We start from the raw sequence: 54,738 nt of genomic DNA on the forward strand, positions 1-54,738 counted from the left end.
ACAATATAAGCTTTCTCTTTTTTTCTTTCTTTCGCTCTAGCTTATGTTGTCACAATCTAGGCTGAAAAAATGTGCAGATATTAATGAAAAAGATAAAGAATGTGACCTCACCTCCTTTTTTAAATATATCAATTACATTTGCATTCAATTTATCTTTAAAAACACAAAGATACGTATAGTGATGGGAAATCTCCCTTCAACTTGCTTTCAAATAGACTTGACTAAAACAATTTTCAGAAGGAATTGGAGGGAATTCACATTTCTTTTAAGAGAGAATGAGTACAAAGTAGTAAGCTGATTTATTATTAGTTTTAAATGCAAATAAAATTTGAAAGAACTAACAAGGAATGCAACATCACAAAAATACAATCCTGTATTCAAATTACAGTACATAAGAAGCAGCTCAGCTAAATCAGAGAACCAAATTCAAACGTATCGCCAGAGCCAAAGCATAACAAATCCAAATTAAAACAGCTGACAAACACCACAAAATTAAACACCAAAGCCCATCAGTACAGGATATTGACACTTAAATGTCTCAGGTGATTTTCCTTAAAGGGGGGAAGTTCCAGGGTACAACCACAGAAAAGGCCACTCTCCAGTAGTTATCTGTATAATGTTTGCCAATTGGAGCATCTGGAGGAGGACCTCTGATAAAGATCTCAGCTGCTAGGCAGTTCATAAGGGAGATGGCAATTACAGTGATTTGGGAGTCATAATCTGACTGATAGCTCTTGCTGTTTTTTCCTCATGTTAAAAACATTAAATATTAAAATTACAAAAAACGAGAGATATTTTAAACGTATAACAATGATTCCCTTGCTAAATGGGCAAAGAGACACCTTTCAAAGTGGTGTCCTGTTACGTTTAGCAGGGAGAGAGCAACTGCCCTCTTCACATCTGCATGGTGTTTTTTCCAGTGGCTGTTGCTGGTGTCTCTTCTGTAATTATTATTTTTTTTAGATTGTGAGCCCTTTGGGGACAGGGAACCATTTACTGATTTATTTTACTATGTAAACCACTTTGTGAACTATTCCTGTTGAACAACTGTGGGTGCAATCCTAACTTTCCAGCACTGACATAAGGGCAATGCAGCTCCAAGGTAAGGGAACAAACATTCCCTTACTTTGAGGAGGCCTCCCTGAGTGACACCCAACTGCAGGATGCAGCACATGTCCCATTGGCTGGAAAGCACTGACATAAGGGGTTAGGATTGCACCCTGTATGTAAATATTCTTAATAATAAAATAATAAGAAAGAGCTCCGCAGCTATTAAGAGAATAGGTGGAAATGCATACAAGCACATGCCCTCTGGTTTTAAAGCTCTCTCTGCAAGACCCTCATTTTCTACCTACCAGACACTGCTGTTCTCCTTGTGTTGGTGCTTAAGATCTTTGACTAGATCAGGGATCAAGGTGACTGGATGTAGATCTTTTGAGCAAAAATCTAAGACTATACACCCATAATGTACCCATTACATACACTTTACACAGGAATAAAATGTAAAGGATTAAGGGTCAATCCGATCCAGCATAGGAGCAGTGGCACTAAATACCCATCATTTAACCTGTGCTGGCGCAGACTCGAAACCATGTTGGGCATCTGAGCCTGACACGGGATAGGATCTGGTGTATGAGGCCTCCACTGGTTCCATCACTCTCCCAGGCTGGTCCCTTCCCTCCTTCTGCCCTCCCCCCACCCAGAAACACTTCCCCCATGCCCTCCCCACACAGCACTGGTGGTAGGGCAGTTTTGGAGCAGGCTGTAAAATGGAAATGGCTCTAAATCTGAATGCAAATAGTACAGAATAATTCTTAATTCTTTCAAAGCTGATGACATGGCTGTATCAATTGTTCTATAGAGTCCTTTCCCTGAGACCAGGTACAGTATGGAAATGACATTGATGAGGCAGCTCCAACTTCTCCCTAATGTCAGAAATCCACAAGAGGTTAAACAGTTTAAAATGTTCACCTGTTTGAAATTATTATGAACATCTAATTGTACACCTTTCCATGTTTGTTGCAGCAACTCTAGTCATACCATTATGCCTTTCTGTAGTCATGATCAGCAGCAAAGATTTGTCTGTTACATTATCCCCCATTTAGAACATTTGAGGGCAGGTAAATTGAAACATCACCATAGGCACAGTCATTCAGAAAATGGGAGCGGATGCTTGTTTGCTTATTATTGACTGATTAATTGAGCTATGTAAACCATTTTGGGAACTTTTGTTGAAAAGCAGTTAATATATCATCATGGGCAGGAGGTGTGGTCTGGTGGTTAAGCTGAAGGCAGACCAAAGAATACTATGTAAGAAAGTCCTGGTTGAATTCTGGATGGGAGACCAAAAAAGCTGTCATGAGAGGACAGAGCTAGGAGGAGTCGCTGTTGTGACCTCACTGTGAGAAGGTGATGGAATCGCAAGCAATACCGAAGTAAAGTGCGGAGAAGTATGGAGAGTCAGCTTCCAAGAAAGAATGATTAACAGCTTGGCTGACCTGAAGCTGCTACTGTTGGAAGGCACACTCAGATGCCAGATATGATGACCATGCCGTAAAACAGTGGTTTTCAAACATTCAGCATTGGGACATACTTTTTAGAATGAGAATCTGTCAGGACCCACCAGAAGTGATGTCATGACTGGAAGTGACATCATCAAGCAGGAAAATTTTTAACAATCCTAGGCTGGAATCCTACCCACACTTACCTAGGAGTGACTATCATTGTTAAAAGCATATACTGTACATAGTAGCCTGTTAAAAAAACAGATCTGTAACATTTCCCCAAATGCAGTCACATACCAGTCTAATATATTAAAAATAAAATATTGGAATGAATGGGGACCCACCCGAAATTGGCTCGCAACCCACCTAGTGGGTCCCAGCCCACAATCTGAGAAGCACTGTCGTAAAGGATTCCATCTGGAAGTGAAGGGCTCTACAAGTTGCTTGTAGAACAATTATTATAAAAACACATTTGAAATAGATGAGTTTAGTACTATGTGAACCACTTGAGTCTGTAAGACTCAATGTAAGACTCAATGTAAGACTCTCAATGTAAGACTCTCTCAATGAGAGTAAATCAGAAAGGTGGTATTCAAATGCTGCAATTATTATCATCATCACTACCACCACCACAACATACCTTCATATTCATTGCAATTATCCCAATTTCTAACATATTTTCCTTTCCTATTCGCTGCAGGATATCCTGGACAACTGTTTGGCATGCAACCATAGGAGACAAGCCCTGGAAGATAAACACCAAGTCTAAGACATGTTTCTCTAATAGTCCATTTATATTCTAAGTACTTAAACACATTTTAATTCCTCCCCACCCAAATCCCCATGCTGCTTACACTGATAACAGACTGACATATAAAAGTAGATGCACTTTGCCCCTTATTCTCTCTAGGCATACATAAAATCCTATACTGTTGTACAGTAAGACATCATTAAGTTATTCAGCAGATGGCAACCTTAGGGTTCAGCTCTGTAAGAAGTGCCTCCTGAACAGCATTCACCAGAATCTTCTTGACAAATGCTTGTTTCATAATTCTGTTGTCTACAATAAAATAGACCCCAATTTGATAATTGACAGGGGTGGGGGGATGAGAGGGACTTAATAAAAGTCCATAATAAAGCAGCCTGGCAAACCTAGTGCTATTCATTTCCTGGATTCCTGAAAGACCCTTCCTTTTATGTTTCAAGAAGGCTAGATGGAAGTCTAGCAGGATGGGCAAGCCTGAATTTAATGAATTGGCAGAATGTATCCCAGCAAAAGGTGCTGGAGTCTAGCTGCTCCCTTGTCTTTCAGCCTGATATACTTCTCACCTTCATCCAGGTCAGCTTTGGTTGCTTCTACCTGCACCTTCTGTTTTTTTTTCTGCTGGTTTTGCCTGTACAGGCTATATTCCCTCTCTTTGTTCTTTTCAATCAACGAGATGTGTCTTGTAATGAAGAGTACCTTTTTTTTTCTCTGCCAGTTTCTTGGAGGGCTTATATGCCCTTCCTCTAGTAAGGGAGGCTTCATGCCAACAGATTGTGTTTGGGGACACAATCTTTTTTCTTCTATGTGTTGTTTCTCCCTCCTCTCATTTGCCAAATGACCTCTTAACTGTTGTTCTAATTTATTTATTTATTATTTATTTTAAAAGCCCTGCCCTTCTCAGATTCAGGGTGCTTTACATAATTCCATCCATATGTTCCCCTTAACCTGAATTTTCCAGTTTTGCATCAAGCTCACATATGACAAATTATTAACGTACCTGTTTCATTAGTAAGACTGCATGGAAACAAGGACAGAAACACATAATTTTGTCTCCATCTCCAGTAGCTAATAGAAATTAAAAAAAGAAATTTATGAACCACTGTGCAAGTTTAACTTCTACTACCACAGAGACAAAAAAAAAACAGGATTGCAAGGCAGCCATACACACAAAGCACTTCCATTATGCCATATGCTGTTGGTATTAATCAATATTGTTTGAGTTAAATTGGCAACATAAACAAAGAAACAACACTTCCTTTCAAACAGTGCTTTGCAACAAAACTAGAGAACAAAACCCCAATCCAAAGTGGGCTTTCACATGTGTATGAACAACTGCAAGCAAACATTGAAAACATACAAATTTCAAAGTCATCTACATGTATTTTCTAAGCAATTCACATGTACATTCCTGTTCCAATCCAGATGTACATTTCTGTTCCCATCCAAATGTAGTCAGGAATGAACATCCCACTGAACGTAAAAGATTTCTGCATTGAGAATATGTCCAATTTACACTGGCAGTTCCTGATCTGCACATGGGAGTCTTCTCTGGATCAGGGCCAGAGTGTTTTATTAACATTTTAGAATCTGGTCATGTTCCCTTACAAAATTAAGAACCTCAACAAGAAAGCATTGCTATCTTTCCACCTTGCAAACTACAATCAAGATCAGGGGTGCCCAAACCCTGGCCCTGGGGCCACTTGCAGCCCTCGAGGACTCCCAATGCGGCCCTCAGGGAGCCCCCAGTCTCCAATGAGCCTCTGGCCCTGCGGAAACTTGCTGGAGCCCGCACTGGCCCAATTCAACAGTTTGACCTCTCGTGTGAGCTGTGGGATGAGGGCTCCCTCCACTGCTTGCTGTTTCACGTCTGTGATGTAGTAGCAGCAGCAGCAAAGGAAAGGTCAGCCTTGCTTTGTGCAAGGCTTTTTATAGGCCTTGGGCTATTACAAGATTTTCATTCATTCATATAAGTTCATCTTTATTATATTCATTGATGTAAACTTATGTAAATTTATTCAAATTTTAAATGTAAATTCTTTTTTTTCCGCGGCCCCCAAAACGGTGTCAGAGAGATGATGTGGCCCTCCTGCCAAAAACTTTGGATACCCCTGGTCAAGAGTAAGAGCCTGAACCTGAGCTTGACACGCCAGATTATCGCCAGCACACACTGTCACAAACATGCCATAAGGCATGTTTCCGAGCTCTTACGCTGGGCAAGTGCCCGTGCTAGCCCAGCGCTAGCTGGTGCTGGGCTAGTGCCAGGTGGGTGCCTGGCTTCCGCCGCTCGGCAGTAGCACAGACCACCGAGCAGCAGAGAGGAAAGAGGGGGTGGGGAGGAGGTGTTCCAGGGAGGGGGAGGCGGGCGGAGGCTGGGGAGAGGGCAGGGGAGGTGTGATGAGGAGGTAGGGAGAGGGTGGGGGGAAGTGGGCTGAGGGAGGGAGCGGTGAGGGAGGGAGGCAGGACCGGTGGAGCAACACCACCAGATCCAGAGCCTTCACGTCAGGCTCGACACCTGACACGAAGGCTCTTATCTCACCGCTGACCTTTTGGTTGGCAGTGAATTGAGTAGTCCCATTGCGGGACTACACCCTTTACCCAGGGGAAGGGGACAAAAGTCCCCTTCTCTCAAGTGCCGTCCACGGCTGCCGTGGGTGTGCAGGATGCAGCAGCAGCCATTTTCGGTGCCGCCACCGCTGCGCACCACAGGAGCTCAGGATTGGGCTCTAAGGGTGTGATCCTAACCCCTTATGTCAGTGCTTTCAAGCACTGGCATAGCAGTGCCAATGGAACGTGTGCTGCATCCTGCAGTTGGGTGTTACTCATGGAGGCCTTCTCAAAGTAAGGGAATGTTTGTTCCCTTACCTCAGAGTTGCATTGCCCTTATTTCAGTGCTGGAAAGCACTGACATAAGGGGTTAGGATTGCACGCTAAAGCACCTAACTATTTTAGAATAAGTGCAGAATTATAATTCAACCTTTTAAAAACTCCAAGAATAATATAAAACAGCATTGGGTTGCACAAAACAGCTAGTCATTGCTGAAAACAAAAGGTCTTCCAGTTTTTTCTCTTATAAGGATGGACACCATACTATAACCCCCAAATCTTACTAGTTCTCATTAAAGTAGTCAGAAACTAAATTTTACAATTAAAACATTTCAGCACAATAACAGGCAAGTGGGTAGCATGAGAAGCTGCTTCTAATTAAATGATCTGCAGTAAAAGTACAGGGTTTTGAGGACCCATAGTCTGCTAGCTGAATTACACATCCTGGAAGGTTTTAATTCATGTTGGCAAGTACTGCTTTTATAAAACAATGCCTCCTCCATTAGACAGGATATCAATGCTTTGAGCATATTTACACAGAAAGGTCGCAAGCTATACAGGCAAATACTGAATCACAAGAAAAATTAAAACAAACAAGACTGTGGGCTCAATCCTATCCAATTTTCCAAAGCCAATGCAGCTGCAATGCAGCCTCAAGGTAAAGGAACAAATGTTGGATAGGATTGGGGCCTGTTGTTTTCAAATCAGATAATCTTTTAATTTAGTCAGTGCTTTCTCATATAGCATCATGCTGTACTTTCACTTTTCGTTCTTTTTCCTTCCAGGGCAGGTTTTTGGTTTATAGAGATGTTAGCCCCCATCCAGTGAACTGCAGCAGCAGTATTGAGCACACAGTGTAGTACAAAACCCTCCATATTGGAATACTTTTGGTAACTTATTTACATATGCTGGGTGCAGCTTGTTCCCCACAGATCAGTGGAAGAGATAACAATACAGTAGTTTCACATCCTAGATAGCTAACCCACCACTGAATGTAATTCTTTAATGAAAGGAACAGTTCATGTTGAAATAGATATCAGAGTTCTGTAAAAAAACAAACAGCATTTACCCAAAAGCTAAGGTTTTGGCTTTTCCCAGCTTCCATTGGCTGAATAAAATAAAGCTTAGCAAAAATGGTGCAGGTTTCACTTTTTTACCTATATCTACTCCTGATCCAAAGAATTGCAGGAGCATCCATAAGTTTTATGAAATGATTATTTCACTAATAATTGGGTTCAATTCACCCAAACCTAAGCTGAAGTTTGAAGTCTCATTGATTTCAATGGATGAGATTTTATTACCGGTAAGTGCTTAAAACTGCACAAAATTGAATGAGAGAGACTTTAAAGTGCTTAACCTGGGCTGGATTATTATTATTATTATTATTATTATTATTATTATTATTAAATTTCTGGAGGAGAAGTTCATTACGGGTTACAAGTCATAGTAGGTATGTGCAAGCTCTTGGTTTTAGAGGCAAGCTGCCTCTGAGTGCCAGGGGAGGGTACCAGGACGCAGGTTGTGTCTGTTGTCTTGTGTGCTCTCTGGGGCATTTGGTGGGCCACTGTGAGATACAGGAAGCTGGACTAGATGGGCCTTTGGCCTGATCCAGCAGGGCTCTTCTTATGTTCTTCTTCTTAATAAGAATATTTATATAGTGCTTTTCAACCAAAAAGTTCACAAAAGCAGTTTACACATGTTCATTGAGAAAAAAAAACTTCTTGTAATCTCTGTACTGCTCTATGTAATCTCTATGATTTGGGGTGCTGGTATAAATATACCCATCGCTCAAAGTTCTTCGTGTGGAAGTTTATTTCAAAGGCCAGACATTGCTGGACAGCTCTAACATAAGTGTAATGAAAGCAGCTTGGAAACAGGTGCAGCTGTTTTGCTAATCTCTTGCTGGAGTAATTGTAGAAAGGAACACATACTATCTGGCATTAATGCAACAAGTTTGGACATGAGATCATTAAAAGTAAGTATTGCTGATCACAATGGACAAGACTGGGAGGAGAGGAAACAGCATCTCTCCTTAATTGCTATCCTAATCAGCTAAGGTGCTGAATTTTAACAACATGGTAATTTATAAGGGCAGTGTGATTTTTGAGCCTAAATATTTCAGGTCTCTCTCTAAGAAATTTTACCTATACTTGGCAAAATACACTACAGCAATTAAGATGTTTTCAGCATTCCAGTCTCCCTCTCCTGACTGCTAGAGCATTGCAGATCTAGAGAAGTCCATGCAAACTGCATTCCACAGATACTTCATGGATCCACCCTTGTCAGAAGAGAGCCATGTTGTTCAAAGTAAAGACCAGTACTTTGTTTTAAGGAGCTAGGAAAATAGCTAAAAGTATTTACATTTTACCACTTTAAAAAAAATACTGAAGAAGTAGGTAACTTTTCCCCCCTTATTTTTTCATTTCTGTCATGAGTGCAAAGGGCAAATCATTTCAAAATTTACCCACAGAAGCCCAATCAGCATTCTTAGAAGTCCCCGCCCCCAATCCCGGTAGAATAAAAGAAACTTGATCCTTATCTGAAATAAATTACAATACCAAGGAGGTCAACTGATTCACAAGATTTCTTATATGTCAAAGTATTTAAAAACACATTCTCACAGCCTATGCAAGTCTTTTGATTACGACTTTGAATACATACCTGCTGCTGCTCCAACCTAGAAAGAAAGAACTTTATTAGTTGGAAGTAATAGTAAACTATCTTTAAATTACTTATTGTCCCAGCAAGAAGGAACATATGCGTTCAACTTGGAGACATAACACTACATAAATTTATCACATTTATTTGTTCTAAAACAATGTCTCTCCTATCATCTCAGAGACTAGGAAAATGTAAATAAGGTGGAAATAACATTTAGAGCCCAATCCTGAACAGTGCACGCCAGCTTACGGCTGGTGCACACTGTCGCAAATGTGCCTTACAGCATGTTTGCGAGCCTTACCGCCGGGCCAGCACCTGTGCTAGTCCAGCGCTGGCCGGCACTGGGCTAGCGCCGGGCGGATGCCCAGCCTCCACCACTCGGCGGTGACATGGACCACCAAGCGGTGGCACAGTAAGCGAGGGTGGGGAGGGGAACAGGGAGGAGGCATTCTGGGGAGGGGGGAGGCAGGTGGAGGGTACAGAGAGGACGGGGAGGAGGCGTGACAGGGAGCCCGGAGGCGGGGAGAAGGCGGGTGGAAGGCATGCTGCGGGGAGGGAGCGGGAAGGGAGGGAGGTGGGTCCGGCGGAGCTCCGCTCCACCTGATCCTGTGCATTTGTGTGGGGCAACTTCCCTTACCCAGGAGAAGGAAACGAAAGTCTCCTTCTCCCAAGGTGCCACCCACGGTAGCCCGTGGCATGCAGGTTCCAGCGGCACCCATTTTCTGTGCCACCAAAGCTGCGTCCCATGGGAGCTCAGGATTGGGCTGCCTGGCTGCAGTTGACCAATTGCTCAGATGTTGTATTTTTCAGGAGAAGATGGCTTTTGGGAAGCTGTAGGGCTGACACCTATCCCACAGGAGGTACTGTTCTGTCAAATCTTGCCCACTGTTTAATGACACCAAGCAGAACACATTGTTCAGACTGGCTTTTAAGCTAACCAGGTAGCAATTCTGAGAGTGAGTTGGGGTCAAAATGTTTGGTCATGTATTTCTGAGATTTGGGCAAGCAAATATCACTGATTTTCCTCTCCACAAGGCCATCCATAAAGATTTTGTTCATGACTGCAAACTTGGTTATTAAAACATCCTAACTTGAATTGTTTTAGTTTGCTTGGATGTTTTTAGACACCTAGCACATTTAAAATACTCCTCTCAGTGTTTGTTTCTATGCACTTCCTACCCTCAGCAAAATTGCTCATCCCAATCTTTATGCAAGTTTCAAACCTGCTCTTGCTAGCAGCTGCTGAGATTATTTGGGAGTATTATTGCTGAGTGCTAATGCTGTTTTTAATTTCTTTTTATTGGGTTTTACTGAATTAATATTTTACAGTTTTATTGTTTTAAAAATCTGTGCCTTGCTTGTATCAGTCCAAAGTTCTTCCAACTTACCCGTGTCTTAAATTATGCTATATGTTACAGAACTCAGAAATTGGTCAAATGAATTAATCATCTAGACCATGTTTCTGCCATCACAGAAACATGTGCTTGCTTTCAAAAGTGATGCTGCTTTTTGCCATCACTTTACTTTGTACTATTTGAAAGAAAATTGAGAGTGTAAACGTCTGATTTTATATATATGTAAAGGGGTGTTGGTTTTAATTCTGTGTATTTTGTTTTGTTTGTCTGTGTTTAGCTGGTCGGATGACCGTAAATAAAGTATCTATCTATCTATTTGCAGGAGATTTTGACATACCTCTTTATCAGCATACAGCCCATTTCCTGGCAATGGAGAATCTCCCACTCTTCCTGGATATTTGAAAGGAGTTCCGGAGGTAGAAACCCCTACATAATTTTTTTTTTAAATCAGCAAAATATTAGTATAGTAATTATTTTTACTTGCTAACCTGTATTTTCAATGCAAAATTGGTTAGATAGGGAGAGGACAAATGGTGGGCCTAACTGAATATTCATCTTCTGTTCAACCTCTCAGCCCCCAAGGTGAAATGACAAAACGATTCAGCTTTTTCATTACTAAATTCTTCTGTATTCACCAATAGTGTATTTTACTCAGTGCTAACAATCCATGATAAGGTGTTCATGCTTCTAGTGTAAAAACTAACCTAGATGGCTGCTTTCTAATGCCATTTTTTTTCCTCTCCAAAAAAGCAATATTGCCCCCCTTCCCTCAAAAGATGAGAAGACCCACATAGCTAACTAATAGCAGTTGTATGTGACATATGGAAGGCATGAAGCTGAATAGTTTTCTGGTCTGTGATGATCCCTCTTACCAACTGTTATGCTTCCATAGATATCCAAGGCAATCAAACCTACAAAAAAAGACAAAAGTAGATTTACTTATTGATCAATACTAGAAATACTGCTATATGGCCACTGAAATTGAAAAACCAGAAATTGGAAATATCTATTGGCCACTGAAATTGGAAAACCAGAGGTACTGTTTAACGGTGATCCAGAGGCCTCAGAAAGCTTTCAGAGCACCTGGAGACGCAGCATGGGGCCTTCCCAGTATGTGGAATGGCTCCAGAGAGCAGGTGGGCGGAAGCAGCAGTGGCAGCACCACCCCACAGACCGCACAGGTGTGGTGCTTGGGGCTTCCCCCCTCCCCAACACCCCCCCCAGGACTGCCACTGGTGACCAGAGAAGTGCTGCAAGGCACCAGCAAGTTAACCAGCAAGTTAAACCAGCAAGGCACTCACCTTATCCATGACTGGCTAGAAACACCCACGGCAAATGCCACTCCTGCATGCATGTGCACCCTGCCATTGATGAAGGGGAGGAAGAGAGGAGATGGGCAAGCAAGCATGGGAGCGAGCAGGCAGGCACTGCCCCTTCTCTTTAGTGTTTCAAATTAACTGAAACCCCCTTTTACTGAATGAATCCTCCCCCTTCTGTTTCAAATGAATTTAAGAACCGTACACTGGAAACTCAGCACACATAGTTCCTGTTCACTGGAAACAGAAATAGTGCACAGCAAGGAGGCTACATGCTCACTTGTAGTAAGTTAAAGAAAGGGCTGGGAAGGACGGTGGACTCCAAATCACCTCTTCCTGTCTACCTGGTGTTTTATAAGTACCAGGTAGGCAGGGAAAAGTTATTTGAAGCTGTGGTTGCTTTTTTCCCCTCTTCCCTCCTTCAGCAGTGCTTCAATGGGGCTATTCCTGCTGTAAGGAAGATTGGAAGAAGATCAGAGCACCACTGGAGCAGCAGTTTGGAGAGGGCAGAAGACAGACAGGATAACTTTAGAATACAATTCCCTCCTAGTAACAGAGATTTCACACATTGTTTTATCACTTTTTCCAAAACTAGAACAAATGCCAAGCAACTTTAAATCACTTGAGGAAAATGATGCAGCACTTTGTTGTAGCCTTCATTTCTAGCCACCATTTCCTTAGATGAGTCCTGTTGTCTTTTGGGTTTTTCTGAGCATACAGCACCCTCTGGAGGCAAAAGGAAAGAACTCAAAGAGCTGTGTGTACTATACATACTTGATGTATTAGCAGCATTTTTCAAATTAAAAGGATTGAAGATTAAGGGCTATTTCATAAAGAATATTTTGCCTACACTGAGAGGTCAAGGCAAAATGTATACTGTACTGCCATGTGCAACTGTGGCATCCGTGCTCCACCACAGTTCTGGAGCCTCTTCCAGAAGTGCGAGCAGCCCACTACTGCAGGGTTGGTTGCAAGGTGATCAGGTCACCACTGGGCACCTGGGAGAGACACAAGCAGCAGCAGAGCTGCCAGCAGTCCTGATGGGAGGGGTTCAGAGAAGATTTATCAGACAGGACAGGAGAGGGAGAAGGTCATAGCGAATGGAAAAAGCAGAGACGAGGGCAGAGAGAATGAAACTGGAGAGAAGGACAGAAACAAGTGAGAGGAAGATAGAGAGGGAGGAACAAATAAGGGGGGTGCAAGTGGAGGAAGGCGAGGCCAGATGGGAACAGAGGTGCTGGCTGGGCAACAGGAGAGAGGAACAGCCTGTGAAAAGTGGAGAAAAACATGAAGGGAAAGAAGAACAATGCAAAGAAAAAAGAGGAGAGAACACAGGAAGAAAGAGACAGCACAGACACAGTGGGGAAAAGGTGAGGGAAGAGGCAGAAGAAACAGCCTTCCTTGAGACCTATTGGGTAGGCAGGTATGGACTAATGAACAGGGGTTCTCCCAGACTCCTACAACATCCCACAGAGAAGGTTGAGGGGAGTCCTGGCTCGTGGGTGGAGGGGCTCCTTTGGGCTGCTAGAGCAGTTGATGCATGTTTCTCTAGATACATCCAGGCCATGTTTCAGGAAGAGGGACACGGTTAAGAAGAGAGCACAACCAGCTTCTCAGAAGACCCCTCAGTGGATTCTATAAAGGAAATGGGAAACTTCCTAGTGGCACAAAGTTCCAATAAAAACAGGTGAGCAGCATCCCCTCTGGTGTTAGTTGTTCTTTTTTTGCACCTGGGGTCCATCCTCCTGGACCACAAATGCCATACCCCAAACTCTATGATGTGGAGTTGGCCTTTGGGATGAATCCCACAGTTACACATCTATTTTACTGTACACATAGAGCACACACAATGAAGGAGATGTACATGTTATGAGCATACACGATAACTTACAGACTTGCATGGTTTTCTTCAAGTACATACAATCTGTACAGGAAATGATATCATATTTGAAACAGTCCTGAATGTTGTCTCTGACTTCTATGTCAAATCCTGAAGTTTCAACTTAATACATAACCATACACTGGAGCATCCTAGGTAGCAATAAACTTTCGGTTGCATATACGTACAGTCATACCAAATGTCATGCCAATGCCTCAACAATTTCAAAAACAGTTTAGAAAGATCCAGCATTTAGCAGTAAAGTGTTATTTTAGTAAAAGATTATTTACCCAATGTGTCATGTTTCTTCAGGCTTTTTTCCTTTTCTAAATATTCCTAAAGAAAATGACAGCATTATTCATTCTAGCCTGTCAAAAGGGCTTACAACAGTAGGATTCCTCCAAGCATAAACACATGAATATATGTCAGATTTTCCAAACACTGTTTCTTTCACAGAATGTTACTTTTAAGTAGTATGTCGTTTCCTAGCCTTAGACCTAATTTAGGGACCAGCAGCTGAGCCCATGGAAGGCTACTCACTAAGTTGGGCATTTGGAATAGTTTTCTCACCACTTTACAAAGCAGCTGCTTAACTTTTTCACAATATTAAACATGTATATAGAACTTAAAAATAGCAGCGAGTTTTTCCGTGATAATGAAACACGTAACAATGTTTTCTGTACTTCTCATTTTTGTCAAAAAAACAAAATCTGTGAAAAAATAAAACAAAAAAGCACACTCTACTTATAAAGCACTTCAGATGGATTACTCTCTGTAGTCCTTACTGATAATAATAACCCACACTGAAATTAGTAATGTTTGGGCTGATAGGCCACAGTCGAATAAGTCTATTCTAACATTTCACCTACTACTTTGGTACTCAAACAACCAAGCTACAGCAAGTAGCTCTTCAAACTAACCCAGTATAACTGATGTAACTGATGTTCTGATTTTAAAGTTCCAAGTACCTATATTGTTCTACCTCAGTTTTAAAGTCCCAGATACTTGTATTTTTGAGTGCTGTTAACCAAGAGCCATTTACACTCAGTGCCTCCTCTCTCTTGTTCACGTTGTTCTGATGTTTATAAATCTCTATGGCCTCTCTATAAATCCGAGTGTGAAAATTACTGGCAGTGGACAATACCTGTGTTCGCTTAGAATCCTTTCTGTGCCCAGTCTCAACTACATGCTCCACAATGGCCGATTTTCCAGCTTGCTGTAACCAGCAGTATCTCTCATGTTCTGCTATCCTTGTGCTTATACTCCACATGGTGGTGCCAATGTATACCAGTCCACAACTGCATAGGACCGATATACTTCTGCATCCTTAGCTAATTGCAGAGCCTATTGTACAGGGGGGGGGCCTGTATCCATGAATCCTCTATTTGCAGATTCAGTTATCTGAAGATCGGGTCCGCAGGACCCCACTGTGTGTGCCCCCTCAAGAGGCGAAGGGAGTGAAGGAGGCACGCGTGGGGGGGGGAGGCAGACATATGTATGTACTTATTCACATAAGACACTTGTGCACTTATGCATATTATGGCTGGACTTTGGCTCTTAGAAGGAGGTAGGACGATGATTCATAGGTCCCTTCCAGATTTGTTTTTAGGATAGATTTGTTTTCATATATCCTTTGCCAAATTCTGAGAGTTCTAATTCACTATACTACAGTAAACTAGGAAGGCAAATTATATACTGGAAAATTACTCATTGTAGAGAGGTCAAATCATTTCTAAGCTGAAATCAGCTACAGCGAATGAGCTTTATAGCAAATCAATTATAAAGTATTCTGTTCCTTTTGCTAATACAGGTCCAGCCTTGTTATACACAGATTTGACTCAACAGGAATGGCCCCTGCAAATAAGAAGGAATGTGCAAATGCACTCCTTTAAAATCACAGCTTAAAAAACTGCGTTTTACTGTTGCAGAGACAGTCATACAAGTGATTACAGGTATAACCTAAACACCCACAGATTTTTCTGTCTCAAAGTAGATGAGAAGAGCCCTTTACATTAAAGGAAAACAGTCATTTAATAATGCCAGAGAGGGCAGCTGGATGACAATCCATCAATCATTCTCTCTGCAGGTTTCACTCCTCCCCCCCCCCAGCACTTGAAAGAAGGCTGAATGGCAGCAATTATCACCTCCACTCTTTCCCCCTCTCTGGGGCTCCTGGTGAAGGGAGGGATTGCTGCCTCCTAGTGAAGCCAGTTTGAAGAGACACTTGGCCAACAGTCTGAGGCAAAGAGGCAAAGAAGGAAGGCCCATAGCCAGGGAGACAGACCAGGGATAGACTGCACCTGCTCCCGGTGTGGAAGGGATTGTCACTCCCGAATCGGCCTTTTCAGCCACACTAGACGCTGTTCCAGAACCACCATTCAGAGCGCAATACCATAGTCTTTCGAGACTGAAGGTTGCCAACACACAGTGAAGCCTAAGTGCCTGGAGAGAGACCATGGCCTCTGTGTGCATTACAAAGGTCAGCAAGGCTGTTTTAAATCACAAGAGCTAAGACACTTTGATTTGCTATAAATTTGCTTTAAATTGATTTGCTATAGTTTGTTTTTCTACATCCATACCAGTTCTTGGAACCCTCAGGAATAATGAGTCTAGGCCTGTATAGATACTTTATAAATTTTAAGGACATTTATGCCTAATTTTAAGACCTAAATATTTACTCCTAATTTTAAGACCTCCACCTTCATACAAATTAATTAATATAAAATATGAATTCATCCAAAATAGAACATTACCTGATAAGCTTCAGTACTCTGTTTACTCATCATACGTCTATTGTCTTCCACAGTGAAACCATGGTCTGTTGCAAAATTCATAGCACCATCCCCAACTAGAAAACTGTGTGGAGCCTCTTCCATGACTTTACGAGCTATAGCAAGTGGAGTTCCAATTCTTTATCAGCAAAAAGAATATAATTCTGTTTTAATAACTTTTGAGGATTCGATGCTAAATGTAATGATACAGATGTAAAAAGTTACACAAGAGAAATCATTTCAATAAGGGCAAAAAATCACCAAAAAATTAAGATTGGTAGTGTGTCCATGTTGAGCACTTATGCCCTTGTGTATACATAAGTTATATTGAACTAGGCATCCCCTGGGGGCTGGGGATAAGAATAGGCCCTCTAAGTTTGGCTGTACTTGTGGTAAGAGGGGACTAAACAGCCACCAGGTAGATGGAACTCGTTAGCCCGGGAAGGCAGCTTATCTGAGAGAAGGAAATCTCTGATCCCGAACCTCCACTGCCTTGTGGCTACATCCAGTTATGGAAAAGGCTTCAGGAGTCAACCTCGAGGCAAAATCTGGAGCCGGAGTTCATGGCTGAACACAGTCACGTTCTGCAACTCCTGCAACACCTCTGGAACCAACCGTATTGGCTTCTGCCTTTCCATTGGACCATTTCAGCCAATGGACTGGACTTTTGGAAATGTCAGCCAATTGGAATTGAGCCAATTTCCATTGGACTTCTCCTTCATGGAGAAGGAGGATTTGCTACATGGGTAACAGCCTATCCTCCGTATCTACTTTACCCAGGCTTCGCGCACTGGAGAGGACACTGTTCCAGAACCACCATTCTGAGCGCGATACCATAGTCTTCCGAGACTGAAAGATGCCAACATATATTGAACTAGGGCATGTATATTGTTCTGGATAGTGGATGGTGAGCCATGAAAGCCTTCTGGATAAAGTGGTGATTGGGTCTTGGGTTCTTTCAGATGTTGCTCCTACCAGCAATGCTAGGACCCAAACAGGAAACACACCAGAAGGTATCTCACAAAAGTAGCATTTCTGTGTATGAGTGTGAGAGGGGAAGGGGTTTTCTCTAATATGATAGAAACTTGTGTGCAACAAGATTGGGATGTGGAGTACAAATAGTGTCAAATGACAAGGTGAATTATGGAAAAAGCTACCTGTATAGAGACACCCTTACAGTTTCTCAGGTTATTGCAGGTATTGTTTTGCTGAGTTAAAAGAAAAAAAATTCCAGTCTGCAATCCTGGGGGGTTGCCACCAGTCTGTGTTGACAATACTGACCTACTTGGACCAATGATCTGATTGTTGGAATATAGTTGGAATTTGCAGGTAACTGCCTCTCTCCTTTGTGTTACCTAATATAGAATGTTTGTTTATATTCAATATTTCACCACAAACATGGCTGATAAATGAACTAGCACCAGGAAATGTAAGGCTTCAATCCTATATAGTCTTTGGAGCACCCAAACCCCATTGATAGGGTTGCACACTGCTATCATCCCATTTAGATTACATTGTATCAGCATAGGTCTTCTAATCATAGCAGGATACCGTCATAATTAATAAGTGAGAGTCCAGTCCTGAGCTCCGTGCACCAGCTTACTGCCGGCGCACAGTGTTGCAAACATGCCATAAGGCACATTTGCAAGCCCTAATGCCAGGCAAGTGCTTGTGCTAGTCCAGTGCTGGTCGGTGCAGGGCTAGTGCTGGGCAGGTGCCCAGCCTCTGCCGTTTGGCGATTGCATGGACCTCTGAGCAGTGGAGAGGTAAGCGGGGGGGGAGTGAGGGGAGGTGGACTGGGGGGGAGGTGGACGGAAGGCAGGGAGAGGGCAGGGGGGAGGCATGATGGGGTGGGGAGAGGGCGGGGGGGGAGGTGTACTGGGGAGAGGGAGCAGAGTAGGAGCAGTGGAGCTCCACTGGATCCAAAGCCTCCACGTCAGGCTCGCAGCCTGACATGGAGGCTTTTACCTCACTGCCAACCTTTTGGTTGATGGTGAATCAAGTAGCCCCATTGCAGGGCTACTTGCTTTACCCAGGGAAAGGGGACAAAAGTCCCCTTTTCCCAAGGTGCCATCTGCAGCTGCCTTGGGCGCACAGGAAGCAGCGGCAGCCATTTTCATTGCCGCTGCAGCTGAGCACTCCGGGCAGCTCAGGATTGGGCCCTCAACTATCCTTTGTATCTTGGGATGTTTTTATTCATAATTCCAAAGTATAATATTTACCCTTGCAAAGCTGCTACAGCTCCAAAATGTCCAGGTTCTCCTTCCATTATTGCTGCATCACACTGGATTATACCATCTTTGTTTGGGTACCCTCCTCGTCCAATTACAAAACTTCCTGTCTCTTCATCATCCTCAATGTCTAAATATAAATTCAAAAGCTTTTAAGCTCAAACTCTTCTTCTTCCAAAAAAAAGTATAAGTAAATATATTTCCAAGATATTACATTTGCTTTTGACAATGAGCATTTGAAAGCATATCATGTACAAATCACCATTAGTGTAGGACAGGGGTGCCCAAACCCTGGCCCTGGGGCCACTTGCTGCCCTCGAGGACTCCCAATCTGGCCCTTAGGGAGCCCCCAGTCTCCAACGAGCTTCTGCGGACTTGCTGGAGCCCATGCTTGCCTGAGGCAACTGCTCTCAGTGTGACGGCCAACTGTTCAACCTCTCTCATGAGCTGTGGGGTGAGGACTCCCTCCACTGCTTGCTGTTTCACATCTGTGATGCAGCAGTGGCAGCAAAGGAAAGGCCAGCCTTGCTATGTGCAAGGCCTTTTATAGGCCTTGAGCTATTGCAAGACCTTCATTCATTCATATAAGTTCCATCTCTAATATATTCATTTATGTAAATTTATTCAAAATAAATACTCAGTATTTATTCAGTACTGTATAACAGCCCAATTGTGTCCACACTTCCCTGGGAATAAGCCCCATTAACTCTAATGGAACTTACTTCTGAGTAGACATGCATAGGATTGGGCTCTAAGGCAGTGTTCCTCAACATTTGCCCCCTGCTGTACCACTTCACATGGTGCACCTATTGCACTGGTTCCCAACCCATGGTCCAGGGACCACAGGTGCTACACAAACTCACTTCATGGAACTCACTTTGAACTTCTTCTTAAGTCTCTTTCTCACCCTCCACCTTCTCTCAGGCTGCAATTCTACACACGCTTTCCTGAGAATAAGTCCCATTTAACACAATGAGGCTTATTTCTCAGTAGACACAGGCAGGCATGTTTGGTTTAAAAAACCTTTGTGAATCTCAAAGACAACAGGAAGGAACAGTAGTGCAAGTGAAGCAATACATCCCAGCAGGGATGCTTACAGCCCAATTCTATGCATGTCTTACTCCCATTATACTCAATGGGGTTTACTCCCAGGTAAGTGTGAACAGGACTGCAGCCATAAAGAGCCCATAAAAGAGAAGAGATACTAGGCTTATTAGCACCCCATAACCCAGCCCACTGCCCCAGTGAACAGGACAGACAACCCAATCCTTTCCCCACTTTCCTGGGAGTAAGCCCCATTGACTGCAGTGGGAGTTACTTCAGAGTAGAGAGGCACAGGACTGGGCTCTCAGGCTGCAATCCTATCCCCACTTTCCTGGGAGTAAGCCCCACTGACTGCAATGGGAGTTACTTCTGAGTAGACAGGCGTCTGAGCCCTGCAGGCTCTGGCTCCGCCCCCCTCACCTGCCATGGCCTCCTGCAGGCTGGCAGTGGCAGAGCCCCCCTGGAGCAGCAGCTGCCTCATCCTCTGCAGAGCCGGGAGGGAGAAGGCCCAAGTGCCCGCCGCCGATGCCATAGCAATGGGAAGGCCGTGCAGAGAGGGGGCGGGGCGAGCGGTTGCCATGAGGACTGGCGCGGCCGCTGACTGGCGGCTCGGAGCTGTCACTCAGCGCGGGAGGTCTTGCGGGCGGGGCTGCTCTTTCCGCTTCCCTTCCGGGGCTGCAGAGCGAGGCCTGGTGAGGGAGCGGCGCAGCCCATTCAACGAGGGAGGCCTGAAGGACGGACGGGGATGGACACGCTGGGCAGGAAGGTGGTCGTCTGCGACAACGGCACCGGGGTGAGGAGGGCGACGACGGCGGGCCGCGCCGGAGGGGCTGCCGGTGGACGGGAGCGGGCTGCGGCTTGGCTCGCCCCCGCCCCGGGGTCTCCGGCCGCGGGGCGTGTGGTGGGGAGCGGCCGAGCGGGGCCTCCTCCCCCGGCCCCTGCCCGGCGGTGGCGGCAGCGGCCTCCAGTCCTCGGCCCCTTCCTCATTAGGTGCTCGGCCCCAGGGAGGAAGCGAGAAGTCCTCCTCCCCACTCTTCCGCCGCGAGGGTGCTCTGGGCTGAGGCCGCGCCCTGCCCGCACTCGCCTGCGAGTAAGCCCCGCGGGCTGCGGTGGGGCTTGCTTCCGAGTAGACCTGCATAGGGTGGGGCTCTTGCGGCTCCCACAGCCCAGTCCTGTGCAAGTCTACCCAGAAGTCAGTCCCATTGCAGCCCATGGGCCTTACACCCAGGGAGCTGTAGGTAGATTGCAGCCTTGGGGTGCAAGCCTACTCAGAGGTAAGCCCCATTCCGTTCAATAGGACTTACTCCCAGGTAAGTGTGCACTGGGTTGCATCCTTGGAGCCCAATCCTAAGTATGTCTGCTCAGTAGTAAGCCCTATTGTAGTCTATGGGGCTTACTCTCAGGAAACTGTTGGTAGGATTGCAGCCTTAGGGTGCAGTCCTATGCATTCCTACTCAGAAGTAAGCCCCATTCCGTTCAATAGGACTTACCCCCAAGTAAGTGTGCATACAGTTGCAGCCTTAGAGCATGCCTCTCAAAAGCCTTAGGGTGCAGTCCTATGCATTCCTACTCAGAAGTAAGCCCCATTCCGTTCAATAGGACTTACTCCCAAGTAAGTGTGCATACAGTTGCAGCCTTAGAGCATGCCTCTCAAAAGCCTCATAGGCATGTCTACTCAAAAATAAGTCCTACAATGACTGTTGGTAGGATTGCAGCCCTGCTCAAAAGTAAGCCCCATTGTGTTCAATAGGACTTGCTCCCAAGCAAGTGTGCGTAGGATTGCAGCCTTAGAGTCCAATCCTTGCATTGCAAAGACATGTCTAGATCTAGGATCTTCCTGTTGTGCACTGTCTGTACCCCAACTCTGTGTTTTTTGGTCACTCAGGCATGACCTCTTAAGCAAGTCTTCTTGCTTGGAAGGGCTGCAGAGAACAGTGTTACTGATAGTATCAAAGCTGCTTTTTATCTAAAAATATGTTGATGTATGAAAGGTCTCAGAGCAAGTGCATGCGATAAAACCACATACGTAAAAGAAAAAGCAACCTGTTAGTCAAGAGATTGAATTATATATGTTGGCATAATTTATAAACAGTATATATTTTATTATTTTTATAAACTATATATAAATCTGAACTATACGTAGGCATAATTATCTGTGCTTTTCCCTGAGGATTATCCTACTGAGACTTCAGAAGAAGTAAGAACAATATTTTACTTTGAACAAGCTTGCTGCTCATGGTATTGTTTCAGGGAATAGCAGCATTCCTTACTGCAAGGGGTTTAGTGGGCTTGAGCTTTGGAATGGAAAATGTGGAATTTTCATGGCTTCTTTTGCATATAAGCAATGGGTCCTTTCACAGTTGATATGGCAGTCACATTTTGTCTTCTGTTCCCAGAAAAATGTGCCTTTGGTTTTGCAGTGGAGAATGCTACCTAAACAGGTCTTGTTCATTTTTGGAACATAAGGCAAAGCTTCACAGTTATTGCTGGGAGTTTGTATTGGTGAAAATAGCAAAGTGTCTAACCACATAATCTTAAATCCTAAATACACTCTTATAGTTAATGAATGAATGGTCTCTTCCATAAAAGGGACCAATGGTGGATAAATTAGCACTTAAAATAACATTCTGCAAACAATAAACATATTGTAAGATGATATAAACTGCTTAGAGGTTCCACTTTGGGGAACATCAGCATTGTTGAAAGGCATTTCAACTCTCCCCAAAAAGTCTTGCCCTTTCTTCAGTAATAAACTGGAACACATGACTGTGCAAGAGACACCAATACCAAAGAGAGCAGTAGGTAATCTAACATTTCTGATAGCTACACTGACAGTGTGCCCCATTATCTGTATATTCTTGAGAGTGGCGTATATATATATATAACTCAGGGTGTTTTTTGTGATGAGCTTAGAAATTGTCACAAGCTAGTCAGCTCTGGTGCATTGATGCATTCCTGTTAATAACATAAAAGTTTATTTGCAGAATCTGTAGGAAAATGTAAATAATGTATAGTTAATGGATGGGGTTCAGTGTGCTTGACTGGATAAAACTAGAGTGTGTTTATATGTTGTTGTTTTGACAGTGCGTGGTTGGTCTGTGGAACTCCTTGCCGCAGGATATGGTGATGGCATCTTGCCTAGATGTCTTTAAAAGGGGATTGAACAAGTTTCTGGAGGAAAAATCCATTATGGGTTACAAGCTATGATGTGCATGTGCAACCTCCTGATTTTAGAAATGGGCTATGTCAGATGCAAGGGAGTGCACCAGGATGCAGTTATCTGGTGTGCTCCCTGGGGCATTTGGTGGGCCGCTGTGAGATACAGGAAGCTGGACTAGATGGGCCTATGGCCTGATCCAGTGGGGCTGTTCTTATGTTCTTATGTAATTGCAGGTAATAAAACCTAGGGTTAAGTGAAATTTCCAGGTTATCACAATGACAGCACCTTCCAGCTGTTCGTGTTTGCCGGATACATGTCTCCAAAAAACCGTCTTAAGTTGTATACTTCAAAAACAGTTTTAACTTAATGTGCTGAAAAGTTTGTTCAAAAATGTTTGGGAACATGTTCAGCTGACTCGAATTCATTTTTTTAGATAATTACAAAAAAATACCAATAAGCTATTGTGAAGTATGTGCTTACAAGTGACTAACGTGAGGCTTTTCTCTTTTAGTTTGTGAAATGCGGATATGCAGGTTCCAATTTTCCAGAACACATCTTCCCAGCTTTGGTTGGAAGACCAATTATTCGATCAACAGCCAAAGTGGGCAACATTGAAATCAAGGTAACATTTCAAGGAAATTTCTCGGCTGCATGGTACTACTACCATTCTGGTACATGAAATGAGAAAACATAAAGCAATGGAATCTCAACTAAGGCTTGTGTGTAGACAACAATACACCAGTGAATGTATTGATTATGTGTGCTTTGAATCGTTTGCGATGGGGAGGACCATGTCTTGGCTGTTGTCCTCCAAGGGGTCTGAAATGAGAGGTCAGCATATTGCTGCTGTCTTGGAGGATCTTATTCTTATATTTTGACTGCCATTGTTTTAACGTTGAACACAATTGAAAGCTTTAGTTATTTCATGCCAGACAATGTTCTGAGGAGGGCTTTTACTCAGTGCTGTATGCATTATGACAGGGGGAAATCTCAATTTATATGAATCTAATGTTAACTAGATGCAAGACCAATTGCAAGTGTTGCACAATTTGCCTGGTAACCCTGATTCCAATGGCTGTCACAAGGTGGTTTTTTTTAATGCTTGCCTGTCCTTGTGACGAAGCACATATAGGGAGCAATAGCTGCTACTTCTAGGAATTCTTCTGGTTGAAGTGAAGCAGTTGCAGGGCTTTTTCTCTGTGGGAAGATGCAAGCAGAGGGAGAAATTACCACATGCCTGAAACATGGATGCTGCATCCTGCTATAAGTAATAGACTTAGACTATTACTAAGTCTAATATTAATTAGACTTACTAATTAATACGTCTGAGGAGAAAAGGATAATGCACACACAGTTGGAGTCATTTTTTGTGCTGGTCCTCATACAGGAGAAGTCTGCCATGCACACCATTACTAAAGTGGGAGGCTTTGTTGCTGCAAATCCTCTTGGAGGGTGAGGGACAGAGGGTAAGCCCTTTCCAGATGGGTGGGCAAGTAAGTTGTGTGTCTTACTGATATGTTAGCATACGACAATGATTTGTGTGCATAATAGTTCTAGCTTATCCTGGGGCATTGTTCAACTTATGAGCCTTTATGGAGGGAAGAGGTTGGGAATCCCCTGCTGAAAGCATGCCATGCCTCATGACCTCCACTAGTGTTAATCTGTCTGACTGGTCTGACTAAACCACACTCGTGGATGTGTTTCTAAGGCTTGCTCTACAAATCATGCATGTAATATATATGCAATTACATTTTTCTACAGGGAGCTATTTAAAGTGTCAAGAGCAATGATCTCCTACCCTTACTTATGGCTCTTAAATGGTAGAATAATCATCTTCTTGTGAGCTATGCATGTGTTGGTATATCTTATTTTTAAAAATCCCTGCAGCAATAACTCTTTTCCCTTTATTCACACTATGCTTGTGAGGTGAAAGAAAAATTGCATCCTGTACTGGGCTCATCCAGCAGAGGTTTCCCCAGGGAAGGGGAACAGTGTTAACTATGGGGTAGATGGCGTATACAGTGGACTACTTCTCTTTGTAATTGCATTCTTTTTCACCAGTCTGTCAGTTTTACTGTGGGAAAAAAAAATTCTTCTGCAGTACAAATTCTGCCTCTTCACCAGAAGGGCCACGTACCCTGTTAGGTGGTTTGTTTGAATTGGTTCCCACACACTTGGGGGGGGGGGGGGTCATCTCTTCTGCTTATTCACTCTGATTAAGAATGCTCTGCAGTCAGTTCTTTTAAATGGTGACATTACCCTTGTTAGATGGTAAACAAATTTAAGGCACAACTCGTGAAGCTCTTCAGTATACCAAGAGTGTACAGACTCCAAAATACCTGGGATCGTTGAAGTGTGAGAATGTCCCAAGTACAGGGACATTCAACAAGCTAGCTTCCTGCTCCCTTTGCCCCCAGCAAGCACAGTTTTGGACAGGCATATTGTCCTGAATCCCTGGATGGATTTGGAAAGGTAGCTTGATTCAGCAAAGCAATGCAGAGCTGAGAATCAGACTGGAAAGATTTGGTAAGTTGTTAGTGCTTGAATAGAACTGTTGAAGCAAAATCGTGCTTCTTGCTGGTATTCTAAAAGTAGCTGAAGGAACCATCACAAATGGGGAAGGCTGGTGCTGCCTGTAATTCACTTGGGAATTAAACTAACTTCTCGTCAGTGCTCTCAAACGTATCTGTGCCAGTCATCTGCTTTTTAGTGGAGCAGTAAAATAAAATATGCAGAAATGTGTGTATAATGATAGATTAATTCCATTACCCTTTGTTCACTGTCTGGGAGCATGTGTTGTCTTCCCATCTGCTACAACATTCTGTGTGCAGGTACATGTACAGTTTGTCTTTCTTTCCTGGCCTCTAAACAGCATCTAGGAGATTGCGTCATGAATAGTTCTCTCCTTAGTCCCAAACAGATAGAAGAGAATGTTGCAAACCGAGGCAGCCAAGGACATTCAGTGTTTGGATTTTTTTTTATCCCAAAGTTTAAGAATGATGGTAGTGGTTATTTTCAGAAATCTTGCCAGTAATTGATTGTGTCAGTAGAGTCAAAGTTAAGAAAATTTATTTGCAAAGTGACCATGGCATTCCTAGCAATTGCATAGTATTGAACAAGAAGATGCTGTCTGGGTTATTGAGAGAAGATGTATAGAACGAGAATATGTTTTAGGTATATTGGATCCAAGCCATTTAAGAGCTAAAAAAATCTGCACTAGCACCCTCTCCTAGGACCCTATCCTCCCACTCTTTGCCCCATCACTACCACTCCCCACCCCTGTTATATTTTCCCAGCACTGTTCACTGTGACCAGATATTCTTCTTGGAGAGAGCAGGAAAAGCTACCACTGAAGCCCAGCACTAGTGAAAGCGATTTTAGCAAAATTGCCAAGAACCTAGGCAAGACTGGGACACAATCTTCTGGTACATAAACTTAACAACAGCCCCACTGGATCAGGCCATAGGCCCATCTAGTCCAGCTTCCTATATCTCATAGTGGCCCACCAAATGCCTCAGAGAGCACACAAGACAACAAGAGACCTGCATCCTGCTGCCCTCCCTTGCATCTGACGTAGCCCATTTCTAAAATCCAAAGGTTGCACATACCCATTATGGCTTGTAACCCATAATGGATTTTTCCTCCAGAAACTTGTCCAATCCCCTTTTAAAGACATCTAGGCCACATGCCATCACCACGTGCTATGGCAAGGAGTTCCACAGACCAACTACATGCTGAATAAAGAAATATTTTCTTTTGTCTGTCCTAACTCTCCCAACACGCAATTTTAGTGGATGTCCCGTGATTCTAGTGTTGTGTGAGAGGGTAAAGAGTATCTCTCTATCCACTCTGTCCAACCCCTGCATAATTTTGTATGTCTCAATCATGTGCCCCCCTCAGGCGTCTCTTTTCTAGGCTGTAGAAAGAGGCCCAAACGCTGTAGCCTTTCCTCATAAGGAAGGTGCCCCAGCCCAGTAATCATTGTAGTCACATTCTTTCGCACCTTTTCCATTTCCACTATGTCCTTTTTGAAATGTGGTGACCAGAACTGGACACAATACTCCAGGTGTGGCTTTACCAGAGATTTGTTCAACGGCATTATAATATTAGCCGTTTTGTTCTCAATACCTTTTCTAATGATCCCAAGCATAGAATTGGCCTTCTTTACTGCTGCCGCACATTGGGTTGACACTTTCATCGACCTGTCCACCAGCACCCCAAGATCCCTCTCCTGATCTGTCACAGACGGCTCAGGACCCATTAGCCTATATGTGAAGTTTTGATTTTTTTGCCCCAATATGCATGACTTGACTCTTACTGACATTGAAGCGCATCTGCCATTTTGCTGCCCATTCTGCCAGTTTGGAGAGATCCTTCTGGAGCTCCTCACAATCTCTTCTCAGAAAAGCTTGGTGTCGTCTGCAAACTTAACCACCTTGCTGCTCAACCTTGGCTCCAGGTAATTTATGAACAGGTTGAAAAGTGCAGGTCCCAGGACAGATCCTTGGGGCACACCGATTTTCACCTCTCTCCATTGTGAAAATTGCCCATTGACACCTACTCTTTGTTTCCTGGTCTTCAACCAGGTCTCAGTCCATGAGAGGACCTGCCCTCTAATTCCCTGACTATGGAGTTTTTTCAGTAGCCTTTGGTGAGGGACCGTGTCGAATGCCTTTTGAAAGTCCAGATATATAATGTCCACGGGTTCTCCCGCATCTACATGCCTGTTGACCTTTTCAAAGAATTCTAAAAGGTTTGTGATGCAAGACTAATCCTTACAGAAGCCATGCTGATTCTCCCTCAGCAAGGCTTGTTCATCTGTGTGTTTTGAGATTCTATCTTTGAGGCATTCCACCATCTTACCTGGAATAGATGTTAGGCTTGACCGGTCCATAGTTTCCCAGGTCCCCTCTCCTTCCTTTTTTAAAGATCAGTGTGACAGGTACAGATGATACCTGTAGGGTACACCAGATGCCTTCCCATTTACCTGGTGGTATTCTAGTCCAGTAGTCTTCAGCCTTTTTTATTCTTGTAAATTGCTTTGACCCCACAACTGAGGTTTTGCAATCCCATTGGGGTCCCAATCCCAAGGTTGAAGAACACTGGGCTAAAAGACATTAATTAACCTATGCTCCTGAGCTGCAATATGGGGGTAATAAAACTTTGCATCTTTGTCAGAATTGCAACAAAATAATACATGTGAAGCACTTTGCACACTCAAAATACTAAGTCTAATTTTTTTTCAACAGTTTTTTCACCCTTGTCTAAACATGCTGTGTCGTTTAGGCCTAATAAGGTACTTTTGGTTGCCCCCTGTGAGAGTTTGCATTAATTTCCCCTTACCTCTGCATTCTGTGCAGTTTTGTTCTCAGGAGCAGATTTGACGGGAGCAAGCCCTGTGGTGTTAAAGAGGAGGCAGAGAAATTAACTTGTATGAGGTTCCTTAAACATGTGCCACTTAAATCCATTTCAAAGAATGAGGACTGCTGCAATTTTTATGTTATTAATTGCTCTCTAGTTGAAAGGGAAAGTCCTTTTTCCAAAGCAAATATCTCATCACTTCAGATTTTCCAGGCCTATGTGGGGGACATTAAGAAACATGGCTAGATTTCCAGAGTCTTTCTGCATCCTAGGTTTCAGTCACTTTCCAAAATACAGTTACTGAAAGCTAGAGTCTAATTCTAGCAACATGACAAAGATTATTTTTAGCTGTGAATGAAGGAAATTAATATGGATAGCAATTGTGTTGAAATGGTCTACATCAGTGGTTCTCAAACTGTTTAGCACAAGGACCCACTTTTAGAATGACAGTCTGTCCAGGACCCACCAGAAGTGTTGTCATTAATGTAATTGACCTGGGAGTGATGTCATGGCTGGAAGTGATGTCATCAAGCAGGGAGTGCAGCCATTGTGACACCAGAGCCTGCTGCTTTCCTGAGGAAGCAGCAATGAGTTGGGTTATTTCTCAGCCATTTTTCAATAGCAGAGTGAATCAGAAAGGGGAAAAAAGCCTATTTATAACTTTGACATGAGCAAAATAACCACACAGCCACCCCCCTTCCAGCATCTCATCTTCCCATATTTTCAATAGTGGCTGCGCTAGGTGCTACATGACCCACCTGAAATGGGCTCGAGACCCACCTGGTGGGTCCCGACCCACAGTTTGAGAAATACTGATCTACATAACTGACATTTATTCTCATGAAAGTTCAGAATTTTAAGTGAAATATTAGAATTGAGGAGGGAGTGAATTGACTCCAAATGTACAAGCAGGAGTAGGTTTTATGCATATAAGATATTAACTGAAAGTAGCATGTTAATCTGCTAACAGGCCATTGGTGTCACCCGGAATATATGTGCACACTAGTTATCCCCCTTTTTCTTAAACCAATATATTAATATTTAATATTTTAGTTGAAATTTCAAGCAGTGAAGGTTATATTTATGCTACTGTTCTCCTTGTATGTTCAGATTTTTGTAATTTGCAATATACTGTAACATTAAAATATTCTTCAGGTTTTACCCCAGGTAGAAACTAGCCCAGACAAAAGTTAACATTTCTAAAGGTATAGTACTGCTGTTAGATAAGTTAAGTTCTGTTCTAGCCCCATTCTGTTTTTAACTGGAGAGTAATATACTTTAGCCACTTCCCTAGTTCTTTATTCTTGTGTGTGTGTATCTTGCACCTCAGAAAACTTCTGAAAACGTATTTTAATCAGATGAAAACAGACTACATTCTTTGTCAGAAGCCTGGGAGTATCTGGTCTCTCTGAGCATCCACTGAAATACAGCAATTAATCAAATATTTTGGAAGCTTATGGCTTTCCTCAAGGACATGAGACATGATCCAAGCTTAGGTGGCATTAGGAGTAGACTAGAATTATGCTTGTTTTTTTGCTTGTCTACAAAAATGCAGGGTACTTATTCATAGAAAAGTGCCTTCCTCTTTATAGTAGCAATGAGGTAAGAGAATTAGTGCACAGCTTTTTAATTGACCATGCCTGCTATATATTTGGCTGTATGCTTTGTTCTAATCATATTTTCTTGAGATTATGTTCAGGAATGACAAACACCCCAGCTATTGATGTATACTTCTATTGGCTGAGGTACAACTTGCATTGAGGGTTAGATGGTGATACCTATTATCACATAATAAATATTTAAGGTGGGATTTCAGTGAGAAGTTGGTGTGGCAGGGATCCTGCTTAGCAAAAATTGCAGATACACAAGTCTATCTGTAGCATATTGTCAGTGAAAACAAAAACATCAGCCATTGTGTGCATGGAAATGAGTTGTTCTTGGAGCTGCTTCTGTGTTTTGTTTGGTTCTTTTCCCCCTCTTTTTTTAAAAGGACAGTAACCTTCCTGTTGCTTGTCCTGAACTACATTAAATTCAGAGCATTCCCACCTGTCCCCGCATCTGTTCTTCTGCTTTATTTCTGTTGTGTATACTTGAAATAATTTGAATAAAGGTTTTACTTAGGCCTCTTCTGATTCTCTTGCTTCTGCCTTTTCTTCATCTTTCTTGACCTGTTGAAGTAGAATAACAAAAAGATGGTAAGTGAGGCGCCCCTGTACTGTTTTCCACACTTTTGCTTCATGGGACTTTGTAGTCTCTATTTTTTTTTTTTGGTGCTTTTAAGTTTTGTTGTCCTGTCTTATGTTTTTTAATACATATCTATTTTGATCATTGCTTTGGTTGGTTGCTAATACTTTCTTCATATTCTTACGCATACTTTCCAAATGTGACATGCCCCAGAAGCTGTAGCTGTCTATAGAAGCAGGACATTTACTGGCTTAACTGCCACTATAAGGCTGGTGTCAGTGCTAGAAACTCCTTATCGAACCAATAATAAAACTGAAGCATGGAGAAAGTGCTGACCTTATAAGTAAGACATGTTCTGGGGCATGCTAAAATCATTAGGGCTAGTTGATACATGCAAGCTAGCCATTTCTTTATGCAATTCTTCTGCCCATCCCCAGGTATGGGATAATGTGGGGAACTGTTAAACAGTTTATGCATAGACGTATTTCTGCAATTTCCATTATTGCAGCAGTTCCCAAAAGAGCAGTTACAGAAGCCTGTATCTGCATAATGAACATGTGTGCATTTCTCCATGCAGTCTTGTATCCAAGGATGATTAGGAGGGATTATGTGGGGAGGGGAACTGATCAGCATATATGAACCTACCATTATTGTGTTCTGTGTCAGCCACAAAGTTATTCCTTGCTTTTCATTTTTCTTTTGATTTTTAAAGAGTTCAGTTTTTCCTTCATGCTTATGAAATGTGCCCTAAGCCATGTATTTCAGAAGCATATGCTAACAACTTGTGGACAGAATAAGTGTTAGTTTGTTTTCCCTCTTTAATTGGTGGTTTATAGATGATAAAACATGAATGTTTTAAATTCAGTGTCATAGGATGTATTTTGGAGTGAAATGTTAGCCAGTTTAGAAAGATTCAAAATCCAGAACTTTATTCTGAATTTGTTAAATAAATGACACTCAAAAGATTGTTTAATTAAAAGTTACATGAAGCTGAAAATTAGTACTATGAATTGCCTTGAGCAATACTATTAAACATTGTATGCACTTTAAAAATGAACATAAAATCTTAAAATGTCTCTGAAAATCATTACAAGAAGATTTATTTTAACAGTCTAAAATCAACTAATTTTTTAAAAAGTAGCCTATTCCCGCTGCACAAGACTTCCCTTTATGGTGAAAGTGTTGAGGCTTGACTCATGTATGAAGTTGGGATGCTTAGTTGCTGAAAATTGGTTCCTCTCTTTGTATTATGTGTTTTAAATACTTACAGGAAACATTCTAGTTTGCACCTCTATTCATGGGTAACATTAATTTCAAAGAATGAAAACAAAATCAACTTTGTTCCTTTTAAACATCATGCAAATTATGGTTTGCTGGGCCACAGAATAAAGGTAGCCTTTTTCTTTTAAGCTTGTATTGCAAGAAGAATGCCAACAGGCTGTTGCATTACTGAGTTGCAGTGTACTGTGTGTTATATAACTTCTAAATAGATCACAGTGCTCCTTAACAATTTGACAGATGTCTATATAAATCATAGCATAGTTAGGAATGAAATACTGTACATATTTTTGTGGAGAAGGACAGTATTCTAGGCTTGTAATAAGTAATGCTTTTACCCAGTAGTTCTTACACATTTAGCATCAGGACCCACTTTTTAGAATGAGAATCTTTCAGGACCCACTGGAAGTGATGTCATGACCAGAAGTGACACCATCAAGCAGGGAAATTTTTAACAATGCTAGGCTGCAATCCTACCCAGGAATAAGTCCCATTTACTATCATTGTTAAAAGAATATACATAGTAGCTTGTTAAAAGCACAGTAAAAGTAAAGTAAAAGTACATTTCCCAAAATGCAGTCACATACCATGGTAGCATCAAGTCTGATCTATTAAAATTAAAATACACATTAAAATGAACGGGGTCCCACCTGAAATTGGTTTGCGACCCACCTAGTGGGTCCCAACCCAGTTTAAGAAACACTGCTTACCATTCAACAGTTTGCTAATTTAGGTTAATATAAAACTACTGCTTTTTCACTCAGTGTAAAATTTGCGGTCGTTTATTTGCTTTTGCTACTTGTTCTCTATGCTTATGCAGCACTCGTTATTCTCATTTTGGTAATGTGCACAGAAACATGAAACATGCATGGAAAGTTTTATTCTGCTAAACCCACCTACTCCTGTGTGCAATTCGACATCACATGGCCTATTCATGTATAAATGTATGAATTGATAACTTTGGATGTGTTAGTGGAGAAATGTTTATGTAAGCTAGAGCTTCTATCCCAGATACTTCAGTGACTGTTTATATATAATGGTATGGTAACATTAGTTGCAAGAACGGTAATTCTCCCAAATTAGTGGGGCCCTAATTCTGCATTCAGTTATCTGCATCACAGTATGACCAAATCCATGAGATTTATATGCACATAACTATTGGCAGAATTGTGACTGTTTTCTTCTATTTTTGAATATGTTGACCTGTTTTTTGATTGAGTACATAAAGTTTCCCTTCCTCCAGTACAGTAGCATAAGTCTATGCTACAACAGCAGTTTCTTGTCTTACAAAATGCATGCAAACACCAAGCAGGCGGAATGAAAGGTTTTGGAAAACATTAATTTACCAATTCTCATTTGTAACTTGTAGGATCTTATGGTTGGGGATGAAGCAAGTGAACTGCGGTCCATGTTGGAAGTTAACTACCCAATGGAGAATGGAATTGTTCGCAACTGGGATGATATGAAACATCTTTGGGACTACACCTTTGGGCCAGAAAAACTTAACATTGATACAAAAAACTGCAAAATATTGCTCACAGAACCTCCCATGAACCCAACAAAGAACAGAGAAAAGATTGTGGAGGTAGGTATCTTACTGAGATGAGTCTGTCCTACAGAGTACTGGGTTTTCTTAATGGAAGCAAGCACTGGTCTGGGTCCAAGAAATCCCAGAGTTGTTAACTGCTCCAGATGGTGGCATTTTTCTTTAGAAGAAGCTTTGTTATGTTTAGAACAGGGGTGCCCAAAGTTTTTGGCAGGAGGGCCACATCATCTCTCTGACACTGTGCTGGGGAAAAAAGGAATTAATTTACATTTAAAATTTGAATAAATTTACATAAATTTACATAAATGAATATATTAAAAATGAACTTATATGAATGAATGAAGGTCATGACATAGCTTGCACAAAGCAAGGCTGGCCTTTCCTTTGCTGCCGCTACTGCATCACAGTTGTGAAACAGCAAGCAATGGATGAAGTCCTCATCCCACAGCTCACATGAGAGGTCAAACAGTCACCCTCACGCTGAGAGTAGTTGCATTGTGCCAGTGTGGGCTCCAACAAATCTCCGGAGGGCCGGAGGCTCATTGGAGACTGGGGGCTCCCTGAGGTTCGCATTGAGAGGCCCGGAGGACTGCAAGTGGCCCCAGGGCCAGGGTTTAGGCACCCCTGGTTTAGAAGAACAAACCAGCCTGGCATGCTATCAAGATCATGGAAGCATCTGTGTTCAGGAGCTATTAAAATAGCAGTGAAAAGACAGGTACTCCTGATGGCATGGAATATTTTTTAATTGAAGAAAAATTGTATATATAACTTGATCTCCCAGACTGGTGAGCATGTTGTTTGTTAAGACACACAGGTAGACCTATTGACTCAATATATGATAGTTGAGCATGTTAATGACTTTGCAAAACTGAGCATTGAAATATGGCCTTCATATAGTGTACTTAGACTGACAAAAAAGAAAAGGGCAGATCTTGTAACCTTTTGTTAGGGACTGAATGGTTTTAAATGCTTGTCAATTCTCAATGGCAAAGCTAAGGCAGGAATCCTTGTCCTCTTTCATTGTTATGCTGTTGTTTCCATGTTGTTGCTTTTGACTACTAAGCCATGCTAAAATGTCTTGAGACAATGAAGTGTGATTTTGATTGCTCAAATCAAAGATTTTAACCCTTAGTAAACGTATTAACTCCACAGCACAATAAAAGAAAAATCTAATTATCCTACAGCTCTTTAATTTCAACTCTCAAAAGCCAGCTGCAACATTTCTAGTTCTGCTGGTCATTTTTACTACTATAAAAATTTGAAGTTAAAATTTTTAGAAAATACCAAGTACTGCAGTAAAACTACTAGTTGTCATGGTAACCTGGTGCCTGGGATTTGTGAAGCCCTGCTGTAGATGTAGATGTTTAACATTCATTTTTAAAACCAGGGTTTACTTTGCTTTATATTCTAACATTTAATTTGATTATACGTACATCCTATATACTCTGAACCACTGAATCCAACTTTTAAATATGACTTGCATATAATTTGTGAGAGGAGTACTGTCAAGAGCTACAGCTTAACAACTTCTGCACCATAGCAGTCATTTTGACTCTGGCACTGAATGCCTTTTTAACGTAAAACCTGTTTTGGATTATCTTACTCGTACATTGGGGGGGGGGGGAAGAACCTGTGAAATTCTTTCAGAATACTATATGGTGGGGTGGAGCCACGGTTTCTGTTAACCACAGAGGTGGGAGGGCCCAGTTGGTCAGTTTCAGTAGGCGTATCCAGCCCACTATACAGGGGGCATATCCACGGTTTCAGTTAACTGTGGATGTGTGAGGGCCCCCTCCCCGCACCCTGTGGAGGCAGGGGTCTTTTGCGCCTTGAGAGGCAACATGCATCCACCCTTGGCCTCTGTGGGTGTCGGAATGGCTGTTTAAGCCAAAAAAAAGTTTGGTTTTTTCGTAAAACCAGAAGTGATGTCTTTATAACTTTAAAAGGCATTAGGAGGACCAGGGAAGGCATTAGGGGGGCTAGTTTTATACAAAAAGAGGAGTGACTTTTTTGCTTAAATGGCCATTCTGAGGCCCGCAGAGGTTGTGGGTGAATGTGCTTCTCAAGGGCTTAGAAGACGCTTGGTTGGGGGTTGTCCCCAGATTCAGCTATGGGAGGGGGGTTGTGGAACAGAACCCCTGCAGATACCAGGGCATGCTTGTACTAAAAGTTAATGAGTTATTTTCTTAAATACAGCTGTTCTTAAAAGCACTGTTCTAGGAAATTAGAATAAAATCAGTATTCTTCTTCCTATGCTTCTAATAGACACCTGTTTCCACAGCTGCTTGTTTTAAACAGTTAACATTTCATATTTAAGGTATCTAAGAGCTACCAAAGTTTGTAGCCCAACTCTTCTGTTGAATGACTAGGGTTAACCAATGTTTCCTTGCTGCCTTCGTGAAAACATGCTGAGAAAAGGAAGTGGTTGCATACCTCTGCCCAAATGCTGCAAATTGTAAATGTACAAATTCATGTAGCCTCTCTTGCTGTGACGGTTAAGATATTTTAAGCAGTGGTGTGAAATGATGTCATGTTTACACTGAAATGGTTTTAAAAGGGTATAATTCAACCTAAGTTGAGTCTTATTAAACCTTGTAGGTTTCAGTGGAAGTGAATATCTTCTATTGAAATCCGTGAGATGTAGCTGCTTACACAGCTCAAAGTTTGTAATAATATCCACTTAGGTAATGGAATAGAGAAGTTTATAATGCAGAATCATTAAGTATCATGAATACATCACAGTATATGTGTGCATTCAGTCTTCATTTTTGTGTCTGTAATAGTAGCACAGTTTGGTTTTTTAAATTGGGTATCAGTATTTTAACTTCCACTTGAATGTTGGCAGCTTTGAAAGAAATTAATTTTTGCCTTGCAGTATGTGACACACAGAATGCATTTTAGAAGGGTAGTTGCTTACACTGCTCGGTGTTTCGCTGATTTTTAGGTAGGACAACTGCTTGGTATAGTTATTCAACTATATATAGTTATTCGAGAGCGGGAAGAAGGAAAGATACCAGGAGCGAATGTTTTGCCACTTTAGTTTTTGTGCTTTTCATGCAGAGTTTTGAAATCGTACTTCTTTTCTTTAAGTCTGTTTTGCAAAGAGTGGTTGAGTCTGTAGACTGAGATCTTGGCAAAAGCAAGTGTTAGCTTAATGATATCATTGGTTTGCTACTTTGTCTGGAGAACACCTTGAACAAATAGTTAGTTCCAAAGTCTAATGTAGGTTTATCCCTTAACAAGAAAATTGTTCAGGCAGCTAACTCTTTACCTTAAAGTTAAGATTTTAAGTGCAGAAAAAGCTTGCGTTATAAAATCTCTTATAAGGATCATTTGGCTATTCTCAAAGTACAGGTGCATCCTATTTATCCACCCATATGGGGTGGGGTTACTAAAAGTCACACACACCTTTGCCTCCTTTGCCCTGCACTGGCTGGTGTCTCGCTCCAGGCAGCCCAGAACACTGCAAAAAGGCTCCGCCTCACCCAGGCAGGAAATAGCCCTGGAGCCCTGGAAGAGGTTCCCCTTGCGAAGGAACAGTAACATTCCTGGAGCCCCTGAGTCAGCTGAGGCTGAAGAGGGGGTCGGAAAACCATGTGTAACCTGAATATGTGCAGTGAGATGGAGCTCTCTCTCTCACTCACTCACACAGGGGCAGGTGTGGTAGCAACAGAGGGGATTGCTTTAAAAACCCAGGCAGTGTTTGCCGAATTCCCCCCCCCCCATGGTGCAGGCAATCATGACACAAGCAAGCCTTCCCATCAAGCAAAGCATGAGATTTAGCCTACAATCCTCTCCACACTTTCCCGGGAGTAAGCCCCATTGACTGGAATGGGGCTTACTTCTGAGTAGAAATGCATAGGGCTGGACTCTTAAAAGATCAGCATTCCAACTGTGAAAGAAGCTGGGCAGCTGGCAATGGGGAGGGCTCAGGAGGGGGAGGAGAGGGGATTGCTTTAAAAAACCCAGGAGTGTTTGCCAAATTCCCCCCCCCCCCCATGATGCAGGCTCTCCTGCTCCAGCAAGCCTTGGGAAGCCTTGGAGAGACAGGTGAGGGTGAGCAGAGAGCTAGACTGCAAGTAGCAGACTGCTCTGGGGCAGAGGAGCTTCCATGATGGTGCCCAGGGAGGGCTGCAGGAGTGGCAGCAGTGAAGAGGAGGAGGAGAACCTGCAGCACTGTTGAGAGGCCGCCTGGGACACAGAGGAGGAGGCTTCCCAAGCAAGCTCAGCATCCCAGCTGTGAAAGAAGCAGGACAGCTGGCAACAGGAGGGCTGAGTACAGAGGAGAGGGGAGGGAACTGAGAACAGCTGCCTTAGTTTCCTTCCATCAGAAGTGTCAGGCTGCAGCGAATTTGCGTAACTATGGAATTCAGCACAACTCGTTTTTTGTTAATCGCTCAGAGTCACGGAACAGAACTATTGCGGATAAATAGGCTCCACCTGTAGTGTTTGTAAATGCCAAAGGAGAATTCATAAGACTCCTGTTGCCTCCACTGTATAGTTTTACATCTCCAATTTGCAGTATTTTGTGCAAATCCTGCTGCCTTCCTGTTGTTGCTCCTGGTTAAGCGCTAGTGATGCACCTGGATCTTTTATTTTACTGCTGTTACTGATAGATCCCTGCTTGCTTGTTTTAAGATACTGTTTCTATCCTGTAAAAATGTCAGGTCACAGTTTAAGCATTTGGTAAAATCAAATATTAATTTGAGGAATTTGTCAGTAATAGCTTCCTTCATTGAATTTTTGAAATTGGATTTTAAACATTCAATAGGGAATCAATTACTGATGAAGCCCTCAAATATCAGATTTAACCAAAGGGTAAAACTGTGACCTGAAATGTTTACAGGATAGAAACAGTATCTTAAAACAAGCAAACAAGGATCTATCAGCAGCAAAAATAAAAGATCTGTGTGTCACCACTTGAACTTAACCAGGATCAATCAACAACATGAAGGCAGCTGGAATTGCACAAAGTGTAAAAAGTTTATACTTCTTGAATCCCGATGTTACACTTTTGGGCGAGCACCTTATAAGAATGTTCTTATGAATATATTACTTAAGTTCAGAAGAAAAAAATCAGAAAATAATTTTTCAAGTGTAACCAGATGGTGTTAATTGTCCAACCCAGGTCTTATGTTTGCAGAAATTAGAGTAAATTTCACAGGTAACAACAAATATATTTATTTTCCAGGTAATGTTTGAAACATATCAGTTTTCTGGGGTTTATGTAGCCATTCAAGCGGTTCTCACTCTGTATGCACAAGGTAAGTAAAAATGCTACTTTCATGTAATTTCATGTAAAGAAATTGCACTTGCAAAGTGTCCTTGTGTTAGAAGCCTTCACTTGTGTTAGAAGCCTTCACAGAAAAATGAACCTGACCTGAATCTCTTGGTTTTTTTTTTTGAGGGGTATTTGATAAGCATGGCTAGTAGTACGTATACTTTTAAAAATGTAGTCTTGTTTTCTGCTGAACAGTGGAGTAATTGTTGGATCTTAGGTTTCAAAATGGTATATGAATTTCTTATAGAAGCAAACTGCTTAATATATTGATTCAAAAGACTCCAAAGTCTACTCAGTTATACTGTTTATTTTCTGAGATTAGAAAAAATCAGCTTCACCTGTGAAGCCTGAACAGAACATATCCCGCTATCAACTACAAATTGTACCATAATGAGTGTGCATTCGATAAAAAGTGAAGTTGGCATAAAAGTGAACTTGTATTCAAAGGAAAAGGAGTGGTTATAGTTGCAACATCTGGTGCTGCAGTTACGTTTAGGATGGTTAATGGAAAGACTTTGTTTTGTTGTACTTAAATACAGAACAGAATGTTTATAATGTATAAGCTGTTTTAACTAGCTTGGCATGTTGCATTACAGCCTTAAGTGCTAGCTGGGAAAAGTTGGTATCCATTTTCTCCAGGGCCAGTTCTAATGTTTGTTGTTTCTTAAAGGGGATAAATGCAAACAACCAGCAGAAGAGCCCATAAAATATGACACTAGGATCGAGCTGACATTTATGGTGCTTATGTTAAGAGAAGCTTGACAAATTAATATAACTTGAATAGTAAAAATTCTTCTCAGGTCATATGTGGAAGCCTTGAGGTGTCCTGGTAACTTGCATTTTCCACCTTGAGGAAGGAGAAATACACTTACCATTATTCATAATTGATTTCACAAGATGGGGCTGGATCTCGGGCCTTTATCCAAGTGTTAACAATGCTACAGATGGTTCTGGGTATGTGCCCTGATGTTTTATTGAAGTTAGAATTGTAACTTTCCACCCATTTGAATTGAACCTCATGAACATACAGTGTTATACAAGGTAGACTGAAGAGAAATGCAGAAGTAATTCATGAGGAATGAAGGCTTTGTTGGTTAGAGTGGAATGCAGCTCAGTCGCACATATTGGAGTTGTACATGTATACAAAATTATCCTGGATGTTTCCAGAACTTTGTTGAGCATCCTGCTTCTGAAAACTGGTGGGGTGATTCTATGCATGTTTATGTGCTTCAAGTATATCTAGAATGCCTCATCCCTTTTCAAACACCTCTGAAGTGGTAAATCATTTTTACAGGTTTTCCTGCATAGTTCATTAGTAACCCTGTCTTGTCACATGGCACACGGGACCATTTTTAAAAGTTTTGCTGTTGTGGAGCAAAACTTCCCTCTGCTATCAGTTGTGACCTCTGTTGCCTTTACCTAGAAGAGAATCATCTTGTGGACACCTACCCCATTGTTAAATGTTCTCCAGGAAGATGAAGAAGAATTGGAAATTTTAGCTCAAGGCCATCTTGTGTGAGACGGTCCTTACCCTTGCAATGGCCATTTCAGTGTCACCTGCCATCACACCTACTCCATCTCCATCAGTGGCTTTTTTGAAACATAGGTTAGGAGATGGTTCTTTGGAGAACTATTGGGCAGATCAGGAGAGAGATCTTGGGGTGGTGGTGGACAGATCGATGAAAGTGTAGACCCTATGTGCAGTGGCTGTAAAGAAGGCCAATTCTATGCTTGGGATCATTAGAAAAGGTATTGAGAACAAAACGGCTAATATTATAATGCCGTTGTACAAATCGATGGTAAGGCCACACCTGGAGTATTGTGTCCAGTTCTGGTCGCCACATCTCATAAAGGGCATAGTAGAAATGGAAAAAATGCAAAAGAGAGCGACTAACATGATTGCTGGGCACCTTCCTTATGAGGAACGGCTATGGCGTTTGGGCCTCTTCAGCCTAGAAAAGAGACGCCTGAGAGGGAACATGATTGAGACATGCAAAATTATGCATGGGAAGGATAAAGTGGATAGAGAGATGCTCTTTACACTCTCACATAACACCAGAACCAGGGGACATCCACTAAAATTGAGTGTTGGGAGGGTTAGGACAGACAAGAGAAAATACTTCTTTACTCAGCGTGTGGTCGGTCTGTGGAATTCCTTGCGGCAGGATGTGGTGACGGCATCTGGCCTGGATGCCTTTAAAAGGGGATTGGACAAGTTTCTGGAGGAAAAATCCATTACGGGTTACAAGCCATGATGCGCACGTGCAACCTCCTGATTTTAGAAATGGGCTATGTCAGAATGCCAGTGCAAGGGAGGGCAGCAGGATGCAGGTCTCCTGTTATCTGGTGTGCTCCCTGGGGCATTTGGTGGGCCACTGTGAGATACAGGAAGCTGGACTAGATGGGCCTATGGCCTGATCCAGTAGGGCTATTCTTATGTTCTTAACCAAAGGGCTGGCTACAAGAGTGGCAAGCATGAATTCCACTCTGGGTGGATGACCGATATTAGGGATCCCTTTTAAAATAAGGCAACACATACAGAAGGCCTTCTGGGTACCTAGCATTAACTCTTGGACCACCTCAATGGTAAACCAATTCACACCTATGTAGCCTCTGGGCTTGGAGATTATAAGTGCCAGGGAGATATGTCATGCACCAAGATGAGTGGGCGGGGGAGGAGGGCTCCATTCCTGTTTTGGATATCTTAGTGGTTTCTTCTGTTTCAGAGGGAAGTGGTTGTGGATACAGTTTATCTGTTCTTTATGGGATGTACGTTTGGGTGTGTGTCCCTTTTGAAAGTGATACCTTGGAGATTTCATCCACACTTGGATGCACATCTGATTTGTGCCTGTTCTAATCCAGCAAGTGTTATGTTCATGAAGGTCTATTTCCACATGCAGATCTCTTTATTTGGATGAAATGTGTGTCTCCATGTAACTGGCTCTGGGACCAGCCACTGCAGTCTTTTTGTTAGAGCCAGGAACTGCCCTGCGCAAGTAGAATGACTTGCAGTGGGTCCCCTATGACAAATGAATTGTGTTCGGAGGTGCAAGTTTTTGAAACAGCAACTCCCCACCCCAGGATATTTTAAACTGGGGGGGGGGGTGTTAAAGGAGTAGTCTTGAAATAATCTGGGTTGTCTGTCTAAAAAGAAGGCTTTTCTATATACTATCAGGAATTCTGTCCTGTTTGCAAGGGTAGGTCAGAACCTACTCTCTCTCAGCACATCTGCACAAAAGACAACTGCTTAATTTTATTAATTAGCTAGAGAGCTACTAAGCATTGTTGAAATAAAGGTTAAGGCAACTGTGCATAATAGATACAAAATTAACCTTTTGGCATTGACTTAAAGATGTTCCTGTTTGAGTCATTTTGTAAAAGCCTACAAAGTGTTTAGCCTACTGATTTTTTAATAGTTTTTTTTTATAAGAATTCTCATAATGATTCTGTTGTGGAACCTAACAGTAAAGTATATATGAAAGCCCAGAATGGCTTTGATAATTATCTTTGCAGTAGAAAATGCTGGATTCTCTTAACATCTAATAATATTCGAGAATGCATAGATTTTATCAAGGAGAAGGATGAAAATAGTATGTGAAAAACATCATCACCCACTACTAGTCCATCTTGTTTCTGTTACGAAATAACGGTATATATGAAAACTTTGTGAAATAACTGCTATGCTATTTTTGCCCTTATTCTTGTTCAGGTTTACTGACAGGTGTTGTTGTGGATTCTGGAGATGGTGTTACTCACATTTGTCCAGTCTATGAAGGCTTCTCTCTTCCTCATCTCACCAGGAGACTAGATATTGCTGGTAGAGATATTACCAGATACCTCATCAAGGTAAGAGATAGATGTTAAATCTGAGCAAAAGGCTGTACATCTATTCTGTTACCATTTGATCTTTTAACACTAACCATTAAGACAGAATAGAAACCCAACCGATGTAATATTTCTAGTAGACGATTACTTTCCATAGAGTCATCTTAAAGGAGAAGAGGAAATCGGCTTTGAGAAATGTGTCCTGACTTTCTTAAAACTGGGTGAATTTTTTCCAGACTGTCTGAACACCATCCTGAACACCATGTATTGTTCTCTCTCCTCTCTCATTCCAAGTTACAGCAGTTCTTGCAGTTTGCCTTTGTCACCAGTAAACGCGTTACAATGTGAAGAAAGTGTATAAATCCATGCACACCAATTTGCGTTTGTTACTTGTATGTTCTGTGTAAGAAAAACAATACTATAAGGCTTAGTCTTGCATTGCTTACTGCTTGTGTTGGTAGAAACAAACTGCCTGTGTTCCCATTTTGTGACATATCTCCATGAACGTGAGCAACATTCACAACACTGAGCACAATTACAAGCACAACATTGAGATCCAGTGACTTACAGGTAGTCAACATACTGTCTGGATTCTGGCTGTAGAGAGTATTAATGTATTTTTGTTCCCTGATATTAAGTATTTGTTGGAGCCTTCTTTTATGACCATCCAGTTTAGTCTACCTTGGGAGATCTAGGCAGGCACAAGAGTAAACCTCACCAGTTTCTTTTATCTGCCTTGATAGTGTAGTAGCCTAAAAATGTCTCCTTGATTTCAAGGAGACTCACTATGATTTAGGTTGAGAACTCATGAGACTGCATAGCTACTATAGCTGATTTGAAAAAGGGTGACCTTGCAAATTTGCTTTGCAACAAAAAGATAAAGAAGAACTTGTTTTCTGCCTCTGTTCCTTTGAGCATTGTGAGGAGAGGGGCCTGATTTCAGAAAGCTGCTGGTAGGTTCCTGCCCTTTAAGTGTAAGGAGCACACACGTGTTCCTTTTAATATTATAATAAAGCAGAATCTAAGCTGTTGCTTCCCAGTTTTTCTTGTGTACACAAGAGATCTTCAACAGACAGATCAGGACTCGGAAGTAGATCACAACCCAGCTTCAGGTGGATTGCAACACTGCTGCTTCCACCATTTTGTTTGAGACTCAGGCCTGCACAGCTGGATAAGCAATTGGCAATGGGGTAGATGAGGTACATCCTACTAGAGACTGGCAAAGCCTCCAGTAGGCCTTCTAACTCTAGCCATCAGCCTGCTGTCCCTCTGCTATGCCTTTTCTCAGCTTGCCTTTCACAAATGAGTGCATGCAGTTACTGTGCCTCTCTTTCCAGTTGGTCTAGAACAGGGGTGTCGAAACTTTTTGGCACGAGGGCTGCATCATATGTCTGGCACAGTGTCAGGGGCTGTGAAAATAAATTAATAAACTTAAATTTATTTAAATTTAATTAATTTTAATAACTTCACCAGATGTCTAATATTTTTCCAGATAGAAAAGGAAGACCTAGAACGAAGCCATGCTGTTCACCTCACCAGAGAGAGCAGAATAAAAATAAAAAATAAAAAGCGGATATATCTGAGAAATGAAATGGAAAAACACTAGCAATTCCTAATATATTCCAAACAGAAAAGGGAGATCCCTATACTGCCCAAACCCCCACCTCACCAGAGAGAGCAGAATAAAAAAAAACACACACACAGATATATCTGAAGGATGAAATGAACATCTCCAAGGGAAGAAATGGGAGGCAGCAGGCACTTCCAAGTTTAAGAACAGAAATGAAACACCCAGACAGGAAACCATGCTGTTCCCCTGCTCAACTCCCACCCCTCCCCACCTGAGAGAGCAGAATAAAAAAAATAAATCACCAAGGGACAAAATGGGAGTCAGCAGGCACTTACAAAATGTACAGTGCAGCGGCCGCTTTAGCTCAGCCCTCAGCCCCACTACAAGGGGGGGCAGAAGCAGCGGTAGCTGTGAAGGGCATGAAGCAGCAGCGGCTGTGTTTGGCTCACTGGTGGCAACCCCGGGGGAGAACTTGCTGGCAGCGGCTGTGGAGGACATGATGCAGCAGTGGCTGCTGTGGAGGGCGGCCGCAGTGGAGGGCTTTCTCTTGCTGCTTTCACTGGCCTTGCTTTGCACATGGTGTTTTATAGGCCTTGAGCTACCTGAAGGTCTCACGATAGCTCAAGGCCTATAAAAGGCCTTGTCCAGACTCGGCCCTAAGCTCGCATCAGGCAGTTGAGAGCCATCGTGGGCTCCACCAAGTCTCTGGTGGGCCAGAGGCTCACTGGAGACTAGGAGCTCCCTGCAGGCCACATTGGGGTCCCTGAAGGCCACAAATAGCCTGCGGGCAGAGGTTGGGCACCTCTGGTCTAGAAGGAAAGGGCAGAATGATACAATAGTAGCACATGCTGATTTCCTGCCATTAGGCAGGGAAAAAGGAGCACCCATTGCTCCCCTGCTCTTGTGTGTTGCCTTCATCCTTGATGAGAGGCTCATGGATATCTTATACTTGGGTATCTATACGAGAGTATAAAATGTAAAATCAGTCTTGGCTTTTGAACAAATGCATGGGAACTTTCTTGGCTGTTACCATAAGACTTGGGGCCCCAACCATATCCAACTTTTCAGTGCTGATAAAGTTGTGCCAACGAGGGATGTGCTGCATCCTGCAGTAGAATGGTAGTCATGGAGGCTTCCTCAAGTCAAGGGAACATTTGTTCCCTTACACTGGGGCTGCATTGACCTTGGAAAGTTGAATAGGACTGGGCCCTTAGTTTCTGAACTTGAAAGCTCTGTCATAACTTAAATAATTTGATATGGTTGTTGGCTGTATTTAGCAATGAATTTACCTATCAAAAGCCTGATTTCATCTTTAAAACATGTACAGAAGTGAAACTATTTATTTTAAATGTTTCCTACCCTTCAGTGTTACCATTGCCAGCATGGTTTAATGACTGATTTTGTTCATTTGTGCAACTAACTGAACTTTATTTTCATGCCAGTTACTTCTGCTACGGGGCTATGCCTTCAACCACTCTGCTGACTTTGAGACTGTTCGTATGATAAAAGAGAAGCTCTGCTATGTGGGCTACAACATTGAACAGGAGCAGAAACTGGCCCTCGAAACCACTGTCCTAGTTGAGTCTTACACGGTGAGTATTTCTCAGTGGTATATGACTGTAGACTTAAACTCTAATGCTTCAAGTAGTAATTCAAGTGCTATTTTGAGTGAAACCTGTTCTGTGTCCATAGTTCAGTAGGGCAGCATTGTTCCAATTTCTGTTGTACAAATGAATGTGCTCCATTAAATCTTATGGAGCTTAAGAGTTGATTACTTGTCTGACAAGTAACAGAGAAATTCCTGGGTCACCTGCTTTGTGAACATCAGTACAAAGTACTTCTACAGTAGGAAGCTGAGATGTGGTATACATGTAGTTCCATCACAGAAATGGGAAAGCTTCCAAACCTGCTGAAAGAGGGAGTGAACTTCAAGAAAGTGCAGGAAAATACATTTTGCATTAATATAACAATGTATGTGAAGCAGGCATTCTTAACTGAGTTTATCCATACCCCTTTGGGGGTATGGAACTCTCAATCTCTGAATGTTTAAAAAATAGTTGTTAGATTAGATCAGTGATTTTCAACCTTTTTCGTCTCATGGCACACTGGCAAGGCACTAAAATGGTCAAGGCACACCATCCGTTTTCTGGCAATTGACAAGGCACACTGTGCGGTCAGTGGGAGGCTCGCATCCCCCAATGGTCCTATTGATAAATAATCCTCTCCCAAATTCCTGTGGCACAGTGGTTGAAAATGGCTGGATTAGATTAACTATCACTATTACCTGTACAGATTGAGGCTGCGATGCTGTTGACCACTTCCCAGTACCAGTGGCATAGCTAATAGGATGCAGGGGGTAGCAAATGCACTGGGCTACAGCTGCTGGGGGGACAACAACAGGGGCAACAATGCCTGTGCATGACTTGGACTATGGGGGGGGGGGCAACAGTCACCCACAGTTATTGCCATGTGCAGGAGTGTGTAAGTCATGCACGTGGCAGTGGGCTACACTGTGGCCCTCCCAGCAGCCTCCAGCAGCTGGGAGAGAGCAGGGAAGCCCCTTGGAGAAGGGTTGGGAAAGCCCCACCTTGGCCGTCCTCGCTTGGGCAGGAAGGAGGTGAGGGGGTGTGGGGCAGGCCACCTGCCTGTCCGCCCTTGGTGGAGCTGGGAAGGGGATCGAGGCGGTGACAGCAGGCAAACTCTGAGTGGAGAATGTTCCCTGCAGGAGGAGCCAGCTCCGCTTTGATCAAGACCTCGGTGGGGCTGGGGGAGGCCTTTGCAGGGCGCCTCAGTGCTAGGAGGGTGCCACAGCCCCCCGCCCGAGAACCAACAGCCATTCCATCAAGGCCTGCGGGCACTGAGGTGAGGGAGCTTCCCTGGCAGGGCTGCCAGTTGCTTCCATCTCGCTCAGCGGTGCAGCAGTGGAAGGGAAGGAGGGGGAGGCGCATTGCTGCTGCTGCTTCCCACACAAAGTCACTCAGCCAGTCCTAGGCACATCTGTTCAGAAGCAAGTCCAATTATATTCAATGAGGCTTCCTCCCAGGTAAGTGTGGATAGGATTGTAGCCTGAGTCAGTCTGGCATGGCTTCCTCCTGCTTGTCTGCCCCGAGTCCTCCTTCCTCCCCTGGCCACTGCGAGCCAGCAATCGGGTGGCGGTATCACCAAAGCCTCCCCTCCCCCCTTGAGTCAGCTGTGGGACTTGAGCTCTGTTCACCAAACAAAACGGCCGCTTGGCACGAGGAGCATGTCTGGAGCTTCCCTCATGTTCGCCCAGGGCTCGCCTGAGACAGACAGTAGTAGGGATTGAGTGATGGAGGGAGGTGCTGATACTTGAGGGATGTGGCAGATTTTTTATTTCTCACTTTTTTAAAAAAGTGGGTATGAAACCAAAGCCCGAAAGTGATGCATCATTTTGCGCTCTACACCAGGCAATAGGATTGTTGGCTATGCCACTGCCCAGTACTGCCATCTTTTGAAGTCCCGCTGGTACCTAATAGAACTGGTGGTGATGACAATTTCAGTAGCCTGGCCAAGGAGGTTTGGGGACATATTGGGCAATCCATTTGGTGTCTGTGATCGTAAGAAGGGTAAGAGCCACTGGCCTAGAGATAGAATTTAAATTTTGTTCCACTGCATCTTCATGGAGTTTTCATCTTTGTTTTGCACACGTAGTCTGAAATATCTAGATTACTGAAGTCTGGAAACAGGGCATTCTTAATACTTAAAGTATGTTGTGAAATCTACCTTATAATAGAAACCAGCACTCCAGCAAAGAGCAAGTCAAGCTCACAAGCAACAAAATGAAGTATCGGTGTTCCCATCACATGAGTGAGCTAGGCTTGGACTGCTGGAGAAGGCTTTTCTAGTAATAAACAGTAATGTGTTTCTACTTACATGTACTGTCTGTATTCTGCTACTAATTTTAGACACCTTCTATTCTCTAGCTCCCTGATGGCAGAATTATTAAAGTTGGTGGTGAACGGTTTGAGGCACCGGAAGCTCTGTTTCAGCCTCACTTGATCAATGTGGAGGGGGTTGGTGTCGCTGAGCTGCTGTTCAACACCATCCAAGCTGCTGATATAGACACCAGGTAGGAGTGGAAATTGTACAGTTGTCACTCTGTTTGAAGGTATTAGGGTGGATGGGAAAAGGGCACTCCTGATTTGGATCTGTACATATGTCGCTGCTTTGTGTTCAAAAAGATATTTGAACAAATTCAAGGATTGGATTAAAATGGTCATCAAACTATGTATGTAGTGTTTACTTCTAGATTTTTGCAGAAAGCGTACTGAAGGGTAGGAGGGAAACAGTGGCTGTTCTCACCTTTGTTTAGGGCAGCCATTTTCAACCTTTTTCAGCTCACGGCACACTGTGAAGACACTAAAATTGGTCAAGGCACACTCCCAGTTTTTTACTTACATTAAATTACTATATTACAATTAATTTTTAATTAATATAATTAATACAATTAAATCATAACATGACAAAGGGCACAATCCTAACCAGGTCTACTCAGAAGTAAGTCCTATTTTGTTCAGTGGGGCTTACTCTCAGGAAAGTGTGGTTAGGATTGCAGCCAAAGACTTGGGGGGGGGGAATGTGCCTGTGGGACTTCTCAGTAGGCATGCCTAGGATTGGGCTTTTGGTTGCACTCTTTTTTTTTTTCTCAAATACATGAGCAGGAAATTGGCACTTCTCTCTCCTCCTCTCCCCCACCCACCCCCTCCCACAGGGACATTCTCCCCCTCATCTCATAATTGCAGTTAGCACCTCTCCTACTATCCCTCCCCTCACTGGTCCAAACCTTCCAAAGATCCAAAATCACTTGCCTTACTTTCTACTCAGAAGTAAGTCCCATTATAGTCAATGGGGCTTACTCCCAGGAAAGTGGGGCTAAGAGAGGAACTTGAGAGCCCAGCCCAGCTGAGGCATGTCTACTCAGAAGTAAGTCCTATTATAGTCAATGGGGCTTACTCCCAGGAAAGTGTGGATAGGATTGTGGCCCAACACCCCTCCTCTGAAAGGCAAAGGCAAGGCAGGGAGGGTTGCTTTGAGGAGCTGCAGGCAACTGTGGCAAGGAAAAGGGACTTTTGTGGACCCTCAGCCAGCTCATTCTTAGGCTGGTGGCCTGAGCAGACTCGCTGGCTTCCTACCTGCTTGCCTGCCCGGCTTCCTCCTCCTCACTCCGCCCAGACCTCTTCCAGGCTTTTCTGGTTGCCCAGTCAGCATTCAGGGCAGACAAGGGACTCGATGCCCAATCCTAGGCATGTCTACTCAGAAGTAAGCCCCTTCATAGTCAGTGGGACTTACTCCTAGGTAAAGGAGGATCTGGTTGCAGCCTTCCTCTTGCTCACAGCAGGAGATACAAAGCAGCTGTGGCCGCTCTTTTTTTGCTGCTGCCGCATGAGGGTCAAAGCAGCCACTTCTCCCCACAGCTGCTGCCTGCCTCCTCTGGCCCCACAGCACACCTGAGGCTGCCTCGTGGCACACTGGTGTGCCGCAGCACTGCGGTTGAAAACCGCTGGTTTAGGGATTTGTCCCTTCATATTTGTCTTTTCATTTAGTGGTGGGGACTCTTTATGGAACTCTTTATAGAAGAGACTCTGGGACTCTTTATAGAAGTGCTAGATTACAAGGAATGTGTTCTGTCTTTAGGTCTGAATTCTATAAGCACATTGTGTTGTCTGGTGGATCCACTATGTATCCTGGGCTGCCTTCACGACTGGAACGTGAACTGAAACAGCTTTATCTGGAAAGGGTCCTGAAAGGTGATGTGGAAAAACTTTCAGTAAGTAGTCCTTTAAAATGATTCATTCTTGATTAAGGCATATGCAAGGCTGTCACTAGAGGGAGCAAGTTAGTCACCAACAGGATGAATAACTAGTTTGAGTCAGATTATTAGTCATACTTCAAACAGCTTTATTTAGGCTGTTCATTGCCATGGACTGTAATAGATTTTGAGATCAAAGTGTGAAGATCTTTCTAATATTCAGAGGAATATGACTTCTAACTACACTAGATGAAGTTAGAATAAACTCAACTCCATCTTTATTTTTCTCCCTACTTCATGACACAAATTTGAAACTTGATTTTCTTGAACGCTAAGTGGCCATTCATCTGGAAGTGACTTTTGTTCTTAATTTTTTTGTTTCCATTCATTTTTCCTTTTGTACTGCAGAAAGTTTTTTTTAGAAGTTGAATTGTATTACTGCATAATTTTGGTAGAAGTTCTTCGTATAGAATATTTTTTTAACCACATTGCTACTTAAATGTTCACTTCCCTACAGGACCTCCTCCAGAAATACCAAGCACTTATTGTCTAACAGCCCAGTCCTGAGCTGCCCGGAGCTGTGGGACCCAGCGGCTCCCTGGCGGGCTCCTGCTGAATCCAGAGCCTCCTGCACTCCTGCGGGAGGCTCCTCAGGAAACGGGGACGTTCGTCTCCTTCCCCCGGGTAAGGGAAGCAGTCCCGCAATGGGGTTACTCACATTAGCGGCAACTGTTTGGTCGCTGCTAAAGTGAAGGCACTCTTGTAGGTCGTGCAGCCCTCCACAAGCGCCTAGGATCCTGTAGAGCTCGGATCCACGGATCCGCCTCTACCCTGCCTCCCTGGAATGCTCCAGACCAGGGGTGCTCAATGGGTGGATCGCGATCTACCGGTAGATCGTGACGCAAAATGAGTAGATCGCGGAGTGCCGACCCCCCCCTTCAGGTGCTTCTGGGAGGAAATGCCGGGAGTAAGGCCCATTGTACTCAATGGGGCTTACTCCCAGGTAAGTGTGGCTAGGATTGCAGCCTCACAGCCTAATCCGAGGCATGTCTACTCAAGAGTAAGTCCTGTTATACTCAGTGGGGCTCAAGGTACACCAACATACATTGTACACATAAATGTTATATGTTATGATGGCGCGAACATTGTAAAAAAAAAACTCTGGTAAATCTCTGGGCCTTGCTGGGTTTCAAAGTAGCTCTCGAGCCAAAAAAGTGTGAGCGCCCCTGCTCCAGACCATGCCTCCCCAGAACGCCTCCCCCATGCCCCCATTCCCTGTTCCGCAGCCTGGTGGTTGCAGGCACTGCTGAGCTGCGGAATGCAGGTGCCTGCCGAGCGGTGGCTCAGTGCCGGCCAGAGCTGAGCCACCTCTGGTGCGATCCCGGCGGTAAGCCCTGCAAATGTGCCTTACGGCACATTTGTGACGGTGGTCTGCGCCGCACCTCTGCAAATTGGGCCCTAAATTAGAAGGGGGTAGGTTAAAGATTGAGACCTGCTAGAGTTTCTGACTCAGTTTTCTTAGCCACAGTAATCCCCCCTCAAAAAAAACAAAACAAAAACTACTTTGGGAGAAACCAGGAGTCGTCTTTGTGTGAAAAGACTGCAATCTAGTTCTGGAGCTGAAAAACTTCCTGGATTGAACCTTTATTCAGAGGTACCATGTCCTGTCATTTTAAGTATAGACACCCAGAGGAGGACATTCTGCCTCTGGCTCCAGCTGATGGAACTTGAGGTTTTAGTAAAAAATGAAGTATATCCCAAATGCCAAAAATATCAACTTTCCAGGATACAGTGGCATGCTACTTATATAACTCTAAACCTATATATTAATGAATATTCTAATAGTTATTTTCAGTTAAGTTTTTTGTTGCTTAATAGCCTACATAACTAGACATTACGTACATTATCTTAGCAGTGATAGTGTATCAGATAAGAGGTTGGGGATCAAACATCAGTATTATCAGTACTCACAACTGCATACTTGCTGAATATGCCTCTGATTCTGCTGGATCTCTCAATGACTTTCGATGATATTGACCATTCTAGCTTTCTGGAACATTTGGCTAGGATGGAACTTGGGAAACAGTGTTGCAGTGGTTCCAGAGTCCAGAAAGTGGTTGCTTGATGCCATGGCTAACTTTGGCATCCTGCAGGATTCAGTTTTGTCTCCTATGTTTTCATGCATAAAAATTTACATGAAACTGATGGGGGGGGTGTTTTTGGCAGGGTTGTTGGGACAGCATGCAGATAACATTCAGTTCAATATCTCCATTCCATCTGATACTCAGAAGGCAGTGAAGGTTCTGAACCATTGCCTGGAGTTGGTACCGGATTGGATAAGGACTAACAAGTTGAAATTCAATCTAGACAGGACAGAAATGCTATTAGTTAGGAGATCTATGAACTTTGTTGGCCTGTTCTGGATATGACTGCGCTTCTTTGAAGGAGCAGGTTCATGTTCTGGGAGTGCTCTTGGATTCAGTCTTGTGCCTCAATGCCTTGGTGTCAGCAGTGGCCTGGGCTGTTAGGCCGGCGCACCAGCCTTTGGTTGTCCATGCACTGGTTCTATTTCATTTGGATTACTGTAACACTTATTGGAACACGTTTTGAATAAAATTATTAGGGATGATTATACTTAAGGCCCTTGATTCTATATCCGCTCTGCAGATGTTGCCCACTTGTGTTTAAAATTAATCAGCAAATTCGGCAGTTATAGGAGGACTCTTATAAAAAATACACTTCAGAAATTGATTAGGGGAACACAGAAGTTTGGAACAGCAGTTCCCTATACATGCAATTTGTAGTGTTACTGCCTATATAATTCTCCAAAGCTGAGTTTTTTTATACATTCACTCTTTACTAACACTTCCAACAGTGCAGTTGGAAAGAGGTGTTTGTATTTCAGCATTGCAACTATAATTTTGTCAGACTTGCGCCATACACTCGAGTAATGTTGTCTGTCTTCCCTTTTCTCTAAGAAATTTAAGATTCGCATTGAAGATCCACCGCGTCGAAAGCACATGGTGTTCCTAGGTGGTGCAGTTCTAGCAGACATAATGAAAGACAAAGACAACTTCTGGATGACCAGACAAGAATACCAAGAGAAGGGTGTACGTGTGCTTGAGAAGCTTGGTGTGACTGTTCGATAAACTCAGAAGCTTATACCCATCACAGCTCCAGTGCTCGCATTCCTTAATTTCCAGTCTTTGAACTCATTCAGCTACATGACATAGAAAGGCCTGTCTGTGCCCTTTTGACCCAAAGGCCAGTTTTTGTTCTGGTTCCTTTCGTTAGATACTTGATAATGTGGCTATATTTGATTACTTAATTGGACCACTTCTCTGCAAACAAAACAAGGCAAAGAGTGGCCTGTCTGCTGCATTGTTCCTTCCCAGTAGGTAATTGGGTAATTCCAGTGGGCTCTTTCTTCTTCCTTTATTGCTATAATGCTGTTGGCTTTTGTCTGTAGCTCACAATGGGAGGAATCCCTTTCTTAGCATGAGAGAACATTTGGACAAGAGCTCTTTGCTATCATGTGGTTGTAGTGATTTATCTTTGCATCCTTCTGCCTTCATGCTATACTTTTCACTGTTTTTTATATCTTGCTTAGGGACTCTAACAGCAGGTCAAACTGCCAGCATATTTTTAATACCACCCCAGAATTCTTTAGGCTTCATACATATAAAGCTTCTGAAATTAACATGGATCAGCTATGTACCCCTGAATCAGTTAGCAAAGCCAAGGTTAAGCTTTTGTATTGTATTTCCAAAGCAGCAGCAATTTAAGTGGCTGTAGCCACTAATTACTAATGAGCCGAAACAACTTGCAATTTTTTTGTCATGAATGTTTGTTTCTGGCTTTATGTCTTGGCACTAGATAGCTTTTTCTCCTACAGAAATGCATACAGTTAACTTCCTCTACCTGTATCTTTCCTCTTATTTTAGTACCATGATACTGTTTCTTCATTACCATTGGGTTTAAAGGTTTTTTTTTAAAATAGAAAACATTAGTATGTCACCTGGGACTGGATTCCCTGGATATAATCTATTGAAAGTAATATGTTTGAAAAAGTCTGTGAACTGTAATTACTGGTACAATATTACAAAATAATGGAATTGTATTAAATTTTGAACACACACAACTTGGTGCCAAGTAATTATTGCAATTTGATTTTTTATATAACTGTTAAATGTTATTTAAAATCACCCAGATATTTATATATGGAACTGTCAGTAGGTTGTGAAGAATGACCTATATTTGTAGCAGTTAAAAAAAATCTTGGAATGTAGGCCTTGTGTGATTAACTGGTAAATAATCAGCATTTACCTGTGTAATCTTGACTGTGGAGGAAAAAGAAATAAAGTGAATATTTGAAATACTGTTTCATTAAAGATAAGTGTGCAGTTTGGAAAATAAGTGTGGTGATTGACATCTGCCATGGTGATCGCTGCCAGGAAGATGAAAAGAAGCTTATTTTACCACTGAATTCCTAGTACATTTCCTTTTATGAATGGACGTACATGTCAAAAAGGTGGCTGAACAGCTTCAATCAAAATACCCAGTAGCACTGCCATTCAGAACAACTGTCTTGTGAATAATTGTGCCTCCAGGAACTTTTTCTTTTTTGCGATGGGCTTATCACTCCTACCCACCTCATTCCTTCTCTCAGTTTTTGTTGTGCTACGAGGTGTTGTGCTATAAAGCTAAACATATCTGTGGACTTTGGAAAAAGCATAATCCTTTTGTCATAAGAAGATGGTCAGTTTAATTATTTGTTGTGTTGATCAGATTTATGCCTGCCTTGTGTTGCCAACACTGTTGTCACCTTGCATGTAGTTTGTTACTACATGTGCAGATCTATTATCTCTGGTCCAGGTTTTTCTGGCCCTGAATTTAAAACCAATTTGGGGGGAATTTATGCTTTGTAATTGGAGGTTGATGTACAAGGATGCATTGAATGGCTGTGGTTGGGCTGCTGCCTGGACAGCAGAGTGAACAACCTCAAAGTGCCTCTAGTTAGGCTAATGTAACCACAAGGCAGAGCTTTCAAAAAAATAGGTTTTATTGAAAAGATACAGAAAACCAGGAAAAAGGCTGGTTACTTAGAGTTTTGGTGGTTGTGAGTGGAGGATAATTGAAAATAGTTTCATCTAGATAGCCATGGGATAAGCAAGAGGAGGGGAAAGAAAAGGAGACAGGCTGCCAGCTGAACTGTGCTCCTTTACCTGAGGCAATCCAAGGGGAGATTGGGAGAGGAGGACTGGTGGGAGGTTTAAAGCAGGCACTGGGCAAGAGAATGGTTGCAGAATGGGTTTTGGTGACCTTCATCTTCACTAGTTAGAAGTTAAGATGGATTTAATGGAGTTTTGGTGAAGAGACTTAGAAGTTGCAGGGAAGGAGGAAATTATTAATT

At 42.7% G+C, this 54,738-nt stretch overlaps 2 protein-coding genes across 2 annotated transcripts; one reads left to right on the top strand and one right to left on the bottom strand.

The window, feature by feature from the left end:
• Positions 1 to 1,738: 1,738 nt before the first annotated feature.
• LOC136661222 (N(4)-(Beta-N-acetylglucosaminyl)-L-asparaginase-like) lies at positions 1,739 to 19,884 on the bottom strand. Its single transcript, XM_066638295.1, has 10 exons — positions 19,771 to 19,884; positions 18,298 to 18,436; positions 16,058 to 16,214; positions 13,595 to 13,640; positions 10,982 to 11,020; positions 10,447 to 10,535; positions 8,755 to 8,770; positions 4,268 to 4,335; positions 3,145 to 3,249; positions 1,739 to 1,925 (listed from the first exon to the last, which is right to left on the bottom strand). The coding sequence occupies exons 1-10, from the start codon at positions 19,880 to 19,882 to the stop codon at positions 1,824 to 1,826; spliced, it is 873 nt and encodes a 290-aa protein (XP_066494392.1). The 5' UTR covers positions 19,883 to 19,884; the 3' UTR covers positions 1,739 to 1,823.
• A 144-nt stretch (positions 19,885 to 20,028) lies between these two features.
• On the top strand, positions 20,029 to 53,741 carry ACTR2 (actin related protein 2). The gene is made up of 9 exons (XM_066640018.1): positions 20,029 to 20,143; positions 23,022 to 23,132; positions 32,703 to 32,918; positions 38,071 to 38,143; positions 41,870 to 42,006; positions 44,998 to 45,147; positions 47,500 to 47,645; positions 49,211 to 49,343; positions 52,304 to 53,741. Exons 1-9 carry the CDS (start codon positions 20,096 to 20,098, stop codon positions 52,472 to 52,474), a joined length of 1,185 nt encoding a protein of 394 aa, XP_066496115.1. The 5' UTR covers positions 20,029 to 20,095; the 3' UTR covers positions 52,475 to 53,741.
• Positions 53,742 to 54,738: the final 997 nt, after the last annotated feature.

This window comes from Tiliqua scincoides, chromosome 1 (genome assembly GCF_035046505.1).
Source record: "Tiliqua scincoides isolate rTilSci1 chromosome 1, rTilSci1.hap2, whole genome shotgun sequence".
In the NCBI taxonomy this organism is placed as follows: domain Eukaryota; kingdom Metazoa; phylum Chordata; class Lepidosauria; order Squamata; family Scincidae; genus Tiliqua; species Tiliqua scincoides.

Excerpts from the sequence above, each read along its gene's own strand:
- LOC136661222 (XM_066638295.1), bottom strand. The coding sequence starts at position 19,882 with ATGGCATCGGCGGCGGGCACTTGGGCCTTCTCCCTCCCGGCTCTGCAG. Across the intron at positions 16,215-18,297 it reads GCTGTAGCAGCTTTGCAAGG|AATTGGAACTCCACTTGCTA; the intron begins GTAAATATTATA and ends TTGCTGATAAAG. Across the intron at positions 1,926-3,144 it reads TAATTGCAATGAATATGAAG|GGAGAAGTTGGAGCTGCCTC; the intron begins GTATGTTGTGGT and ends TTCTGACATTAG.
- ACTR2 (XM_066640018.1), top strand. The coding sequence starts at position 20,096 with ATGGACACGCTGGGCAGGAAGGTGGTCGTCTGCGACAACGGCACCGGG. Across the intron at positions 42,007-44,997 it reads TTACCAGATACCTCATCAAG|TTACTTCTGCTACGGGGCTA; the intron begins GTAAGAGATAGA and ends TTTTCATGCCAG. Across the intron at positions 45,148-47,499 it reads TCCTAGTTGAGTCTTACACG|CTCCCTGATGGCAGAATTAT; the intron begins GTGAGTATTTCT and ends TCTATTCTCTAG.